At 32.9% G+C, this 70,799-nt stretch overlaps 8 protein-coding genes across 10 annotated transcripts; 4 read left to right on the top strand and 4 right to left on the bottom strand.

Moving 5' to 3' along the window:
* Nucleotides 1-6,141: 6,141 nt before the first annotated feature.
* LOC114178283 (putative polygalacturonase) lies at nt 6,142-13,562 on the bottom strand. Its single transcript, XM_028064102.2, has 5 exons — nt 12,714-13,562; nt 10,720-10,840; nt 7,835-8,083; nt 7,034-7,187; nt 6,142-6,883 (listed from the first exon to the last, which is right to left on the bottom strand). The coding sequence occupies exons 1-5, from the start codon at nt 13,137-13,139 to the stop codon at nt 6,358-6,360; spliced, it is 1,476 nt and encodes a 491-aa protein (XP_027919903.1). The 5' UTR covers nt 13,140-13,562; the 3' UTR covers nt 6,142-6,357.
* Nucleotides 13,563-17,319: 3,757 nt separating this feature from the next.
* Nucleotides 17,320-20,113, top strand: LOC114177513 (pollen receptor-like kinase 3). The gene is made up of 2 exons (XM_028062890.2): nt 17,320-18,976; nt 19,072-20,113. The coding sequence occupies exons 1-2, from the start codon at nt 17,722-17,724 to the stop codon at nt 19,641-19,643; spliced, it is 1,827 nt and encodes a 608-aa protein (XP_027918691.1). The 5' UTR covers nt 17,320-17,721; the 3' UTR covers nt 19,644-20,113.
* Nucleotides 20,114-21,715: 1,602 nt separating this feature from the next.
* LOC114176062 (ubiquinone biosynthesis COQ9-like protein) lies at nt 21,716-24,920 on the top strand. Its single transcript, XM_028060967.2, has 6 exons — nt 21,716-22,072; nt 22,252-22,359; nt 23,487-23,648; nt 23,736-23,907; nt 24,312-24,385; nt 24,496-24,920. Exons 1-6 carry the CDS (start codon nt 21,767-21,769, stop codon nt 24,574-24,576), a joined length of 903 nt encoding a protein of 300 aa, XP_027916768.1. The 5' UTR covers nt 21,716-21,766; the 3' UTR covers nt 24,577-24,920.
* Nucleotides 24,921-32,855: 7,935 nt separating this feature from the next.
* On the bottom strand, nt 32,856-33,873 carry LOC114176384 (uncharacterized). Its single transcript, XM_028061423.2, has 2 exons — nt 33,418-33,873; nt 32,856-33,346 (listed from the first exon to the last, which is right to left on the bottom strand). The coding sequence occupies exons 1-2, from the start codon at nt 33,664-33,666 to the stop codon at nt 33,026-33,028; spliced, it is 570 nt and encodes a 189-aa protein (XP_027917224.1). The 5' UTR covers nt 33,667-33,873; the 3' UTR covers nt 32,856-33,025.
* A 2,836-nt stretch (nt 33,874-36,709) lies between these two features.
* LOC114178864 (TMV resistance protein N-like) lies at nt 36,710-42,526 on the top strand. 2 transcript variants are annotated; one of them, XR_014994089.1, is made up of 6 exons: nt 36,710-37,352; nt 37,872-38,970; nt 39,115-39,390; nt 39,509-40,315; nt 40,422-42,201; nt 42,313-42,526. XR_014994089.1 is itself a non-coding variant. In XM_028064988.2 (5 exons), the coding sequence occupies exons 1-5, from the start codon at nt 36,880-36,882 to the stop codon at nt 42,087-42,089; spliced, it is 4,323 nt and encodes a 1,440-aa protein (XP_027920789.1). In that variant the 5' UTR covers nt 36,710-36,879; the 3' UTR covers nt 42,090-42,526. The 2 variants fall into 2 exon arrangements, 1 of the variants encoding a protein (XP_027920789.1); XM_028064988.2 differs by having other exon boundaries at nt 40,422-42,526.
* A 1,144-nt stretch (nt 42,527-43,670) lies between these two features.
* LOC114177580 (inter-alpha-trypsin inhibitor heavy chain-like protein) lies at nt 43,671-50,615 on the bottom strand. Its single transcript, XM_028062985.2, has 13 exons — nt 50,140-50,615; nt 49,874-50,026; nt 49,556-49,768; nt 49,377-49,466; nt 49,173-49,289; nt 48,795-49,064; nt 48,345-48,501; nt 48,081-48,158; nt 45,823-45,923; nt 45,146-45,316; nt 44,591-44,665; nt 44,406-44,504; nt 43,671-44,218 (listed from the first exon to the last, which is right to left on the bottom strand). The coding sequence occupies exons 1-13, from the start codon at nt 50,527-50,529 to the stop codon at nt 43,895-43,897; spliced, it is 2,238 nt and encodes a 745-aa protein (XP_027918786.1). The 5' UTR covers nt 50,530-50,615; the 3' UTR covers nt 43,671-43,894.
* A 4,155-nt stretch (nt 50,616-54,770) lies between these two features.
* On the bottom strand, nt 54,771-59,447 carry LOC114179553 (protein trichome birefringence-like 14). Of its 2 annotated transcripts, none has more exons than XM_028065931.1 (5): nt 59,249-59,447; nt 58,360-58,514; nt 57,420-58,097; nt 56,444-56,639; nt 54,771-56,141 (listed from the first exon to the last, which is right to left on the bottom strand). In XM_028065931.1, the coding sequence occupies exons 1-5, from the start codon at nt 59,263-59,265 to the stop codon at nt 55,313-55,315; spliced, it is 1,875 nt and encodes a 624-aa protein (XP_027921732.1). In that variant the 5' UTR covers nt 59,266-59,447; the 3' UTR covers nt 54,771-55,312. The 2 variants fall into 2 exon arrangements, with proteins under 2 accessions (XP_027921732.1, XP_085527837.1); XM_085671711.1 differs by having other exon boundaries at nt 58,360-58,970; nt 59,249-59,375.
* A 6,573-nt stretch (nt 59,448-66,020) lies between these two features.
* On the top strand, nt 66,021-67,404 carry LOC114175329 (DUF1677 family protein (DUF1677)). The gene is made up of 2 exons (XM_028060109.2): nt 66,021-66,665; nt 67,170-67,404. Exon 1 carries the CDS (start codon nt 66,225-66,227, stop codon nt 66,660-66,662), a length of 438 nt encoding a protein of 145 aa, XP_027915910.1. The 5' UTR covers nt 66,021-66,224; the 3' UTR covers nt 66,663-66,665; nt 67,170-67,404.
* Nucleotides 67,405-70,799: the final 3,395 nt, after the last annotated feature.

Here is a 70,799-nt window from a genome sequence, read left to right as displayed (position 1 = left end):
AATGCTTTGGTTCTTTGCTTGGTTGCCTCCTATGACCTACAACCTTGCGTTGCACTATGTAGGAGTGGACTTTGACGTTGCTTTATTGATATATTCCTCGCTAGTTGCGTTTGTTTTATTTATTTGTGGTATTGTTAAGAGTGGTTTGAAGCACGTGTTGTTTGCGTTGGTGAAACGGCAGCGGGAAAGTTTGTCGATGGGTATGTAAAGTACGTGGCTGGGTTCCTCCGGGCTGGGCTGGGCCCGGGCTTTGTTTGAGGACTGCGTTGCGTGGGTCACTGTCATTAATGTGGATACCTTACTTTATTGTTTTCTGACATTGTGAAACAGCTCAAACCAGCGGCAAGGATCATATGAACAAACCGTGTGTGTTCAATTATTAATTTTTTATATACAGATGTTTTATATTTATGTTATCTATAACAATATATAAAGGGGATTCCCCTTTTTGTGTCCACTTTTCAAAATACTGATTTTACCCTTTAAATATAACAATTTATTAAATTTTTTAAAATTGACCGTTACTTTTATAAAAATTTTATAAAATCAGATGTCTCTGCTTCTTCTTTATTTATTAATGGTTATTCTTTTATCTGTTCTGATATATTTCACTTTATTTTTAATAAATATAATTCTAATATATATATATATATATATTAACTTAATAACATTATCATATTATCACCTACTAATATAATATCACGTATATTTAAAAAATATATACACAGATAGCGCCTGTGTTACGCTAGTACTATATAACTTAAATAGTTGGAAATTGCAGAAAATGGATGATGAAAGATTTGTCTTAGATAATCGATTTTTGTTTGGATAGTTTTGTTTTTGTGAGGTGATGTTTGTCGGTATGAATTTAAATTGTTGTTAATTTTTTAAATGACGTTGTATTTACGTATAGAATTATAATTTTTTATTGTTTTTTTAACGAAATCGTGTTGGATGGATTTATGTGATTGGTAACACTCTTTACAAAAACAAGTTTTTGACGTATAAAAGATTTTGATTATTTATTTGAAATTGTAATGTGCGATGGATACGTTAAGATGTCTATGCATGCATTATTTTTTGTAAATAACTTGGCTTTTATTTGAAATGAAACTTTTTTATTTTTTATTTTTTTTATAAATAACAAATTCATTTTTATTTTAATATAATTTTCACTATTTTTATTTAAATTTATTCATAAAGATAAATTAGTAACAACCTATTTATATTAATTAAAATATTTTTTTAATCTATCACTATAACAAGTGTAAAACTATTAGACATGATATTATAATATTTGTTAGGTATATAATTTTGACTTTTATTGGAAATTACACTTTTCAAATTTTTATAAATAAAAAAATTAATTTTATTCTGATATAATTTTCACTACTTCAATTTAAATTTATATCAAATTTCTACCATTATGGTAAATTGATAATAATCTATTTTGATCGATTAAAACATTTTTTTTTAATCTGTCATACTCCCATTTAAATTCCATCATTCACCCCTTCAAATCTTTTAACTCAAAATACACACAATCTACTATTCACCTCCTCAAATTAATTAATTCATCTTCCTAAAATTATCACCTCAATTCAAATACTAAGATATTATAATTCTGTATTAGGATGATATATTAGGTTTTACCTTTTTTATTATATTATGGGACATTATACTATATATATTAGATGACAAATTTATAATAGATAAAATTTTCATTAAGTTATTGAGTTGTTCTTTATCAAATACATTTTATAAGTATTTGTGAGTATTTTTCCTTCTCATAATTTATACATGTCTAACATCTATCATCATTATTTTATCAAATCATAATAAACTAAAATTGTATACGCAAATACGATTTCATTACATATGCAAATGCGATTTTATTAGAATAAAGGTAAAATAAATACTAAAATAGTAGTCCTGCTATCTAGAAGATTTAAACTATCTACTCGAAAAAAAAAAAAAAACTTGGTATCTTAATACCTTAATACCTTAATACAAGTAAGGATTTCATTAGAAAAAAAAAGTAAAATAAATACTAAAATAGTGGTACTATCTAGAATATTTAAATTATCTATTTTTTTTAAAAAAAAAACTTGGTATCTTAATACCCTAATATAAGTAAGGAATATAGTATAGCGTAAACATTTCTTTAAAATAATAAAAATTAAGTAAATAAATACATCGGTGAACATAAGAAACTAAAATACAATAAAAATTAACAATTAACTGAATCAGATAAATTGTATACTTGAAAATTAATATTTTAGCATTTATTATTACAACATAATGAACATGAGAAATTTTAAATTGAGATCTATTTCAAATTTTAAACTTTAAATCATAGTTTATGTTTTTAAAAATAAATGTATCTTAGTTGTAACAGATAAAGTTAAATTGATTTCATTTTTTTTTTTAAATAATATACCGAAATTTTAATTCGTATATACTTGGGTGTATATATAACTAAAAAAATGTGAGGTAAATAATTTGCCCTAAAGTTAAGGTTACTTTTTTTAACTATATATTAAGTAAATAAATAATTTGATAACCATAAGACTTTAAGCAATAGTAAACAATAGTAAAGTATTGATAATTAATTAATAATTAAAAAATAAAAGTGTAACGTTTATATAAGTTGGCAATAAAAGGACCAAATTTTAAATTGAAGTTACTTTCAGATTTTAAATTGTAATTTTCCGTTTTTAAGAATAAACTTATGTCAGTTTCAGCATTTATTACAAGACTAGATTATTTAAATTTTTAGGAACAGAAAAATGTCGAAAATATTTAATTTAGTTCAATTTATTGTTTTAATTTCAATCAAACCAATTTGATAAAAAAAATGTTTAATTTCAAAAAAAATATCATATTGAAAAAGTTAATAATTAAACTTTGTTAAAGAGAATTACTTGATTTGTCTTTGCACAACATTAGAAAACATCTCATCTTGTTTTTACTCATATAAACTCACCATATTATATATATAACCTTTCATTTCCTTCTAATCTAACTCTATAAATAAGGAGCTTTTGGAAGTTTAATCTCAATCTTGAATTTGTTTGTTTAACTGAATAAATGAGTTTGAATTAATTAAGTAGTTGATTTTGTTAACTCATTAATAGTGCAACTCAATTACACCAAGTCATATATATATATATATATATATATATATATATATATATATATATATATATATAAATAATTGTTTCAGCAAATTGAATATTTTTTATCGAACATAAAAATCTAAAGAATTTTTATGATATATTTTTAAATAAATAACACTGAAGTCATAAAAATGGTTCTCCTAACTCTAGGAAAGTAATAACTGATCAACAAAATATATTTTTCTTAGTCCAATTTCTTGGTTCCTAAATTTTAAATTAATTTTGAGAGGTTTTATCAATTTTCAGGAATCAAATTAGGTCCCGAACTGTCGGGACAATACAATTATATATAACTTCAGTTTTAAAGTTGAAAAATAATTTTTCTTTTAAATTTGAAAGTTCATATTTTTTTGAACTCTTAGAATTCATGAACCTACCAATTATAGGTATGAATGAAATGTCACGTGTGAAGAGTGATTGTTAAGGGAGTGTTTAGGTTATTTCCTTTATCCATTTGATACCTACTTTTCGTCCACATATTCATTGTTTTTAGTTGTACACATCCACGTGATATTCGTGTTCATCACCATCACCCAAACTATAAACCATTTCCTATAATCTATTCATCCTACTTGCTTTTCTCAACAATTATTGGGTGCAAATTAATTTATATAGCCTAATGGTTTCTTATATATACTATTTTATTGATAATGTTAAAATAACATTAGTTAATGTAAACATTGTACATGTATTATATTTGTAACTTGTGTAGTATTTATTTGTAAAGAGATGCCAAAAAAATGTGAAAATAGAAGACAGGTAAACATTCTCTTGGCAATGATTAAAATTTAATGACACGTTAATTAATATAAATATTATGAGAATTAGTTACAGAGTAGTTCAAGTTAAAGACTGATTATCAACCTGCTATCATGTTTGTCATATTTTTTTGGGCACAATACACCCCTTTGAACATATTTTCATCGGGTAGTTGGCCTGTCCTAACTCAAAATATCTTTCTCACCTCTATATTTTTAAAAAAAATTTAAAATGATCATTCAATTTTTATTTCGTTTACCAACCTACATCTATGAAACAGAAGATATTGGATTTCAAAATCCATTTAGTAAAATCGATGCATAAATACGATATGTGTATTGGATACAACATATAGAGACCAATTATTTTAGTAGTCAAAACTTTATAGCTAATGTTAATGAGCAATTTAAAAATCAATTCATCATTGAAACTATTTTAATTATCAATTTAGAGACCAATTATAATTTTTTGAAACTATTTTAGTTGTCAATTTGGTAATTATAAAATGACTAATTATTTTTTGTCACTAAAATTGGTCACTATTCAAAAATTTTATTGTGATGTATTACTACTTTATAAATTAGATACTTCATTGATAAATATCGTTAAAATATTCTAAAGTATGAAACACGATATTTGTCATTTGAAGTGTCGGTGCATCATAGTCATAGAGTAAAACTATTAACTCGATCTCAAGATTTGGTGAAAGAAATTATTAGATTTCAAAATTGGGTTTATATAGTCACTAAATTTCAATATATATATATATATATATATATATATATTTCAATATTTTTATATATGTATTAAAAAATAAATAAAACAAAAAAATAATTAAAATTTAAATTATATAAATAAAAAGAATATTTATATATATATATATATATATATATATTTATATAATATGTTAATTTAATTTTTTTTTATGTTTTTTAATTTAATTTAATTTTTTTTAATAAATTATATAATAATTAAATTTAAAAAAATGTAATTATATGTTTTTATTTTAATTTTTATTCTGTTTTAAATTTTTTTAATTTTATTTAAAAGTTAATTTAACAGCAGTGAACACAGTGATAGTAACGATGTGACGCAGTGAGGATGAGCTTTTGAATATTTTCTTGTTAATGTGGAGTGCAAAAAGTTAATTCGTTTTCTCTATTTTATTTTTTCTGCCTTTATATGGGTTCTTTAAATAAAGTGATAAGTCATTACTCGAAATCCTTGTATTGGTGGTTGATCCAATATATACTGCTTCTTTGACTATAATAATTAATAACCAAAGAATTCAAAAGGATTGGAGTAGATTAAAGTATTTATTAAAATAAGCTTCTTCTTTTTAAAAAAAAAACCTGCACAAAAATATGCCACTGAAAACTAAAGCAACGGTAATATTTATATTATTTGTGGGTGTAGCTAATTTTTCATGAGGTAATCGGATGATTTTTAAGGTGTTAGAAGCAAAGTTTCACTGTGCGTCTTTGCTATAATAACTGAAGAAATTCAAAATAAATTTAAATATATAATCAAATTTGATTAAATAAAGAAGTAATGTTGGATAAATAACATTGAATAAAATGAATTATTTTAATCAGATAGGATAATAGATTGAATCTTTAAAGTACTCGATTCAACCCAAATTTATATTTTAATATTTATGAATTTATAAATACATTTTAAATTTTATTTTTAATATGATATATATTTTTTTAAATTTAGTAATAAGTTATATAAAATTATAATCCACTATAATAATTATTATTAAAATTATACATTATCATTTTTAGTTAAAGATTCACTATATTGATGTCATTTATTAAAAGTAAAAATATTTTTTTTTTGTTAAAAATTATAATGTAATATAAATTGGCAATCTAAAAATCCCGATCGAATTAATCCACAATTCAAACGATTCAAATCCGATTAACTCCGTAGATTAAATGATCAAAATATAAAATTTAAAACATAAAATTCAGGTTATACAGTTAGATTAATTGTTTAATTTTGAGAGGAATAATTAAGAGTATATAAGTTAAATTAACAAAGATACATTCTATATAAAATGATCGAGTGAGGTGATATATGATTGAAGCTTTCTGAGCAGAAAAAATTAGAGGACAGTGAGAAATTGAAGTGTAAAGTAATTCTCTAGCTTGCAATAAACTAGGTAAACTTAGCAGAAGGACTACGGCACCGTGTAATCTAGTAAACTTAGGTAAGCATATGAAAAATTTCTGTATTTACAACTCCATTTCAGAAAGCTATAAAATGGAGTAGGCAAGTGAAATTACAAAATTAAGAAAAGAAAAAGAAAAAAGTGGGACTTGACTTCTCCAACCTCCTGAAAAATGATGTATTACAGACATAAATTGAGGCCTAAGTAAAAGGAAGAAGGGCGAGAATTAATGAAGATGAGAGCTCAAAAATCATAATCTATATCTGTGACATTCTGAGACGAAGAACGCTTGACCAGATGTCCATGCTCATTGTAGCGATCAAGGTTCTCACAGGGAGCAGGAAAGATGGTCCCTATTACACGCCCTTCAACAAAGGCACACTGAAAGATATGCTTCTTCTTGTAGGTTAGACCAACTGACATGTCTTGAAAACTCACATTTTTCACAGGAATTTCTTCACTGCCGTGTATACGTACTGGCACGCGAACCCCATGCCCATGGACTGTGGTAAAGCTTATGTCTGTAAGAATTGGGAGTGCCGTGGGTTCATACCCATCATCAGGGTGTTCATTGTAATCTGTCTTCATCACAATTCCAACACGAACATTCTCAAATGTCAGATTCCGATAACTTATTTGGCGCACGTATCCTCCTCGTCCAGGGGCGGTCTTGATCCTCACACCTCGTCTAGAATCCCACACAACAACATTCTCCACCGTGATATTCGATACTCCGCCAGACATCTCACTGCCTATTGAGACGCCAGCACTGTTTCATTTCACAACAAAACTATTAAGATATCAAGACCTCAATACATGTTAATTATACTAGCAATCAGTTCCCCTCAACGTTAACTGAGATTGATTTATGCACAATGGGAAAAAGTTGTCATCAGTTTATATTATGTTAGGGTTTTACCTGACCATAGAGCGAAGAACAAGGTTTCGGATCATTATATTCATGGAAGGCCTTCCATATGAAATTCCATACTGATCCCACCCACTTTTTATTGCAATTGCATCATCTCCCACACTTATGTAACAGTCCTCTATCAACATGTCCTCACAAGAGTCTGCTCGTACCATAGAAAGTAGAGCTTATTAAAATTCTTCACACAAACAATAAAATTAGATGAACATTACAATTCAATTTAGATTCCTCAGTTTGTTAATTGAAACACTAACCAAATAAAGTATTACCAGTGCCAGATAAATTGAGTGTATCATGTTTGTGCACAAACAAACATCATCTCACACATGTTATGCAAAACTAAGTTCTAAAATTAATCATCCACGTGTTTGAAACACAATTCCCTAAAATCTGACATCTCACACAAGCTTACCCAAAAAAGAAGAAAATAGATCAATTAACCCATTCCTGCCAGTATAATAATTTTCCCATTGAATCAATCCGAGCACATATTCATACTTTGAATGGTTCTGGTTCAGTTAGCCAAAAAATCAAAATATTTCCAGGATTAAGCTTCCACCCATTTCTCCACCGTACATAATAATACTAATCCCCTTCTATGCAACTTCCTTAACATGACGTTTCCTCAAGTTGGTTTCTTTGTTATTGCCAACTATCAAGATGAAGCTATCCTCACTCACCCCATTGTCAAGATCAATTTCCTTATTGCTAGGATAGAACTAATTACCAAATTATAGACCATACAATAAGATATGAAATAAAGTTTTGTATTCGGTAGAAGATACTTGCCAGGATCTATGCCATCAGTATTTGGAGCTTCAAAGACAGGAGCCAGTATAGTTACACCTTTTATTGTGATGTTTTTGCAGTCATACGGATGAAGTGTCCAGAAAGGAGAGTCACGCAAAGTAATATTAGAGATCACAATGTCACTGGACCACATGATCTGAACAAGTGGCCCCCTAGTGTGGTTGAGACGCTTCTGGCGAAATTTTTGCCACCATGCTTGTCCTTGGCCATTGATGGTACCGTTATGCCCTGTCAGTTATGACAATAGATGGAACCAAATATATTTATAAATAAAGCTTAAGCAACACATTAGATGAGAGGGAGGACGAGATAAAAGAGGAAAACATTGCAGTTCTAGGATTGCTTATCCGGATAATTATTGCCTCCTAATTACTGTACTGCTTACAACTTGGTCACAGATTTCTCCATAATAATGCATTATGCCACCCTTCAATGAGGTTATTCAACTAATAAGTCTTAAATTGCATCACAGTTGATATGAATCACAAAAGACTTCTATGCTAAGCCTTTTACCTTAAATAAGGTATAGGGTGCAAGGCTATTTATCAATGACCAAACTAAAATACATCAAGGAAGTATTAGTAAATGCTAAATCAATTCATCTCTCTTCAAATATAGAAATATTATTGATTCCAACTGATATGAACACTTAAAAAAATATGTCAATAAGGAACTATTATGGTTGTTGTTCACCAAAAGCTTTAGCCTTTGAAAATATATCAAAATCAAATAAACTTTAGAGGCAAGTTTCAACAATATTAATTTCATTTTGAGACGTTAAACTTTAATGTGCTAACAATGACATTAGATATTGTTATAATTGCTTAACTTAAGAGAAAGAGTTAACTTGCTAGAATACGTTAACTCATCTTTCGTATTACCTATATGACATCCATGTGTAGATCGTCATATCATTTTTGTTTCTTTACTAATGTAAGCATCCACATAAATGAATGACATCCATGTGTAGATCGTCCGACCATTGAACTCTCTTAGACACTTTTCATATTTTTAAGCCTCAAGTTGATATCAGAGGAGGTTGATTCAGCTCTATTTGTCACTGTCTGATGCATTCACTATTGTCCACTACAGTCCACCGTTACTGGCTGTTGTCTTTCAGTGGTTGCCTTCATCTCATGAAGTGATGCATTCACTGTTGAATCATTGCCATCCCCTACTCATGACACTCCAAATCAAACCACTTCCCAAAATCCCTCTCCTATTCCAAGTTCACCCAAGCCTTCATCACCTCCTCTGATCACTTATCAACGCAGGACATAGGAGATTGCTCTATCGTTACCATGTAAGTCCTCTTCTTCCAATTCCTTCACCATCATTGACCCATATCACAACTCTCAATAATGAAGATCTTGCCTGACCAAAAGCTCTTTGGAAGTTACTTGCTCTACCAAAATCCTCATCCTATTTACAACTTTCTAAGCTATCATCTGTTGTCTCCTTTTTTCTCCTTTGTCTCAATGTGTTCTCTATCATTATTCCTAATAATGTATAAGAAGCACTTTGACTAGAATCACACATGGGAACTTGTTTCTCTTCTACCTGAAAAGACAATTGGACAGAGGTGAGTTTATGTTATTAAAGTTGGGCTAGATGGTAAAATTGACCGCCTTAAAGTGAGATTGGTTGCCAATGGGTACATACACATATACCATTCCTCCATTTATGGATATCAAGAATTTCTTCCCATGTTATATCGAAGAGGAAATATACGTGGAGCAACTTCTTGACTTTGTTGTTCAAGGGAGTTAGTTAGTAAATTGCGTGATTTCTCTTTTCTCTTTAATCTTAAACGAACTCTTCATGCTTGGTTTGGAAAATTCAACCACATTGTACAAACTTGGCTTGAAACAGATCGCTTAGTCTTTTATTGTCATACCTCTCCTAAGAAATGTGTGTACTTAATTATGTGTGTTAATGATATAGTATTTAAAGGGAATAATGCCTCTAAAATTTCTCAATTGAAGAAGCATTTATGCAATTATTTTTAGACCAAAGGTCTTGGATGTCTTAAGTATTTTGTGGTATCAAAGTAGCTTGATCAAAAGAAGGTATATTTATTTCTCAGGAAAAAAATGCCTTCGATATTCTAAAAGAAATAGATATGAATTGTAAACCTGTGGCTAGTCCAATCAGTTGTGATATTGATTGGGTAGGAACTCTTATAGATCAGCCTTCCACAACTATTGTATTTTCATTGAAGGAAATATTGTTGTTAAATCTAGTGTCAAAGTTGAATACAAGGCAATCACATCACTCATTTATGAACTTGCGTGGATAATAAAACAATTGCTTCAAGAGCTAAAATTTTGTGAGATACAACAAATGAACATGCACTGTGACAACCGAGTATCCATATCAGTTCCGATCTTGTATTTCATGAGACGACCAAACATATAGGGATTGATTGTCATTTTGTTTGGGAGAAGTTGTTGACCAAAAAAATTTGCACGAAATTTGTCAATTCCAATTATCAACTCACGAATATTTAGACTAAGTCCTTGGGAGGACTATGAATTCAATTTATAGGTTCAAACATTCAATTTGAATGCTGCAACTTGAGGGAGAGTGTTAGAATTGCTTAATGTATGTGAAAAAGTTAACTTGATAGAATAGGTTAATCATCTGTTGTTACCTATTTGATACCTATGTGTCAATCATCAAATCATTTTTGTTTTTCTATTGATCCAAGTGTCAGTATAAATATGAATCCACAAAGAGATCACTGAACTCTCTTAGACATTTTTCATAATTTCCAATCCCAAAGTGATACTAAGTAAAGAAATCAAGAACAATGATGACATTTTAGTCCTTCACACATTGTAGGCACGATAAAAAATCCTAACCTGTTATCACAACATCTTTAAGATTTTGACCATGAATCAAACTGCCATATCGTGGCCCAGGATGCTCCCTCCCATACCCATATGAAGGCAGTGGAGCCATCAGTGGCCAATATTTTTCATCCTGTCAGCCATCACATAAGTGACAAATATAGTGTAAGTAAAATGTTTAAATATGAGAGTGGAAGAAATATGTAATGTAAGAAATAGATTTATCAAGGAGAAAGACAAAACTACAAATATAAGTAACTATAATTGAAGAGCTCAATGATATGATTTGGAAAAAAAGAATCGATAGCACTACTCTAAGCTAAATTCAAAATCCAGTGATAATATCTAGATCATTGATATTAAGTTCAACTGTACAAATTCTCCCACTGAAAGCCAAGTACACAATATAGACCTGTAAATTTGTGATGGGTATCAATGTTTCCAACTGTAGATATACATTTTACAGAAATCTGGCTCGTATGAAGAAATTCAGCAAACCAGAAGACTGACTCTTGACAAAATCAAAGTTTGTTATGATCTAGGTACAATAACTCTTCAAAAAGATAAATCAAGCAACATTCTACTCTTTAAATCTTAATTAGGACTTGTCATGTCGTACAATAACAGCATATGGCCTAAACAGAAGCCTATCTGTTATTATTTCATGTTGTACAACTCTTTATATCAATTTGATCACCTATAATTCAGTTCGAGGTCTTCTTCAGTAACCCTACCATTTTGGACTCTCAGTAGCAGTTTAAAGAATTATTTTTATTTTTGGCCCAAGCTTGATCGTTACTCTTGTGTTAAATTGAAGTATCTGTCTACCAGAATGGAAATTTACATATCAAAACAGCAATACGGGAACAAAATATCCTTTTCCCCCTAGGTAGGGATCAGCAACATTGATTGTAAAACACCAAAAGTTTTATCATGTATTAAGTGAAAAGATAAACCATTTATCTCTAAATCTCTCTTATTGATTTGGCCAATAGTTTTGTCTGGTCTCCCACTATGACTAACCATTGGACTATCTTCTACATGGTAAATGTTCCTCACTGGTGCTTCTTCAAGGGTTCTCTAAAATAGGTTTAAACCATCCAAAGAAGAAATTCTACCATTTTTTTTCCTTCTATAATGGGAGGTACACAAGATTTCTCTCTAATGACCATCTTCTTAATCTTATCTTGCCTTTTGTAACAACTCCATCATTGTAATATCATCTTTGCGACATGTAACTGGATTTCTTTGCTGTCTCTTTACTACTCAACACTCAGTCCCGTACAATACAGATCATATGGTTCCGTGATCGAATGTCCCTCTAAGCTTTTGTGGTATTTTTCTATCACATATCACAAGCATTGCTCCATTTCATGCAAACCTTCTTGGATCTTGTGGTTGACATCACCTTCTATCTCCCCATGATTTGGGAAGATGGGCCCAATGTATTGTAATATTCAAGCTAGAATAAAATCCAAGATTGTTTTAAAAAGAAAAATTGTGCCAAACAACTGCCGTCACAATAGGCAAAGTTCCAAACTAAACCACCAAGCCTTGAAAAAAATCTATAAATGACACAGCAGTTCTACTCTTACAATACATCATTTGTTTACCTTCTCCAGCATTAAACAGGTTAATGCACTGTGTCATCAACTCTGAAGATAAGATTTCCAACTATATCCTTCATGATTAGACAACATCTAATAACATTAGGTAACGTAAGCTAAATAGATCACACAATGCTGTTCGATCAGGTTAAAGACATTTTTTCAGAGAAATTGTTTACTACTAGATCCCTTAACAAGTTACCCCAATCTCTCTCCGTAGTTTCACAACACTAAAGATCACACAATCTACTCTCTTCACTACTGTTTCTTCTGTTACATGTGCAAACCACCTTAACAACTTCCCCCAATATCCTTCATATTAAAAATAATAGCACAAACAGTACAAAATTAACAGGAAGTTAAAAAAAAAAAAAGCAAGAAGGGAGAAAGGTAACTGACATCAATGCCGAGAATAACAGCATCTTGAGCTAGAAACAAAGTCATGTGGCTGGTGAGATTAAACGGCGCCGTAAGCCAGCGTCCGGGAGGCACGTTTAACTGCGCACCGCCTTTCTTCCCAAACTTGGAAATCGCGGAAACCGCCCTCTCGAAGGCCTCGGTGTTGACAGTGACGCCGTCACCGACACCACCGAAATCCGTCAAATTGAAGGCGGTGGGGCGGAGCTTGGGCATGGGCCTGGCCGGAAGAGCGCCGAAGGAGAGGAAGCCGCCGACAATGTTCCTCTGCCAGAGGAAAAGGGAGGCGAAGGCGGCGATCCATAGCACGGTGAAGAGGGTTTTGTGCGAGGTGAGGAAGGCGGGGAGCCAGCGGCGAAGGTCGAGCCTTTGGTGGTGGAAGCGCCCTAGCGTGGAGGTCTCCACCATTTTGCGAAGCGGGGTTGGATTTGGCAGGTGACGGAGACGTGGGTCAATGGAAACTCATGGATTGGCTTGGTGGGAAAAGGAGGGTGTGATTGAATGCGTGGATGAATATGAATTTTGATTTGGAGTGAATTGAAAGGGAAGGTCTGATACTGGAACTGGAAGTTGGGTCCGAAGACAACGATACGGAAACAACACTTTCTTCAAAATCTAACACACCATCACCTTGCACTTGGATCCTTGAATGCCTCCTCCGTTTTTTTCTTCTTTTTACAATTTCACTGCTTCCACCACACCCACATTCAATTTATTCTCTCTTTGTAAAAATTAACTTTTATGTAATTTTAGATACACTGGAATCAGCTTCCTTCAACACTCTAAGTTCATTCTCTTCTCTCTTTTCATATCAAATTCAAAGAACATCTTTTCTCCTTTGTTTAGTTCCTAAGATAATGTCTCGATCCGTGGTTGGTGATCAAATATTGTCTCAACTCTAAAAAGTAAAATATTGATAAATAATTATTTTTTTCTTATTTCATTACTCAAATCAAATTAAATTTATATTTATTTCATAAATTTGATTTAGATCAGTAAAATATAGAAGGAGAAATATATTTAATTAACGGTACATAGTTATTAAACTCTAAAAAGTAAAAGAGTGATGGATTATTATTATTATTATTTTTGTTAAAATTCCTTTCAAAGATAATTATGTGATAAATATATTTATTGTTTCTGGATAATATTTTTTATTTATTTATTAACATGCACATTTGACATGTAGAATGCAAAATTCATTATTCAAAATATTATTACTTTACTTTGAAAGTGAGAAGAATATCGCAGTGTGGCAATGAGGTTAACAACAGAACTATACCCTGATGAGTGATTGATGAATGCGTGTTATTGAGTGTTACTTTCAAATTAAGGTTAGTTCACTAAACGTGTAAATAATCAATGTTTTATAAGGACGTTTTAATTTAATTTTATTATGTTTTTTTATTAGGTGTATAGGTCAAGATATGTAATAAATCGTTCTTATGCTTTTAATATATAATTAAATTTCTATAAATGAGGGCTCCTTTAATAAACAATTTATTTAAAGTCTCAATTTATGAAATCAATTAATTTTAATTTAATAGTTTTGTTGAATTCTTTCTCCAACATTTTAACTTTGTGTATAGTCAAAGTTCTTCCACAATACTCCATTGTTATGATCACATGAAGTGTAGGAGAATGTTTGGTCTAATCCCTTCCTACGAACCTTTATATTAGTGTATTACTGAGAACTATTTAATAATGACAATAAAATAATTGCTGGTATTTTATGACGGTTTGGGTAAATTTGTTTCTCGTGTTTTTCTTTCTGATTGGTTCTTATTCTTGTGAAAAAAATAAAGAATGTTCTTGTTGGAGGAATTAGGATTTAATACTTGAATCTGAAATTACCATTGTTGCTCTCATTCGTTGTTTGATGAAATGTAAATTAGATGCATTTGAAGTATGTTGGTCTAGTTTTGGTAAATGTATTTAGAAGTCACATGTCACACTCACTCAAGATCAAAGCATGGAAAGTCTTTGCTTTTAAGTATCAAAGAAAAAAATGTCTCAACTTTTTTTTTAATATTTTAAGTCTTCAAGAAAAATAAAACATGTCTCAAAAGTACTAAAAGTTTTGACTAAAAAAATACACATTTTTTAGATCTTTTAAATCTTTAATCATTCTTGACATTTCTTACTACTCAAAAAATACATATTTTCTGTCATTTCTTTTGAAAACTTTTTTTAGGTAATACTTATATTTTAGTTATAAATACACATTTGGTACCCAAACTTTTTCAGAAAGTTCAATTTGGTACCCGAACTTTAGGAATGTTCAATTTGGTACCCCAATTTTCTAAAGAGATTCAATTTGGTCATCTTCGTTAAGTTGGAGTTAACACTGTGTCCATACAGGATACGTGTCAAGCCATGAAATTTTTTATTTTTTTTTCAAAAAAATTAAAAACTGCCACGTGTCAGTTTATCATCGTACCACGTGTTACAATCATGACATGTGGCAGTGTAATAATTGTTTTCAATTTAGTACCCTAATTTAAATTTTTGGTTCAATTTAGTACCTAATTTTTTTAAAATGATCCAATCTCGTCCTTTCCTATTTGAGACCAAATTAGTAAATAAGCTTAATTATAACTTATATAAACATGTTAAAATAATTGTTTTGAATTTATACATCAAATCACTACATCTAAATATTCAAATTATTTTATTTTTTACAAGTGTAAAAAAATTCATGTATAAAAAATTACAAAGGTTAAAATGTAAAAAATAAAATAATTTAAGTATTTAGGTGAAATGATTTGATGTATATATTAGAAAAAGTTATTGTAACATGTATATATAGGTTGTAGTTAAGCTTATTTACTAATTTGGTCTCAAATGGAAGATGACGAAATTTGATGATTTTAAAAAATTGGGGTACTAAATTGAACCAAAAATTTAAATTGGGGTATTAAATTGAAAACAACTATTAAACTGCCACGTGTCATGATTGTAAGCTGCCACATAGCACGATGATAAATTGACACGTGGCAGTTTAAAAATTTTTTTGAAAAAAAAATAAAAATTTCATGGCTTGACACGTGTCCTGTACGGACACGGTGTTAACTCCAACTTAACGGAGAGGACCAAATTGAATCTCTTTAGAAAATTGGGTACCAAATTGAACATTCCTAAAGTTTGGGTGCCAAATTGAACTTTCCGAAAAAGTTTGGGTACCAAATGTGTATTTACACCTATATTTTATTATGAATAATAATTTTAAAGAAATTGTTACCAATTTCTTTGTAAAATATTTTACACAAAATATTTTTTAATTAAAATATTTGTAAATTTTATAATTCTGTAAAAAATAGTTATTTATGAAAAAAATATTTCTCAATTAAAAATTTAGGAAAAAAAAATATTTTCTTGTAAATTTTTATAACAAAATTACAATAAAAATTTCATCAAATATGAAAAATTATAGTTATTTCTCAATTTTTTTTTAATTGTTAAAAAATGTTAATCATGTAAGTTTTCTTATTGTCTATTCTTTAGTGCGTGCATATTAGTTGTTACTATTTTATGAAATAATCCTATTTAGTATTATTGTTCCGGTAAAAATTAGGGTATCTTAGACCAATAGAGAGTAAATAATCTAATTCAAAGTTAATAATTACTCAAACTATAAAATTCAAGTGCTTTAGTTTTTGGTGTGTCTTTTTATAATATAAGTAAAGTAATTACAAATCATATATCTTTGAAAGAAGAATATAATATTTCAGTTACAAAATACAAAAGATAACATATAATAATATAGACCTCTTTATCTTAAAATATCTCCTAGATTACTATACTTGTTAATTAAATAAAAATTTGTTACAGTAGATCTGTTTCTTGAAGCTGTATTTGAATCACCTTTGGACATTTTATCCATCTTCGAATATTGGATTGAACTCTGAATTACGAAACATGTATAATCCTATTGTGTATTGTTTATATATATATATATATATATATATATATATATATATATATATATATATATATATATATATATATATATATATATATATATATTGTTGGGAGCACTTAGTTTTAACCACAAAATTACGCATTATGTATGTTATTGTTGGAATATTACATTTTTTTAGCTTAGTGAGTGTAATATATATTAACACTTGATATTTGAGAAGAAATTCTAATTCATACTTTGTTTCGGGGAAACTGTTGTCTAGAAGAAGAGAATCATGTGATAATTGACTTACTAGATTTTGCTTAAAGGAATATATATAAACAAGTTTATCACATCTCGTTAATATGTTCTATATATGATAGTTTTATTGCATTCTTCTTGATATCATAATTATTATTTTTATTTTATCTCCCTCTTCTAAATCACTCTTCATCAAATTCTTATCTTTTCAAAGGTAAACCTCTCTTTCTAACTCTCTTCCTTTCTTTATAGTCTTGTTCTTTTCTTTATGCTTTTCTTGGGCTGTGACTTGCACCGCACCACCACCCAATATTCCTTTCCCCGGTGATCCCAAAACCCTCCAAAGATCCCTGGTGATAGATGTGAATGGATGGAAGCATATTAAAAAATCTAATAACGTTAAAAGAAAAAAAGAAAAAAATAGAAAAGAGAGGAAAGTGGAAGAGATAATATTAGAGAGGTATGTTTGTAGATAGAGTAGATAGGAAGAGAGAAAGAGGTAGAGGCATAGGTGCATGGATGAGTGGTTGATAGCCGCAAAAGGTAAAGGCCAGAAATGAAGGTGACAGGGTCAAGAGTGGGCGAAAATAATGGGAAAAAATAGAAGGAGAGAGCGAGGAAGCTATTGTTAGAATGGTGGTAATTGTGGGAGCTCCATCTCTCAAACACGCACGACAACCTAGCTAGGTAGTTTTCCATGCCCGTAGGTGGGTACCCAAATTCAACAAACAAAACAAAAAAAGGCAAATCCAAAACAATCAGAGAACCTCAATCTCTCCGAGCAGCGGTCCATTTCTCTCCCGGACGCATAAGATTTCCGGCACGGCGATGGCCGCTGTTCGCCTATTCTTCTTCTTCCTCCTCCTCCTCCTCCTCTCCCTCCTCCCTCTCTCCCATCCTCAAACGGATAACCAAGCTCTCCTCAACCTAAAAAAATCCTTCTCCGACCCCCAAACCCTCTCCTCCTGGGTCCCCGACCAGAACCCTTGCGCCGCCCGTTGGGTGGGCGTCATTTGCTCCAACAACGTCATCAACAGCCTCCATCTCACCGACCTCTCCCTCTCCGGCATCATAGACATCGAAGCCCTCACCCAGATCCCCTCTCTCCGCTCCATCAGCCTCGTCAACAACTCCTTCGCCGGCCCCATTCCCCCCTTCAGCAAACTCGGAGTCCTCAAAGCCATCTACCTGACCAACAACAAGTTCTCCGGCCCCATCCCCTCCGACTTCTTCTCCCACTTAGCCTCCTTGAAGAAAATATGGCTCGACAACAACAAATTCTCCGGCCCCGTCCCGGAATCCTTAACCACCCTCCGCTACCTCTCCGAGCTCCATCTCGAGAACAACGAGTTCTCCGGCCCCATCCCCGAACTCAAACAGGACATCAAATCCCTCGACTTCTCCAACAACAAGCTCCAAGGCCCAATCCCACCCTCCATGTCGCGCTTCGAAGCCAAATCCTTCTCCGGCAACGTAGAACTCTGCGGGCAGCCGCTGGATAAACCGTGTGAGTCCGCGGCCAGTGAAGGCTCCGGTTGGGGATTGAAGGTGGTTGTTCTCATCTTCATTGCCGCTGTTCTCGCCGGGGTTTTTGTCATGGCGCGATCCAAGCGTCAACGCGACGATGACTTCAGCGTCATGAGCAGGGATAACGCGGAGGAAGTGGTGCAGGTGCACGTGCCAAGCTCCAACCACAGCAAGGGAACCTCCGAAGGGAGCAGGAAGGAGTCGACGTCGTCCAAGAAAGGGGTGGGGCGGAGTATTGGCGACCTCGTGATGGTGAACGATGAGAGGGGCACGTTTGGGTTGCCTGATTTGATGAAGGCTGCGGCGGAGGTTCTCGGAAACGGTGGGTTGGGTTCGGCGTACAAAGCCTCCATGGCTAGTGGGTTGTCTGTGGTGGTAAAGCGGATGCGGGAGATGAATAAAGTGAGCAGAGACATCTTCGACGCCGAGATGAGACGCTTTGGGAGACTCAGAAACCCTAACATCTTGACGCCTCTCGCTTACCATTACCGCAAGGAGGAGAAGCTGTACGTGACAGAATATATGCCCAAAGGAAGCTTGTTATACGTCTTGCACGGTACGTACCACCTTCATTCATTTCTAGCTTTTCAAGAAAATATATGAATGCATGCATGCAAGGTAATTAAAGGGATTGGGTAAAATGTTTTTCAGGTGACAGAGGATCGAGTCATTCGGACCTGAACTGGCCAATCCGTTTGAAAATTGTGAAGGGAATAGCACGAGGGTTAGGGTTTCTGTATAAAGAATTTTCTACCGAAGAGCTGCCACATGGGAACCTGAAATCAAGCAATGTTCTGCTAACTCAGAATTACGAAGCTCTCCTGAGCGATTTCGCCTTTCATCCTCTGATCAACCACAACTACGCCGTACAGACATTGTTTGCGTACAAAACTCCAGATTACGTAACACACCAGCGTGTGACACAGAAAACCGACGTTTACTGCCTGGGAATCATCGTTCTTGAGGTGATCACCGGGAAATTCCCTTCTCAGTATCACAGCAATGGCAAGGGTGGCACCGACGTGGTGCACTGGGTGCTCACTGCAATCTCCGACAGAAGAGAAGCGGAGTGTATTGATCCAGAGTTGAAGAGCACTCACTCTAACTCCCTGAATCAAATGCTGCAACTTCTCCAAATAGGGGCTGCTTGCACGGAGAGCAACCCCGACCAACGACTTAACATGAAGGAAGCCATTAGGAGGATAGAGGAGGTTCAGGTTTAATGGTTGTTCTGTCAATATCTCTAGCTTAGTACAGAGTTGCTTTTGTAGGTGAGAATTGTGCAGGCCTAGGAAACATTGCTCTTCAGCATCTTCACATATCCGACAACTAATGACTTTTGTGCATGTGATCCAAACACACACACGCGGGGCGAAAATGAATGAATGATCAGAGAGAAAAAAAGACATAAAAAATGGGAGGAAAATCGGAGGCATATGCATGATGGTGACATGTTTTTGATGAACTTTATCATGTCATGTATCTCAAATATTATGAAATATGCTGAAGCTCCGTGCCTCTTTTCTGCTGATAGCAGCCCTTGTAAATTATATGCTATTCTTATAAAATGAAATCATTTTTGAGACAGCATTCCCCCTGTATTATCACTTTTTGATTTCTCCCTTCCGTTGTAGATTTCTTTTTTCTTTTAAAGTTAGCTAATACAAACTTCTTTCACAAATGTCTAATATCCTAAGTCTTATCCATATCTTTCTGTTTCTATGTTTTTACCTCTTTCACAATATCAAAATATTATCCACTGGTTACACACTTGTATATCCTAAGTGCAACCTTTTTTTAATAGATCAAGTGTTTTGATTATGATTTGACTCATTTGATCTATATGTTATAAGACCATCAATATTACCGTTTAGAATCATTGATACGATTGGTTGATTGTGAATGGAACTTTGGTTTGTTTGATAGTTAGAATCCACGTAACTCAATTGATATTTTTTTAAATAGAACTCAGCAAATTAAATCTGTAAAGTAAGAATTATAATGTGATATAGTCAAACAATTGCAATTAAAATTCATTAAGGTTAACTTTTGATTTTCTATATATTTCTAAGATTCTTAAAATTTGTTAAGTCTTATGCGTTAGAAAAATGTAATTAAATGTCTTATGATTAATGTTTATTGGAAGAAAACAATACATAATGAAGAAATTACTTTTTTAAGTTATCTAGGCTTAAATTTACTTCTGATTCTTATAATTTTGTAATTGTATAATCTTTTATTTACATAACTTTTTTTAATTTTATATATATATATATATATATATATATATATATATATATATATATATATATATATATATATATATATATATATATAGGGATGACAACGGGTCGGGTCGGGCACGGATAGTGCCTACCCGCAACCCGACCCGTCAAAAAAAAAAATTCGTCTGTTACCCGCCCGTTTACCTGTCGGATATCTGCTTAAAAAATACCCGCGGATATTTTTAAAACCCGCGGGTACCCGTGGATATCCGATACCCGCAAATATTTAAAAAAATATATATTTTATAAATTTTTTAATATAAAATTATAAAAATAAAATATAAATTAAATTAAATTAAAATTATAATTAAATTTGACATAATAAAATATATTATTACTTCTAATTTTAATTAAATTTAACTTAATAAAATATAAATTAAATTTTAATTTTAATTTTTTGCAGGTAACGGGTACTCGTGGGTACAAATAGTACGATACCCGTACCCGACCCGTTTATAAGCGGGTATTAAAATACTTACTACCCGCTACCCGCGGGTAGTAACTATCCGTCGTGGATTTTATCTGCGGACACAGGTATTTTTGCCATCCCTATATATATATATATATATATATATATATATATATATATATATATATATATATATATATATAATCCTTCAATTTACTAAAATTAAGTAATTTTAATTTATTGTTAATATATCCTTCAATATTAATATATTCAACAAAATAATATTTATTAAATTTAATTATTCACTTTCATCCATAACTATTTTATTTAAATAAGTAACTGATATTATTATTATTATTTATATAGTAAAAAATTAGATAAAAAATTATAAGAAATATAATTTTATTAAAAAAAAAAACAAATCGGTAATTAAAATTTTGTAAGATTAAATTGCATTTCTAAAAAAAAGGTAAGTAAATTTTTTAAACCTTTGATTTTATTATTCTTGGCAGATAGTTGGACACGTGGCACAACTCTACTCTGCTACGTGTCAATTCAAACTATTTTTGTCCATCTTCAAACGAAGAAAACCCATCGATCACTCACTCTCCTTTTAGTTCCTGCGTTTTCCAAACACACTGGTGGTGGCAAAATGTATCGAACGGCGGCGAAGCGGTTGTTGGGCGGTGCAAGGTACTATTACAGTACCAACTTTGGCCTCCGATGCCAGCCTCCTCAGAAGTTGGTACTCTCTTCGCGCTTTTTCACATCAGAGCCTCAACCATTTCCCGATCCACACTCTATCAACCGTGGTATTCCCGTCGTCACAACCACCGAAGCCCCTATCTCTTCAGATTCAGCTTCTTCCTCTTCGTCAACGGAAGATGGTGCCGCAAACCCTAAAACCAACTACGAGGACCAACAAGCTCGCGTGCTCCAGGCCTCGCTCCCTTACGTCGTTCGTTTATTTATCCTCTTCCTCTTCTTTTCAATTCCATCCTCGTTCTACTATATTTTGATAATTCAGTTTTCCGAAACTACTATCTACGTGTTTGTTTCTTGTTGTGTATATAAATTCTACGGTTTCTTCTGATTATAGCGATAAGCAATTGTGATTCTGAAATTGTGGCTTTTCAGATAAAGTTGGGATGGACCGAAGCAGCTCTAATTGCCGGAGCTAGGGATGTTGGCCTTTCCCCTTCTATAGTTGGATCTTTGTCCAGGAAGGAAGCTGCACTGGTCGAGGTGCATTTTCCTGTATTTTATTCCTATCACATCTCTCTCATTTTCATTTTCCTTTTGAGTGTGATATTTGTCGTATCTTTTCTCTTGTTATTGATTGTTATTAGTATTTACTGATTATTAGATTTGGAGTAGTGTAGCAGAGTGGTGATATCCTGTTTGATTGTTGTGACCATTTTGAGCAGTTACTGTGATGATTGAAGTTAGAGGTGTTTGTTAAATCTTCGTTAGTCATTGATGTTTTTATGTGTTTAAAAGAGGACTACAGCTTCTCTTGGTCGTGTTATTCTATGTGAGGTAGACTGCAGGATGGTACTCTCTGTCTTTTGCTTCATAATGTTCCATGTTATTACGATGGAATTTTTAACAATTTTTTTCTGTACTTCAATCACATTTTGAGTTGATGTTATGCTGCTAGCCATCCTCTCACGCAATAGGAGAAAAGTGTTCCTCGCCAAGAAAAAGACAAGAGCAATTTAAAAGGCAGAAAAATTTAGGGGTTGAGTTTGCTGTCTCCTCTCGCCTAAGCGAGGGTCTCTAAAGTTTTAGAAAATAGTTAAAAAGCTAAAAGTTCGTATTTTTCTCTGTTAATATCCAAGTGACTCTATTTTATTTTACTGGCTTTCTGAGGCATAACGTGTCCAAAAGCATAGTGAATCATAATCTGTTTAATCATAATCTGTTTAATAATAGTTGTATACACTGTGATTGTCAATAATGTAATAATGGAAGAAAATTGTTCTAGCTTTTATGTTTTTTTTTTGTATGAAATAAGTGGCTCATAATGATTACTAAGTTATATATCCCTTTTCCTCACTTACATTTTGTGCATGTGTCTGCACATATTCTCACCGCATCCTATCATTTTAAGACATGACCATTTGGTGGGAGCTACGATTTCGGGAGTTGTCGATCATGTTTATTAGTATTTTCTGGGTTGCTGTATTCAATTCTGAGTTCCTAATGGATGAATTATCGTCAACTTTTTTATTATTTGTGGTTTGCTTTATTCAGATAGTCCGTCTTCTTTTTTATACTTGGTATAACTAAGTATAATAAGTTTAATGGGTTGCCACTATTTAGTTTATATGAAGTGACCATTTTGTCTGCTGTTCTAAATTTTTTTTCAGTATTTCATGGATGACTGCTTACAAAGACTTGTCGATAAAATTGAGTCTGATGAGAGTTTAAAAAATTTGACACCAAGTGATTGCATCTCTAAGCTTATCAGATTTCGATTAGAAATGCAAGCTCCATATATATCAACATGGCCTCAAGCACTTAGCATTCAGGTAGCCTATGTCCTTTTTCCCTGGTTAGAGTCTTACATATATGAAATGTATACCTGAAAGGTTTTCTGGGAAATATTTTCTTTACAGGCGCAACCTGCAAATGTTCCTACAAGTTTTAAGCAGAGAGCAGTTCTTGTGGATGAGATCTGGCATGCTGCCGGTGATAAGGCCTCTGACATTGATTGGTATGCCAAGCGCACTATCCTTGGAGGAATATACTCGACAACTGAGATTTATATGCTGACAGATAGCTCTCCTGGTTTGTTTTTCTTTTCTTCCCTTTTAAAAAGACGCAAGAATTGTTATAATTTGCCAAGCGCACTAGTGGTTTTCTATGATCATTCGTTTGAGTCAACTTCTGGTTCTATGATTGTAGCAACCATTTGTTTTCTTGAATCAAGACTTCTGTTTTCTCGAATCAAGACTTCTGTTTTCTGGAATCAAGACTTCCCTGTTTGCTTCCATGACAATTTATGAGGATTAATTTGATAACTTATCTGTTACAAGAAAAAATAAATAGAATTTTATCGCCGTTCCATTTATATTTGTTTTGGTAGCATCTGTACATTGAATAAATGGGGTCGAGACCCTGCTTTTAGCTTGATGTGGTAAAGCTGTGACTTGTGAGGAGTTTTCTCAATTTTGGGGTTCGTTTTCTGGTAGATTTCCGCGATACGTGGGCTTTCTTGGATGCTCGAGTGAAAGATGCCTTTAATATAAAGAAAACCATTCAAGAGGTAATCCTCATGTTGTTACATTGATTGGTCCCTCAAGTTTTTCAAATTTCAATTATTTCGAAATATCATGCTTGGTGAATACCAGGATTCTCAGTCATCATAATTTTCAGGCACAGTCTTTGGCAGAAGCTGTCAGCGTCGGGCTGGGGAACTCCTTTCAAGGATTTTTCGGGAAAGGTTTCCAGAGATGAATCATAGCGTAAAGATGTGCAGGTGGTAGGCACTTCTTGCTTGTTTCATCAAACAATGTTTCTGAGGCATTGATTCTCACTTGAAGGAGGTGCTATATTTACACACTTACCACTCCAAAAAAAAGGTTATATTTCATGTACTTCGAATTTATATTCCGCCTTGGGCCTTTCACTCAAGGCTTGAGTTTCAGGGTCTTCACTGCTCACAAATTGTAGGCTTGTAAATAATCTCATCATTTCATAATTTAAAGAATCTCCTTTTCTCACCCGAAGAACTTTGCCTATTCCTGTGAACATTATTTAGGAAGTGTTTTGGCTGATAAATGAAATTTCATGTTCAAGAATCATGAGTTCTGACTTTCTCGAGATGATTAAGTTTTGCTATTGGGTCAAAAAATTTCGTGAGAATGTTTACACGTTTCCTGAATAGAAGATTTCCATATTGTTTTGACGTATATATATATATATATATATATATATATATATATATATATATATATATATATATATATATATATATATATACGAGGAAAATTTCAATTAGATTGACACAACTTAATATTATTATGATTGTTTAAGTAAAATTTTATCAGTATTAATTAAATGATGTAATATAAACTTTTAATTTAATAATAATTTAAAAAATGTAATCTTTATATTAACTTACGTAAAATGTTACTGTTAATATTTGATTTATGTTATAAAATAAAGGTAATAAGAGAGACAAAGGAGAGGAAGAATAGAGAATGAGAGAGTAGGGAGCAACTTCTGGTTTTATGTGTGTCTAATTACTGATAGGACGAGTCCTATTTATAGGTACAATATGGTAACCCAGAAAGGATATAAAATCAAATAGTAAATACAAAATATTACATCATAAAGAGTAATGAATAATATGATTATCAATCATATGAGTAATTGTATAAATCAATGGACGACCATTAATTCATAACACTCCCCCTTGGGTGTCCATTGATAAAAGAATGTGCCTCGTTAAAACCTTACTAGGAAAAACCCTTTGGGATAAAAACCTAGTGAAGGAAAAAGAGTACATCATTCTATATAATATTGTTCTTTGCATCTTCTAATTTCTCCCCCTCATGTAAACTTACATCATTAAGATGGCGGAGTCCAATCCTATGAACCAATTGCTCAAAAGTTCTCCTTGGCAAAGACTTTGTAAATAAATCTGCTAGATTTTCACATGAGCGAATCTTTTGGATCTCTACATCACCATTTCTTTGAAGATCATGAGTGAAAAAGAATTTTGGAAGAATATGTTTTGTTCTGTCTCCTTTAATATATCCTTCTTTCAATTGAGCAATGCATGCACTATTGTCTTCATATATCGTTGTTGGTTTCATTTTTCCCAAGGATAAACCACAAGTTTGTCGCACATGTTGAATTATAGACCTTAACCAAACGCATTCACGACTTGCCTCATGTAATGCTAAAATTTCTGCATGATTTGACGATGTTGCTGTTATTGTTTGTTTCACAGATCGCCATGAAATCGCTGTGCCACCACATGTGAACAAATATCCTGTTTGTGATCGACCATTATGAGGATCTGATAAATAACCTGCATCTGCATAACCCATTAGATCTAATTTTGAATCATTTGGGTAAAACAAGCCCATATTCATAGTGCCTTTAAGGTAACGGAGTATTTGTTTTACTCCATTCCAATGTCTTCTTGTAGGTGAAGAACTATATCTTGCTAACAAATTTACAGCAAATGCTATATCGGGTCGAGTATAATTAGCAAGATACATTAGTGCTCCTATAGCACTAAGATATGGTACTTCAGGACCAAGTAGTTCTTCATCTTTTTCTTGAGGTCTAAAAGGGTCTTTATCAACATCTAATGACCTCACCACCATTGGAGTGCATAGTGAATGTGATTTGTCCATATAGAACTTTTTAAGCACTTTCGTTATATAAGCTTCTTGATGTACAAGAACACCTTTGTTTAAATACTCAATTTGTAATCCCAAACAAAACTTTGTCCTTCCAAGATCCTTCATCTCAAATTCTTTCTTTAAACAATCAATTGCCTTTGTGAGCTCATTAGGAGTTCCAACTATGTTTATGTCATCTACATAAACAGCAATTATGGCAAATTCATTCTCGGATCTTTTCATATAAATACAAGGACAAATAGGGTCATTTTTATACCCTTCCTTTAATAAGTACTCACTTAGACGGTTATACCACATACGTCCTGATTGTTTCAATCCATAAAGGGACTTATTCAATTTTATTGAATAATCCTTTTTAGAATTTGCTTTGTTGGGCACATTAAATCCTTCAGGGAGTTTCATATAAATATCATTTTCCAAAGAGCCATACAAATAGGCTATAACAACATCCATGAGGTGCAGATTCAAACCTTCTTGTGCAACAAGGCTAATTAAATATCTAAATGTTGTTGCATCCAATACTGGAGAATATGTCTCCTCAAAATCAATACCAGGTCTTTGTGAAAAACCTTGAGCAACTAACCGTGCTTTGTATCTAACAATTTCACCATTCTCATTTCGTTTTTGTACAAAAACCCATCTGTACCCAATAGGTTTTACACCCTCAGGTGTGCGAACTACAGGTCCAAAAACCTTTCGTTTAGCAAGCGAATCTAATTCTGCTTGGATTGCATCTTTCCATTTTGGCCAATCATTTCTTTGCCGACAATCTTCAATTGTCATTGGTTCTTGATCATCATTGTCACTTATGACATCCTTTGCTACATTATATGCAAAAACCTCGTCAATATTGACTTTATTTCGATTCCATATTTTATGATTCATGACATAATTTATTGAGATCTCATCATTTTCAACAATTTCAGGTACCTGAGGTTCTTCTGGAACCGAATCATTGATTATGTCAAAAGAATCTTTTGGGACTTTTACCCCCTCGATTAGGCCATCTTGCCTTTTTTCCCTTTTTCTCACACGAGGATTTTTATCTTTGGAACCCAAAGGCCTACCACGCTTTAGGCGTGTTTGAGATTCATTTGCTATATTAGATTGTCCAACAGGAATATCAATTCTGATTGGAGTATTAGCAGCGGGTATATGCGACTTAGTTACCCTTTTTGTGTCAGTAAAAGCATCTGGTAATTGGTTGGCCAATTTTTGTAAATGAATTATCCGTTGAACTTCTAGTTCACACTCTTTTGTACGAGGATCAAGATGAGATAATGATAATTCATTCCAACCAATATCTTTTTCCAGTTTCTTTCTTTCTCCCCCTAACGTTGGAAAAATTGATTCATCAAAATGACTATCAGCAAATCGAGCTGTAAATAAGTCACCTGTTGATGGTTCAAGATATTTTATTATCGATGGAGAATCATATCCAACATATATTCCCAAACGTCTTTGAGGACCCATCATAGTCCTTTTTGGTGGGGAAATTGGGACATATACAGCACACCCAAAAATTCTTAAATGAGAAATATTTGGTTGTTGACCAAAAACCAACTGTAAAGGAGAGTATTTGTGATAACTTGTTGGTCTGATGCGAATCAATACTGCAGCATGCAGAATTGCATATCCCCAAGTAGTCATTGGAAGATTAGCTTTCATAAGTAAAGGTCGTGCAATCAATTTTAGACGTTTTATCAATGATTCTGCAAGTCCATTTTGAGTATGAACATGTGCTACTGGATGTTCAACTTCAATTCCAATTGACATACAATACTCATTAAAAGCATGAGATGTAAATTCACCAGCATTATCAAGACGAATTTTCTTAATTGGATAATCTGGGAAGTGGGCTCTTAACTTGATCAATTGTGCTAATAACTTAGCAAATGCTTGATTTCGAGTTGATAGTAAACAAATATGTGACCATCTAGTGGACGCATCAATTAATACCATGAAATATCTAAATGATCCACATGGTGGGTGTATTGGACCACAAATATCACCTTGTATTCGTTCTAAAAATGAGATTGACTCATTTCTAATTTTTTCTGGTGATGGTCTTATTATCAATTTTCCCTGCGAACATGCAGTACATGAGAAATCATTGGACTGAAGGAGCTTTTGACTTTTAAGTGGATGTCCACATGAGTTTTCAGCTATTTTTCGCATCATGATATATCCAGGATGACCCAACCGATCATGCCAAACAAGAAATTCATTCTTATTTGTAAGCTTCTGGCTTACAATAACATGCGTCTCAATCGCATTAATATATGTGTAGTACAAGCCATAAGAGAAGGCTGATAATTTCTCCAATACACATTTTTTATTTGACTCAATTTGAGTGATATAAAGATATTCAACATCTCCTTCATTATTTGTCTCAATATGATATCCATTTAGACGAATATCCTTGAAACTTAATAAGTTTCTATTGGACTTAGGAGAATAAAATGCATTTTTAATATGCAATCTTGTACCTCTTGGCAGAAGTACTGTAGCTCTTCCAGAGCCTTCAATTATATTTGTAGTACCAGAAATAGTACTAACATTGACTTCTCGCATTACCAAAGTAGAGAAAAATTTATTACTCTTGAGAATTGTATGAGTTGTTGCACTATCAGCAAGGCACAGATCCTCATCATTGGTGTTAATGCCAATATTCATTCTTCATATAAACATAAATATCAATATTAGAGATTACTTTGTAAGAGGAGAGAAAGAAAAAAAAAAATAAAATAAAATAGAGGATTTTATTCATAAAAACATAAAAACTTGTACATATAAAAGCAACATGAATTAAATATAAAACATTGTCTTAAAAATTAATCATAAAATAAAATTATTTTCTAACACTCCCATCACCAATAAGGTGATCAATGCTTCCATCGGGTTTAGAAAAGAAATCACCAATATCAAGATGAGTAGTATCCATATGACCATAATCAGAATCACCATCTTCATAAGCAAAGTGTGTTTCTACATTCTTCTTTTTAAGTGATTCTTGGTAGAGTTCAACAAGATGCTTTGGTGTATAACAGGCACGGGTCCAATGACCTTTACTACCACAACGGTAACATATATTTTCAGCCTTTTTGCCATTATTTTCACCCCTTTCTTTTTCCTTTTTCGCATTCTTGTTCCACTTCTGTTGATGAAGTTTCTCTTTGAAATTTCCTTTATAACCATGTCCACGACCATGATTAATAGCACGACCACGACCACGACCATGGCTACGACCACGGCCAAAATTACGACCACGATTATTATTATGGTCTTGACCTCGTCCATGATTATATGGATCAGATGTTGCTGCATTCACTTCTGGGAATGGAGCAGAACCAGTTGGTCGGGCCTCATGATTTTTCATCAAGAGCTCATTATTTTGTTCAGCCACAAGAAGGCATGAAATCAATTCAGAATACTTGTGAAAACCTTTTTCACGATACTGTTGTTGCAAAAGCAAATTAGTTGCATGAAAAGTTGAGAATGTTTTTTCCAACATATCTTCATCAGTAATTCTTTCTCCACATAGAGTCAATTGAGAAGTAATTCTAAACATTGCAGAATTATATTCACTTACAGTTTTAAAATCTTGCAACCGTAAATGCATCCAATCATAACGAGCTTTTGGCAAAATCACGGTCTTTTGATGGTCATATCTTTCTTTTAAATTTTTCCATAGTACAGAAGGGTCTTTTATAGTAAGGTATTCAATTTTCAACCCTTCATGAAGATGGCGACGAAGGAAAATCATAGCTTTAGCTTTATCTTGTTCAGATGCTTTATTTCCTTCTTTAATAGCATCACCCAGACCCATTGCATCTAGATGAATCTCAGCATCTAAAATCCATGATAAATAATTGTCCCCCGAAATATCAAGGGCCGCAAATTCAAGCTTTGCAAGATTTGACATGTTTTAGAACTAGCACATAAAATATTAATATAATCAAATTTCATGTATGAAATTATTAAAATCAAATAATAATAATAATAATAATAATATGACAGAGAAAAATAAATCAAACAATTATCAAATAATCGATTAAGGAATATAGAGCGTTGTTCTTAGGGAGAAAGAAAAAAAAATATGCCTTCACGCTCAGTTGGATAACCCTCGTGCTGATAACGTGTTATAAAATAAAGGTAATAAGAGAGACAAAGGAGAGGAAGAATAGAGAATGAGAGAGTAGGGAGCAACTTCTGGTTTTATGTGTGTCTAATTACTGATAGGACGAGTCCTATTTATAGGTACAATATGGTAACCCAGAAAGGATATAAAATCAAATAGTAAATACAAAATATTACATCATAAAGAGTAATGAATAATATGATTATCAATCATATGAGTAATTGTATAAATCAATGGACGACCATTAATTCATAACAATTTATAATTTATAATTGGTCAACATCAGGTGATTGTTTTCAAGAAAGGAAGATTCAGATGAGAAATAAGCTTGCATATCTAATCCAATAAATTTATAGGCTGATTTAATGTGAAAAACTACTTTATTTTAAGTTTAATAGTAATTTCTGTTCTTATAGTTTACAAAGTATATAATATTTGTTTTTAAGTTTGTACCTTATTTATAAATTTGGTTCTTTGAATTTCTTCAAAAACATTTTTTTTTCTTTTACTTTTAATTATCATATCTTTTTTTTTAGTTTAATTGTCTATAATCTTTTTATTACTTTGAACATGATACTGTGAGATTGGAGAACACGACTGAATCTAAAGACTTGTTATCATTGTAACTCGTTCTGATTCAATATATTTTCAAAATTGAAAGTTAAATAAAATTAAGATAACCAAAAGTTAAGGAATAAAAATTGCGTAGAAAAAAATCCAGAGACTAATAATTAAAAATTAAAGCACTAAAATTTAAAATAAAATAATGATCAAAATTACATATTCAGTTAATATAGAAACCAAAATTACAATTAAATCTTTGTTTTATATGTAAAGCATTGTGTTAATTAGGCCACTTATTATCGAACCTAACTGATAATTCATCTTCTAAAGATTTTGTGATGCACTTATTCTTGTGAATACGTGGCTATTATAAAAGTTGAGAGTCTCAAATTGTGTATGTCATATACTAGCAAATACCATCTCTGTATCCGTCCCTCCAAATAGATTCATCCTCATAAATGAACACGACCTTAAAGCGAATAAGAAACAAAAGATAGGTCTTGGATTTATAAAGTTGTAAGTTTCATTTATATTTTTTATGCACACTTTAATTCAAATCTTACCAATTTTTTCTCCGTATGTGTCCATCACTTAAAATCTATATCTTAATGATATCAAAGTTATTTTAACGGGATTGAAGATCCAAAAGGTGTTATTGGCATGAATATGCTCTGGTCTTCTTAAGAAAATGTTTGTTTAGCAAGAGTGGATTTCAACAAATTCCGATTTTCAAAGAACCAGCCTCCATGATGGAGTCCACAATGCAGAAAGTTGATGAGAAATCAAGCAATTTTCAACATGTACAGAGAAGCCAATTACATGGTTTGTTTTGGACCATCTTACATCAGAACACTTAGACCATCAGAACACTTAGACCAGGACAAATTCTCGGTGTAAGTTTCCATGAATTTACTCTTAATTCAAGGAAATAGTCAAAAGAATTAATAAATATAGTATTTTTGTAGATATAATTATCATTCAAGTTCTAGGGAAAAAGTGTGTTTTCTATTTATTCTTCTAAACTTTAAAGGTAATATGACCTATTATGTTGTGAATTATATCCTTATTTAATCTACTCTAATTTACATTCATCACAAATTAAAGCGATGAAAGTGAAAAGTAATAAACAACACAAAATTAATCAACAACATAGTCCAGCTAATTTGGTTATCATCGTATCTATTTTCAGGCTGCAGATACTGTTCTGTAGCTATAAATGTAGGAACAAACTTTGTCCATGGAGGTTAATATCTCAAATAGAATGGAAGTTCAACTTGGAATGTACGGGAAGGTTGGAAGACGAATCTGGAAAATATCCATAACCTTTCTAGAAAAAGAATGACAAAAGAGGCATAATCCAATTTCTTGCTCGATGAGATAAACGCACCAACAACTCACATTTTCCTAGAGTTTGAAGACATGGAGGAACCTCTATATGATCTAGTATAATCTCATTTGCAAATTCTAACGCAATCGAGACTCAATTTGGAAAGAGAATGGAAGAGTAAGCACTAGTTGCACAATCCAGAAACAAAAGGGATTGAAAAACAGAATAGTTGATAACAAGAACTCTAAATTTTTCTCTGGCATGCATATTTTGTACTACTACCTAAAATCAAAAGGAAATTGAGAAAAAGTGTAAGCAGAAGAAAGATTCAGAAAGGACGAACATAAGTTACTGTTTCCAAATTATTCCCATGAAAGTGAGAATACATACATACATATATATTCATAATTATTGGGTTCTGAAAAACAGTATAATTTATAAAATACATATTACCAGAGACGGTATGAAGGAAGTGAGAATGGTGCGGTGAGGGAGTCACTCGGGGAACGTGAGAGCGGTGATGAGAGGCTCGAAATGGGGGAAGCGAGCGAGGAGGTAAGAAGGTTTAGCGAGCTCGAAGTCCTGGTACTGAAACGCAGGTGCACAGGTGCATCCTACAAGAGAGTAGTTCCTCTCACCGTCTCTTGGAGCAGCAGGTTTGAAGACACCATCGGTGGAGAAGGTGTAATCGTTGGTGGGAAAAGAGCCAAACCAGACGTTGGGAGCCACTGTGTACTGCGGCATCTGATTCTCACCGAGATCCGATCCAAGGCAAGTGAACTTCACACTCCCATCTTTCTCATTCAATTCCACAACCTGGACAACGGTTAAAAAAATTTAATTGAATTGATATTAGGTTAAAGAGAGAGAGAGAGAAGCATGCGTACGGTGATAGGGTCGCCGATGTAATGATGCCAGGTTTCGGCGCAGGGAATGCGGTGGAGGCGAGAGAGGGTTCCGGAGGGAAGGAGGAAGTAGATGGAGGTGGAGACAGGGCGGTCGACTTTGTATTCCGGCGGGAGCTGAGAGGTGGAAAGATGAACGGAATGGTCTCGGAATGTTTCGACGTAGAAGCCACCTTCTGGGTGAGGCTGCAGATTCAGCTTCTTCGCTATCTCTGATGCCGTCAAACTCATTCTCCTTTCTCTGCAGATCCGATCAATGCCCTTCACGATTCTTTCTTTATTTCAAACACCTTATCTGCACAAAGTTCAAAATCAGATTACAATTTTTCAAACTTTGCTATCGCGTGCTTGGTAGGTGGGGAATGGAGACGCAAAGCACCGTGATTTTTTCTATGGCTAATCACTCACTCTGTCTTTCAAAAGGTTTAGTTCATCGTCATTTACATTACTTTAATTCTTTGTGGCAGGTAACACTGTGTCTATTTCCTACCATTTTCTCTAATAAAATCTATCTTATTGTCGGATGGGTTATTTTATGGTGTGTAATTAAAACAAATATTTATAATTTTTACTAATGAATATTCTCATATATTTTTTTAACTTTAAACAAAATCATTTAAAATATGATTTAAATGAAAATCATAAAAAATATTGATACAAAGTGTAAATAAATTTGATTTTCTTTCGACATGCACTCATGATGTGCAACCGAAAGTTAACCGGTTAATCTGCTTATCATTTTATGTTTTTATTTATTTTTTAATTTGTATGTTGTCATAAGAAAATGGAAGATAAATTAAGGAAATTATACACCGACAATAAAGATTTGATACATTCTGATTTTTTTTTTCTTTTTATGTATACTGTATACACATTTTAACTATTTGAGTGTTGTCTTTTGCACTAAAAATGTTGAAGAAGTGTTTCACGCTATTGGAAATGCTTAGTTTATATTTTAAGGTATGTCGATTTTATAGTGATATAAATTATTGTATTTTTTATGGATGTCATGTTTGTTTTTAATTATATATGTTATAGATGTGGAAGACAGTAATTTTCAGACCAAAATGCATGATGTTAAATATTAAACTTCTTTTCAATAATGATATGTTATAATTTTTTTATTTTATTTTTATGTAGGCCAAAAGAACTTGTGGGCCTAATATAGGTCACGCTAGGGGGCCAATATAGTTAATGTTGGGATATCAAAATTTCTTAACTTGGCCAATAATATAGGTCACGCCAGGTCGGGCTGGATTTTGGGAGTTCATTTTATTGTGTAAAAGTGACCTTCGAATTATTAATTAGGAACAGCTTTCTGGAACAGGATTTTCAGAATATTTAAAAGAACATTTACCGATCAAATTTTTCTTAAACAGGAAACAAGATTTTTGAAATAAGAAATGTGTAAAATATATTTTGAAATACGGTTTTTTGGAATAGGTTTTCGAGAAAAACTTTTTGAAACACATATAGTATCTTTTAGAATAATTTTTTCAGAATACTCCTATATGAAATAAATTTTGAAAGAAGGTTTTCGGAATGCATGAAATATTTTTCTGGAAAAAACTTTTTCAAATGAATTCTTTTAGCATTTTCTCTCTTCTTCTTCTTCCTCTGCGATAGCGGTTCAGCGGTGACAGGCAACAATAATGACGACGATGGTATGGTGGAATGTTGAAGGTTATTTGAGTATTTTTCTTATGGAGTGCAGGAAGAAATTAAAAAAAATTAAAAATTAAAAATTAAAAATATTATGTTTTGACACGTGTTTAGTGTTAATTTTAACTTAACAGAAATAATTAAATGAAATCCTTTTAAATAATTAGATATTAAATTAAACTAACCAATAATAAAAAATTAAATTGAATTAAAAAAAAATTAGGAGAATAAATCAATTATTATATATACTTTTTATATTGTTCTGTTTTGAGTCCCATTAACTCACAGCCAAATTTCTATTCAGTATCTTTGTCATTCATAAACAAATAAACCCTATAATTAAATAAATTAAACTTTAAACATAAATTTAATTTAATTGTAACCTTTTAATAAATTCACTCACTGATATAGAAAAAATAAGGTTAAATTACTCTTTTAGTTTCTCTATTTGTCATGAAATTTCATTTTGGTCGTTGTCTCAATTTGGTCTCATTTTCTTAAAAAGTCCTTACTGTTAACTTTGACCAGATGGTGTTAAGTCAACGCCACGTGTCAATTTATGTTTTTTTTTAATTTTTTTATTTTTGACACGTGTCACTTCACATTTGTGCCACGTGTTAAAGTGACTCAATTTGGTCCCTATATTTGTTTTTAGTTTCAATTTAGTCCCATTTTTTGTAAAAATGAAGCAATATTATCCTCCTTAGATTGAGACTCAATTTAATCTTTGTATACAACTTATGATGATATTCTTAATAAAATTGACGTTTTTATTAAATATTTGTAGAAATATTTTTAAATAAGTTTTTTTTTAGTTTTATTATTAAACAAAGTTAAACCCCAAACTTAATTTCAAAAGTTAACAATTTTGTCATCATATATAAAGGTATCACGTGTATCATATTATACAAACTTAGTAAAAATTAAAAATCAAATAACTTGTCACACATAAGTTTAAGAACTAAATTTCAAGTTCAAAACAAAATCAAAGTCTAATGTTTTGTGTAGAATTTAAAGTTAATTTAAAATATTTATAGAAATATTTAATAAAAACATTAATTTTAGTAAGAATATCACCATAAAATTTATAAAAAAATAATTTTAGTAACAATTTAAGGGAGGACAATATTGCTTCATTTTTACAAAAATTGGAACTAAATTGAAACTAAAAACAAATATAGGGACCACATTTAGTCACTTTGACACGTGATACACAACTGTGAAGTGATACGTGTCAAAAATAAAAATAAAATTTAAAAATTTTAAAAAAAATTAAAAAATCCAGAAATTGACACGTAGCGTTGACTTTAACACCGTTTGGTCAAAGTTAACGGTGATGACCAAATTGAGTCATTTTTAAGATAATGAGGATTAAATTGAGACAACGAAAGACTTGAGTACTATAATGAAATTTCATGATAAATAGAGTGACCAAAAGAGTAATTTAACAAAAAAAATAAATAAAAGAAACCAAGTACTTACAACTTTAGTTTATGAAATCATGAATTTTAATTTTTTTGGTAAAAATATATTATTAAGAATATTTATCGAGAAAAAAACCATATAAAAATAGAATGTTTGACATTTTGTAGAATAATCTCATTCAGCTTTGTCGTGGTTTTTTCTTGCTTTTCTCACATGGTATCTTAAACCCATAGAAATTGTCTTCAGCATTGGTTGACTTTGGAAATTCATGAGAAGTCGAACTGAGCTACTTCCCTGGCAAAAACCCATTGCATTGGTTGAGTTCAGAAGGAGGAGGGTTGATTTCTGTATCAGTTCATGGCGAATCATGGAGATTTTACGTATGATGTTTTTATGAGTTTCAAGGGCGAAAACGGGACTCGCTACGCGTTCACCGATCATCTCTACCGAGCTTTGCTCCGTCACGGAATCAACGCCTTCAGAGACGATCAGAGTCTCCGGAGCGGGGACGAAATCCGTCCTTCTCTGCTTCAGGCAATCGAAGCTTCCAGAATCTCTTTGGTCGTGCTCTGTCAAAACTACGCATCTTCCTCTTGGTGCCTTGACGAACTGGCCAAGATCATTCACTGCTACGAAAACAAAGGAAAGCATGTCGTTGCAATTTTTTATTTGGTGGAACCTTCGGATGTACGGTACCAGAAAAACAGTTACGCAACTGCCATGAGTAAACATGAAAGCAGATATGGAAAAGACTCGGAGAAGGTTAAAACATGGCGATCGGCTTTGGCCAGAGTTTGCGACCTAACCGGAATACACTACAGGAACCATATGTAAGTTCCGATCCTATATCTGTTTATCAACTCATCACGTACATACTACTTCTTACGCTTCAAAATTACTTGTTTTAATTTTTCTGGCTGTACTGTTTAAATGGTTTACGTTTCTATTCGAACTTATAGAGATTAAAATGAATTTAAAAGCGTAACACGTAAGTGCTAAAAGGTATTGATGATGTGTAGATGAAGTGACCAAATAAGTAATTCAACCTAACTATAATTAAATATCATTATTATTAGTTTAATAGGGATATGAATTGCTTCTGTTCATATGTCAACAAATTTACCACGCATAATTGTTTTTTATTGGATAAGAACGTTAAAAAGTATATGTATTATTTATTCCAGTATTAATGGAGTAATCTGGTAAGTAGAACATTTTTATTGTGTTAGTTCTATGTTAGTTTCTGTTCTGTGTTCCCAATTACAGTGTAAGATTTTAATTAGCTATTACGACTTTCTTTTGCCGTTTATTATAAAATGAATAGGCATAAGTATTGCGTGCCTATGCAGGTATGAAACTGAGGTTATTGAGAAGATTGTGAAAGATACCTCAGCTAAACTGCCTCCCATGCCTTTACAAATCAAGCACCTAGTTGGACTTGATTCTCGTTTTGAACGGGTGAAATCTCTAATAGATGTTGAATCAAATGATGAAGTTTGTATACTGGGGATCTATGGGGTTGGCGGAATTGGCAAAACCACATTTGCTGTGGATCTGTATAACAAGATCAGGCATCATTTTGAAGCTGCAAGTTTTCTGGCTAATGTCAGAGAAAAAACAAATAAAAGCATTAAGGGCCTGGAGGATCTCCAAAGGACACTTCTGTCTGAGATGGGTGAAGAGACAGAAACCATTATTGGCAGTACATTTAAAGGAAGTTCTGAAATAAAGTGCAGGCTTGGACATAAAAGAGTTCTTCTGGTTGTGGATGATGTTGATTCTGTAAAACAATTGGAAGCATTAGCTGGAGGATATGATTGGTTTGGTCGTGGTAGCAGGATCATTATAACAACAAGAGATAAAGATGTTCTACATAAGCATGATGTTGAAATTAAAGGATATGAAATGGAGGAGCTAAATTATCATGAATCCCTTGAACTCTTTTGTTGGTATGCCTTTAATAGGAGCAGTCCTGCAGAAAACTTTGCTAGCATCTCTACTTCTGCAGTAAGATATGCAAAGGGTATTCCGTTGGCCTTAAGAGTAATAGGCTCCAATTTGAAGGGTAGGGGTCCTGAAAAATGGGAGACTGAATTACAGAAATATAGGAAGGTTCCAGATTCGGAGATTCAAGGTGTACTGGAAATAAGCTACACAAGCCTATCCAACTTGGACCAGAAAATTTTCCTGGACATTGCATGTTTCTTCAAAGGGGAAAGGTGGGATTATGTCAAAAGGATACTAGATGCTTGTGATTTCAACCCGGATATACAAGTATTTGTTAGTAAATGTCTCATATCTGTTGATGAAAACGGTTGCTTGGAAATGCATGATCTACTACAAGACATGGGTAGAGAGATTGTTCGGAAGGAATCGCCATCAAACCCTGGTTACCGCAGCAGATTATGGTCTCATAAAGATGTTCATGAAGTACTTAAAGAAAACTCTGTGAGAATCTTGACCATTTTATACTTTTAGTTACCTTTACATGTTTGTGTACTTTGGCAAATGTATTTTGTGTGTGTGTGTGTGTTTTTACCAGCTGCAAATGTATTCTATGTTAATTCTCTTCATGTACACGCATTTCCACAGGGAAGTTATGCAGTTGAAGGAATAATGCTTTATCCCCAAAAACAAGAAAAAATAGATTATTGGACTATGACAGCCTTCAAGAAGATGAAGAACCTCAGAATTTTGATTGTTCGCAATGCAATATTTTCGTATGGTCCTAGTTATCTTCCAAATAGTTTACGGCTAATCGATTGGAAGGGGTACCCATCAAAGTCTTTTCCGCCAGATTTTTATCCCCACAGAATTGTTGACTTCAAGTTACCTCATAGTTCTCTGATATTTGAAAAGCCATTTCAGGTACACACATTTGCTTTCTCCTTCTATCCCCCCGAACCATGTGGCAACACTGTTCATGATTTAAAGCCTAATGTAATGGACTATGCTCTAATCACTTTAATTATGTTTTGTTTCGCAGAGATTTGAGGATTTAACATTCATCAATCTTTGCCATTGTCAATTCATAACTCAAATTCCTGACCTGTCTGGAGCTAAAAGCTTGAAGGTACTTACACTTGATCAATGCTATAAACTGGCAAGGTTCGATAAATCCATTGGGTTTATGCCTAACCTTGTGTATTTAAGTGCTTCAGAGTGCACTCAGCTCACAAGTTTTGTGCCAAAGATGTATTTGCCCTCTCTCGAAGTGCTTTCATTTAATTTTTGCAGAAGACTTGAACACTTCCCACATGTAATGCACAAAATGGATAAGCCATTAAAGATATACATGATGAGTACTGCCATTAAAAAGATTCCGACATCCATTGGTAACCTTACTGGACTTGAGCATATGGACATGTCAGTTTGCAAAGAGCTTAAAAATCTGCCAAGTAGCTTCTTTTTGCTTCCAAAACTTGTCACTTTAAAAGTTGATGAATGCTCTCAACTTGGAGAATCATTTCAAAGGTTCCGAGAGAGTCGCCATTCAGTGGCAAATGGCAGTTCAAATTTAGTGACACTTCAGTTTCGTGAGACTAATCCATCATATGAAGATCTTTGTGCCATTCTTGAAATTTTTCCAAAATTAGAAGACTTAAATGTATCACACAACGGATTTGTAGCCCTACCAAACATCATCAGAGGATCTTCTCACTTGAAAAGTCTTGATGTGAGTTTCTGCAGGAATCTTAAGGAAATTCCAGAACTTCCCTTAAGTATTCAGAAAGTAGATGCAAGATACTGTCAGTCCTTAACTTCAGAGGCATCAAGCATGCTATGGTCTAAGGTTTAATTACATTCACCGTACCATTATTCTTATAATGCAAGATACTGTAATTCCATAAAAATGGTATGTTGATGCAAACACACTGAGGTCTTTCGTTGTGTGACAGGTCTCAGAAGAGATCCAAAGAATGCAAGTTGTAATGCCGATGCTGAAAAGAGAAATACCTGAATGGTTTGACTGCATTGGCACTAAAGATATTCCACATTTCTGGGCTCGCAGAAAGTTTCCCGTTGTTGCTTTATCATTAGTTTTCCAGGAACCGAAAAAGAAACTGTCTGATTTTGAACATGCGTTCCAGTCAGCTGTAGAATCGTTCACTGGATTTGTGAACTGGCACACTGTAAGCCTCCACTTGTTTATTGACGGACAAGAAATATATGGTAGAGATTACCACTGTTTCAACGTTGGAGAAGATCATGTGTTATTTTGTGATCTGCGAGTCTTGTTCAGGGATGAAGAGTGGCAGGGCCTTGACGCGAGCCTTGGAGATGATTGGAAGTCCATTCAGGTTCAATACGAATCAGACCTGATTCTGAGTCATTGGGGAGTTAATGTGTACGAGCAAGAAACAAACATGGATGATATCCAGTTCAGGTTTCCCATTCCCAGCTCCACTAGGAACTTAATTCCATCATCACTTTTGGTTCCAAAAGTTTGTCCAAAGCAGAAAATGAAACATATGCTGGAAAGTTTTGATCCACGAGACATCTTTAACATGAATCTGTCTCTGATAGAGTCAGAAGAAGGTCCAAGCAGGTCTGGAAAAGTACTTTTGAGGACCTGGAGGAATGCGAAGGCTGAGATTACCGAGGAAGCTTCAGTTTCAGTCTACGGGGCAAGTTTAAAGCAAGAACACGAAGAATCTGTTGACGATGTAGTAGAGGTTTTAGAGATGATAAAGGAGAATGTACCCAAACATTTTTCTGATTCAAACCCTGAAGAAATGCAATTGTTTGGTGGATTTGTAGAAAGATTGTTGAGGGCACGGGTAGAAGTAATGAAGGAAAACGGGTTGGACATGGGTATGCCTATTCTTCTAGAGTACACTGACGTAGGAGGATCTAAATATCGACGCTTTTGGGGAGTGTTGCAGTTAAAAGTGGGAGATCCATTTTACAAAGCAGTGTTGAGGAAATATAACCAACTTTCATGGGAATTTTCGACTAGCAACAGAGCCTCCAGCTCAGGCACGTGGTTTGAAAACTTGAGGATAACCATTGTTTTGTTGAAATGCTTGGATCCAGCCATGGAGGCAGCTTCAGGCTTTGGCTATGAGGAATCCTTGGAGGAAGGATACTACGATCCTGAATTGGCAGAATTAATGATGAGGATTGAGCAAGATGCCATGGGATTTAATAAATCTTACGGCAAAATGAAGGCATGTATTGTTCGAACCGATGAATCAGTTTCTCCACAGTATTTATTTGAGACATTAATGTTCAGAAGATTAATAGCTTTGGGAAAATTGACAACGTTTGGATTTATAACTAAGTTCAAGATAACACCGTATGGGAATATAAGGGTTGAGGACGATCCTTTCCGCATTCCGAAGACGTGCTTCTGGAGTTTGATCTTGGTTCTTCATCTACTTTTCTTCATAATCATATGGTTATTTTGTTTCGTAGGATATGTGGGGCTTTTTATTTGCAGGATACCAGTAATAGGAAAGATATTAGTGTGTGGTTGGTGGCTTCTCATGCAAGTTCTTGTGTCTTGTAAATACTTGTATCATAGAATGGGTAAGATTATGAAGATAAAGAAGAAGGACTTGTAAAAAAATAGTAGCAAAGCAATGCTGGGAGTTAGAAGTTATTTTGGTAAAATATTCGTCCACAATTATCTACAATGGTTGAATTGGGAGAGGACTTTTGCTGAATCACATCGAGGTTTGATCTTAATCCTCTACACCCATGCAAGAGTTAATGTTGATATTAGTTGTTCTTTGCTTTCATGCAACGCCTTTACCTTAATGAAATTGTACAATTTGGATCATGCAGAGATGACTTAGATGATGGATTAGGACGAGTAGCGAGAGAAGGAGAATGGGTCGTTTTGGGAAAATAGTATAAGTTCTAACTGTTATGTATTTTGTTCAATTGGTGGATTGGACAAAAGCAGATGTTTCCATTTATTACAGCCACTGGCATTGACTCATTAAGTACGTAAAACAAGAAGTTATAATATTTAATGAATGTGGATTGGTGTGAAAAATTTAGGAGGAATGAAATCACGTAACATTTTTTTTTTAAGTTTTGTCGAAGAAAAAGTTGAAAAGAAAAGGGGGAATTTGACTTTTATAAATACAAAAATATTTCTTTTTATTTTATTTTTAAACTCTTTTTCATCTTTCTTGCCGCCTCAAGGTAGACTTACTGAGAGATGAGAAAATTTGATCACATAAGATTTATATAGGATTATTTTATATATATATATAAGAATTGACAACAGATAATTTTAAAGATTTGCAAGACTTTCGAAATTAATTTTTATTTATTTATACTCAAATTTTCATCATTTTATGTATATTTTTTCAACCAAATCTTTTTAAAAAATTTATATTACTTTTTATATATTTTTACTCTACTAACTCATTTTCATCCAAATTATTTCTCTATTGTATCGAACAAAAGATGCGTCTAGCACACTACACTTGTAAGGAACTTATGAAATTGTGGAGATGGACTTCATATACATGTTTTGTCACAACATTGAAAATGATACGTTCTTGATTGTTTGAAAAGGAGAGTTACTACTATATGAAATATTCTCGAAATTTCTGTAGTGTGTATATGAATATATTTATAAAAGATTAAATTAAAGTAATACTACTTTTTCAATAAACACATGTAAGAACATTTACAACAACTCACTTGTTCAAACTAGAAATGTTATGCAAATATTCAAAATCTCTTATTCTTTTGATGTTTTCAACAATCTTTCTCATAGAAGTAGTAACTTAAAATTTTTCGATCAATTAAAAAAATTGAGATAGTGCAAATTATTGATTACAACATTTTTAAAAAAATAAACATGTTTAACGATGATAGCTTAATTAAAAAAAATGGCTGTTTTCTCTTAAAATTGGTTGAGAAGTATAACATGTAAATTTAAGCTTTTTTAAAAATATATATATAATTTTATGTATGTGCGTCTGTAGCTTATTATTTCTCAATAGCTTTTTAAAACTTTTCTGCAATCTATCGTCTGATCTGCTTTTCTTAATTTATCTCAATAAAACTATCTTGAATTACTTTTCAATACAGTTATTTAAATAAAAACTAATTTGATTATAATTTACCATGCTCATAATGAATTTAAAAAAAATAATTTGTCAAAATTATTCCCAAGACTGGAATTGATCAGCAAGTGAAAAAAGTTGGTATGGTTAACTTTCTTCTTTGTTGATAGAATGGTATAATTTGATTTGATATCTGTGTATTGCAAGTTTAAACTTGCAGGACAATGATCAGAAAAACTATACAATATAACAAGGATGACCTGCTGATATACATATTCCCCAACTGACAACTATATAAACATAGTAGAATACAAAAAAAATCATACAAGAAAATTGAGATTCTAGCCTTCATTTCCAGAACAGCATATCTCTGAACAACAAGTGACGCAGCCAAAGCATCCTACAGCAATGCAGAGTTGTGTCAAAGCAGTTGCACATTGGTTGTTTAAGCGGGAACAGCACTGGATGCAGCACATGCAGCAGCAGTAACTTAACAACGCTTCACAACAACTTGTGGCCGCCTTGAAGATCTCAGGAACTTCAGGCAATTTCGATTTATATCCGGGAGGAGTATTTTCAACAGTTGCACTTAAGTTGCCAAACCCGATACCCAAATGTGGTAGTAAAATCATTCTCTGCCCTCCACCATCGCTCTTTTTTGACGTCTGTTTGCGATCAATGAAAAAATAATAAAAATCAATTCATAGCAAAATAATATAAAGAAACCATCATAAACAGGCATAGTTCTTTGATATTTAATGTTATATTAAAACATCTAATTACCGAAGGATGTTTAAATGAAAGCGTTATTTAGTATCTTATTGAAAAAGATGAGTGGTGAGTGATACATACTTCTTTTGATTCCTTGACTTTCTTTAGATAATCGGTCTCAAGTAAAAGCATTCGTGTATACTCGGAGATAAAGCCCGTCTGCAGGCTCAGTTTTGCAACCTGCAAACGAAAATTTATTCAACAATAAAAGAAACTCAAAATCCTCTACACATTGTGTGGAGTGATGGCATGCAGTATTAACATACCTTCTGTTCTAGCTGTTTATTTTCCAAAAACCATGCTTGAGCGGTAATATGCTCTATTTGATCTCTAGCACAAACCTGTTAAAAAGAAAATAGAGCAATATAAATGAATAATAATAATAATAATAATAATAATAATAATAATAATAATAATAATAATAATAATAATAATAAAATGAAACAGAAATGTAAAATTGTGGACATTAATTTATTAAATTATAAACCAGCGTCTGATCAAAACATGTTGGGACCATGACTGAAAGAATAAGATGAAACTGACATGTATTTATGTTTCACAGGCATACTAAACAAAAAAGACCAATAAACCATGATTCTGTATGTACCCATTTCAACAGATCTTACAATTATGATAAATTTGACCGAACTAGTTTGCTATTTGAAAAACAGATTTTTCAAAGAGGTTGTTCATGTAAGCACTAAATAGCTCAGCATCACCGACCAACAAAACTTAGAGCCTCCTCTCTCGGATATTGTTAGTCGCAATTTATATACAATAAAACTTGGATTTCAAGTATGCCAGGCAGAAGACTACTTTACCCTTTGTAGAGGCATGTCCTTAGCATTGTGTATCTTCATATCTACTACAAAATTACTGAAATCAGCCAAAATACCTTCGACTTTAAGAGCTTTAGGAAAATTTCCCCTGTATCTTCCAGATAAAATTAGTGGACCTTCTGATGAAAGATCTGGAATATGAGAAGGGTATACCTATAACATACATTGCAGGTAATCTCATGAGAGTAATAAACTCAGGGAAAGTTGGACATTCAGCATATTTGCGACAGAAAATAAATTGTCATAAAAGGCAAGGACATGTAGATTCACCATGGCATTCATATCAATCTTCGTTTTGAAATGTCACTCTAAAAAGACATAGGTAAAAGCAGAATTCGCCATAACCACTGTAGGTATTAGGGAACTACAGTATTAAGAAGGATGGAACGACAAGAATAATAATGAAATGGAGCACAACGGCACATTTTATCATGCAGAGTGATCAATTCAACACTGGTCATAAATTAAGACAGTAATGCAGATTCAAAAGCTGAAGGGTGGCCGTGGCACATGAACTGAAGGATGAGAATAAGAAAAACTTTGGACAGTGGTTTTGTACATATAAACTTTTTGGTAATGACCATGGGAAAGAGTGAAAAACAGGTATCAAAATGTTATTCTTCAAATCCAATCTTACAAGGTATTCTGTAAAATTTTACCTCGAGTTCACCAAGATCATCCAATGAATCCACTTTGATATTTGCAAGAACGAGAGATGAAGCTTTGTCAAACAGTGTCAGCATTCGAGGCTCAATCAAATCTGGCAAGTCAAGAAAGAGGGGCCGTTATCAAATTAGGTTTTAATGCATCAAGCCTTAACATCCTTCTCTCATACTATCCATTGAACCTACTTCCCTTAAATTTCAACAATTTCGTAATATACCAGGCAAGGGTACTTTAGTCATTCAAACTCCAATGTTAAAATGTAATTATAAAATCCTTCAGGGCTAAGCCGTGGTATTATTAAATAGTTTATGGGCCGTGTTGGGAAATAATAAAAAAATTGAGGATCTATCAGCAATTATTAGATAATTTTAGAATAAATATCAGAACAAAAATGATATTTCACTAAATGAGATTATATTATAAAATATATAGATCACATAACCCCATGTGACTGAGTTGAAAGAATCTTGTTTTGTTCATACAACACTAAATTAAATAACGACGTAAGGATGAAATGTGCTGAGGGACATATAAAAATATTGTCCCTATTTGCATATTTTTGGTGAATGAAACAGTTTTGATCGCCAGCCGCAGCTAAAGTAGCAGAAATTAAAGATTGATCGACGCTTGTGAATAATCCAAGGAACATGACATGTATAGGAAATTCTAAAGGTACAAAAGAAACAGGAACAACAGCTATTGATTCATGAGCAAGAACATTTCTGAAAAGTCAAAACCTAAGTTGGTAAAAGAATTGGAGTTGGTTGGATGTATTTAGTGAAATAAAGTAATCCATCTTCTTCATAAAACAACCTCATATAAATATGCAACTGATAAGCAAAGCTAATGCAACGGTAGTATGTATATCATTTGTGGGTGCAACTAACTACCCATGAGGTAATTGTATGATTTATCAAGGTAAAAGAGCCGCTGACCTATTACAAACAATAATAAAATTACAGTCAGTTGCTTACTTGATTTCTCAAAAATACATGCAAGGCCGTAAGGCTGAATTTTGATGTAATCCTATTCTTTTGGTAAAATCATAAGTCTCGCGCATCCAGAAAATATCAGGCTAGTAGTTCACTCCCATCATACATATTTTACACGGCTCAATTATAAGTAAACACCTTTCTTTTCTTGAAATTTTAAGGCTAAAGTAGTTCACTCATCATACATATCTTATACACTTCTAATATAAGTAACACCTTTCTTTTCTATATTCTTCCGCAATACTTCTCCATACATGATCATATAAAGTCAACAAAAACTATGTACAACTCTCACAACAGAAAACAAAATTAAGTTTTAGACACTTAAGTATAGTAATTTTAAATTAAAAAACTCTACACTCGTCTTAATCAATATGCTCAAACACTTAAATTCAATCACTGAGATTTATTATCTCTCAAGAGAAATCTCATGATTTATCAAAAATCTTTCTAATCCTCTTGGGCATGTCATAAAAAATGAGACTAAACTCCCTTGTAAATCCTAAAAACCTTTTTATAATAATTTATCCATAACAGTAAGATTTAACTCCCTTAATCTGCCAGAATTTGATTCCTAGATTAATAACTTGTCCCTTAAAACAAACATCAATGATCAGTAACTATGTTGCATTGCATTACACTATTATTTTTGGAAGCATCCTGTAATGCTTACAAACTCTGTTATTAACACCTCTAGCCTAAAGGAAATCAGTTTGTGACCTTAAACTGATGTTTCTTCTGCTCGCTAAGTAATTAAAATATTGAAATCATAAAACATAGAGAAACCCAGAATAATCTGCCTTTCCTCATTATTTCTCTGAAACCAAAATCACTTTGTCTCGCTACAAAGTACTACCATGTCAACTTAGATGCATGCCTATGATAATCTTTTCCTCTTGGATACAATAGCCTTCAACAAACCCCTCTAAATCTATCCAAAGCTTACCTAGTAAATGTTCTTCCAATCTTAATTGTGATGCACGTATTGATGATGTGCATACAAATTGATGATTTCGGCGGTCTTTGATGAAACCATTAATTTAAGATTAAATATTGTCCCGTGTCATTCTTCCTCTGATATACTACTTGTTACTTACGAGAAACACCGTCACTCAAGTGTACTGATGAGTAATGTTGGCTGTCAATGACCTAAGACAACCCTTCTCCTTCTTTAGAATAAAAATTGTGAATATAAAGATAAAGCAAAAGATAAATAATGCCAATGATATGTATTTATTTAAGTTAAATTTAGAACATACCAACATCAATTGCAGCATCGTATTGGCCCCTACCAAACGTTGCAAGGGTCCGCAAGAAATAATGATTGCAGAACAAACCTGTGGTTAAACGAGTTTAAGATGAGTGACAAAATGAACAATTTTTCCCAATACTTACAATGAATTAGAATAACTACGAGCAATATCTTAAACAGGGTTCATGAAAATTAAAACAATGTCACAATGATTAAATTTATGACAAGTAGCAAGTTTTGATCAGGGCTAAAAAAATACTAGGAATCGTACCAATGCCAAAAGTGTAGATTCGAGGGCATATTGACTCTCCATTGATCATTCGGTTCTTTACCATAGCACAAATTTGTCTCTCATCTTCAACAGTTCCATCTGTAACTAGAAAAATTATTGGAACCGAATTTTGAGCATTGGATAGCATCTCTATTGCCTGAAAAGAAAAGGCATAAATAAATAAACAAACAAATAAACTGCATTCTAATAATTGATAGAACGAAGAAAACAATTTCACTGATAATAATACGTAAAACAAGTCTTAAAACACAGAAAGATGAAACCGAATCTAAGGAATTGGTTTTCCCTGCATCAAGCTGCAAAGATTATTTTTGCTCCAAAAGAAAACTGATTAATCTGCCAAGTATATTACACTTCGTATATCTTGGTTCAGTTTAACCAGTCTCCATTATAGTTATATTAGTGAGAAAGAGTCTTTTATATAGGTACCGTGTTTAATGGACGTGAAATATTTGTACCACCTCCAGCAACGAAGTTCACGTTAATCCACTCAGTAGCCCTTTCGACAGCATCCTCGGAAGCCAATTCCATCGATTTGGAAAATAGATAAGTCTCTCCGTTAAAGGCTATAATATTAAATGAATCGTGATGATTAAGCTTGGAGAGAGCGGCTAACAGTGCACTTTTTGCGTCTTCAATTAGCTTTCCATGCATGCTACCACTGATGTCAATAAGGAATATTATTTCCCTTTTGAATACCTGCAAATCAAAATACCAGAAGTAAGGACAAAAGACACGAGTGTGTGTGTGTGTACATATATTAAACACCAGAAGTACACCTACAAAGTTTGAAGTTATAGTACAAACCTTCTCACTTCGAATATCTCCTGGAGAAAGATACATGTAGAACAATTCTCTTTGATCAAGATCATGCGCGGATGCAGATTCCAAAATAACACCACCAGTCATATGACTTGAAGAAACCTAAATGCAGACAGTGAGCCAATAAAATAACCTTTCAACTTCACAAACTAAGAAAAAAAAAGTTGGTCATGAATCATGAGTCCTTACAGCGTATGAAAAGCTAAAATCAACTTTAGACCACGCCAGAACATCAGACTCATACACGAAGTCCATAGTTCCCGCCTGACGCCTCACTTGCTGGACAGTCCCGACAAACAATCAATCAATTAATACGTACGTCACAAGTAAAACTCAACAGCGTTGCCACAAAAAAAGAAAACACGAACCTTCATTGGGTGGCTTATTGTCTTGCACAGAAGCTCACCTCCGGTAACAGCATCCAAATTAATTCGAATCTTTTCTCTTTTAGGTATCTTCTTCCCCGCAGGGTTGACAAAATCAGGAAAGTTAAAAGGCACATTCAAAGAGAACATGCCATTTGAGTACGCTATTTTCTGAGACCAACGAATTTTAATCGACAAATTGGAACCCCCATCAATCTATCACAAACAGTGAAAATCCAATCACAATCAGCACCACATCAAGGGGAAAAAAAACTAAACCATACAAATCAAGTAATCAAACAACGTATTAAGCCTAATTACCTGTGGTATAGTTAAAGTAAATATATTAGAGACAAGAAACCCTCCATTTTGAGGTGGCGCGATGTTTTGGTTCCCTTTGTCATCTTCCAGAACAACCAGTTCAGTAGTATACGATTTTCTAGGCACTCTAACCTCAACACCTAGAATTGAACCCTGTTAGCCAAATTATATCAGAACACAAAAATCTACAACACATTAAAAATCTCATTACTCAAATTAAATTAAAATTGAACCAAATAAACCTCCATGATTGTATACCGCAGTACCTGGAGGCCCATGGGAATGGCGACACGGCAATCGCAGGAGCGGCTTCCCTTGATGCAGTGGAGTCTCCAAGTGCCAGAAACAGTGACAAACGCGGTGTCGTGGTGACAGTCAACTTCCATCTCAATCGCGTACATCTGAAGCGGAATCAGCGCCGGAGGATCACATCTTCCGTGCACGTGCGGCTGGTAGCTAGGGATGTCGGGGTTGTCCACAATTCCTGGATCGCAGATCACCGCGTATACCATCGCCGCGGAAGGGAGAAGAGCCGTGGAGGAACGGGCCATCGAGGGCTGAGGTCTCGGCGGCGCCACCGCCCTGTCCTTCCCGAAGTATATACGCTTGGAGAGCCTGAGTCCGTCGTCGACCGCCTTGGAGAAATCCTCCGCCATGACGGAGAATATTAGAGAACAGACAGTTTGGAATGTGAAGAAGAAAAGAAGAGTGCAGAAGAAGCAGAACGGTTATCTTGCAAATTCACATTTCGATTTTATTCATATAATCGCAAAGAAAAAGTAGCACGAATACAGTGTGGGGCCCCCTCATAGTGTCGAGCCCCATTTTCCGTTAGGAACTGCGTGTGAGCTTTCACCGGTTGCCACGTGGGCTGATTCTCTGTCGGCAAATGGAACGCTGATTCGGATTACTTTCTGGCTTGGTTTAAAGTTTAATTATTATTATTATTATTATTAAATTTTTATTATTATGATTGATTTACTTGTTTTATTTGATCCATAATTTGGTGTTATATACTACTTAATTAGGATGGCGCAATTATAATGACAATAATGGTCAATTCTAAATAAGTGCCCTGAACTGTTGCATTAATAGACGCAATTAATAAACCTCTCTCCTCTGTCTTTATCCCCCATTCCCTGAAACTTGACCGTTGGTATGGCCCTGCTGATGAAATTAATAAAATATTTTTTTAAATTAATAATTTAACTACTATATATATTATTAAGTATTGGTATATGTAACCTCAAAAACTTCAAGGTGGAGATTCAAAATAATAATTTGAAGTTTGGAGAAATGTGCGTGAAATGAAAAATAGAAATAATACATTTAAGTTAAAAAAATATATCTGAAATAATTATGCTTTGGGCGGTGTAGTCAACTTGCGACACTTTGGGATGCATCAATCTCCGGCATTACTTTTACAATATATATTTCGCTGTAAAGGAGGGCCCTAAAATAATATTGAAAAGATATGTTATAGTTGCTTTAACCATAGTTATCACTTTCAATTTATTACAAAAATTAATAGCACTTGGTTACTTGTCATATAAAGATGATTTGGAATCATAATAGTCATGACATGAACTATGAAGATAAGTTGAACCAAATTAGATGGATTTTGAACTAAAATGTTATTTAATCTAAATATTAAATTAGCTTGTAGCTTGGTTTGATTTGGGTGGATTTTTTAAATTAATTTGATTCAATCCAATCTGGACATCGTTAAATAGATATATTTGTTTCCAAAAACGCGTTACAATATGGTGATTTTATTTCTACGATAAAGAAGAATCATATTGGACGAATACAAAATCATATTATGCTGTAATAATAACTTTATCTTTATAGGGGATTTATTTTCACTTACCAAATGTTGGAGTATTTCATACTACAAAAATTTAATACTTATAACACTTACTAATAAAAATAAATCATATAAATGCTTAATTAAATTGACATATCCTTATTAAAAAACTATTTAATTACAATGTTCATAATAATTATGAGTCATGTAATAATTTTGTAAACAAATAAAAATATAATAAAGATAATGGTCGTAATACTTCTTCTTTTTATCTTTCAATTGAAATATTTCTTTTCGAAATTATGTTTTTTTATGATTATTCCTACTAAGTTTATATATATTCAGAATGATACAAATCCTTTGTCAAGGTTAAGATATTTCAGGTCAACACTTGGGTCCACTCTAAAGTTTATTCTCAAAGTTACTAGTCTTCTTCACTACTCATATCAAAGTGTTCTTCTCCTATGAAAGTTGCAAAGACCACGTTGACTGGAAGCCTAAAAAGAGACTCTGACACCTAAGTTAGTTACTATAGTAATTAAATAGTGAGGTTATAATAAAAATGAGATTCTTCACTTACCTCGTGAATACTGTTATTTATACTACATGGATGAGTCTTGATTGTTGGTCCTAGACTATGTAGGATTAGGTCATCTTAAAGTTTTCTTAATATACTTACTTATCCTTAATCATTATGTGATTTGTCCTTTTGTCTAAATAACTCCATATTACAAGAGTGACACACATTTCTATTCTTTTGGTTTAAGCGAGGCGTCCTTAACCTTCTAGTTACAGAGATATACTTAGTCAATATATGTACAATAACTATCATTTTATTTATCTTGAATTACGCATTAATTTTATTTATTTATTTGTAATTGTATCATTTAAATTATATGTCATATATATATATATATATATATATGATGTTATTTAATTTATCTTTATCATTTTATATCATTTAATATATCTTTACTTACAGGTTATTTTTATTTATATAATTTAATTTATATTTAGTTAGATACAAATTCTTTATACTACACAGTCATCCTCTGTATTAATTTATAAATATGTTATTATTTGTGTTATATATATTAACACATAATTATTTAACTTTTATTCTTATTCTATTTTGTAACATCATTCTTCTACAATTGGAAGAAGGTACTAATAAAAATAAAATAAAAGTAATTTTCTTTATCTAATTAACTTAGATAAAAAAAAAAAGTTATCTTTATATGCTAGTGTTGTTTTTATACTTTGTGTATTTGTTTGGATATGTAATTCTTGAAAAATGTTAAAGATTATATTAGTTGAGCATGAGTTATAAATTTTATTGTAATAAATCGAGACTACTTTAATGTATAATTTATGTATAATGTATAAGTGTTTGTATTTCAAAAGTCACAACTTGATACATTCTGGGATGAAAGGCAGGATCACAACGAGGTTTAAAAGAGTATTTATCAAGTAAGTGAATTTTGAATAATTTGAAATAATTCATAAGTCAAACTTAAGTTATGTATCTCTTTTAACATTGCCATAGTTAGATAATTAATATGTATCTCTATGCGTTGATGAATGACCGCTATTATGAAGAAAAACAATTAAAATTGTATTAATATTTTTAATGAGTAATATTCATAACTAAATCGCATGATGTTCATGGTGGATATGAATTCTATGTTTGATAAAGTGAAACTCAATCCTATTATTGTTGGTTAAATCCTAATTCTCATTGTTTGTGTTATATATTATGTTTATTAATATTGATATTTAAGCCTTAGAAAGACATAAAACTTGTTAAATTAAAATTGTTCGAAAATATTTTGAAAAATATTCTTTAGAATGTTGATTAACATATGCTATAACTTTAGCATCTTTAAAAGTAAAAATGGCAAAGTGTTATGCCCCGCATAAAATAAGATGAGTCGCGTTAAAATCTTTAATTTGTCAACTTATTTTGACTCGGCCGTTATTTTTTTTAAAATTAAAAATTAAAATAAAAAATAATTTAAATAATTAATTATTTATATTATATTCTCTTAAAATGTAAATATATAATAGTATTATAACTTATATCATTAATACTTCCAAATTAAATTTAAATTATTAGTTATAATATAATAAGTTAACATATAGATGTAATAATTAATTTAATTTTTTCAATTAAAACATTAATTAATCATTTAAAAGCTAAAAAGTATTTATATGATTAAATATATTTTTAATATTTATTTATTTTTATACATATAATTCAATTTTAAAAATAAAAAAATGGTTGGGCTTTCACAATAAGAATATACAAGAAGATGTAACATCTCTTTTCAATTTTTATTGAATTATTAATTTAGTTATATTATGATACATTAAGAAGGAAAATGATATTTTCTTGACAAATACACTGATATAACTTAATTATGCTTTTAGTTCCTTTCATTTCGCAATCGTGAAAGATTAAAATATAATTCAATCATTTTAGTATGTTGGTAGCAAAACTTATTAAATATGTGACAAAAAAGCGACGAAACTGAAAACTTTATACAATTCAAATCCATGATACCAAAATGACAAAAACTGCAACTAAGATTTATTCATGTTTTTTTATCGGAAGGGTCTAACAAGCCAGAATAAATCCAGGAAGGAGACATATTGCAACATGATCAGCAATCAATTTTAAGGATTAGAGGTGTACATATATCATTTTAATTGTATTATAAAGAAGATGCACGCACCGTCTTAAAAATTAAATTTTAAACTAAATTTTTACAGAACCAATTTCTGATGTGAGATGTCGATATATATATATATATATATATATAACATTAGACATTATTATTAATAATCCGACAGCAATAAGTTTATCTTAATTTTTAGTGATATAGAATCTCTTAGAGACACTGTTAAAAACAAACAAAAATCATCTAGAACATATTATTGCAAGGTATGGTCGGGTAGATCCATAAGCATATGAATGTGTAGTCAACGTAACTATAACGCTCAATGACCCCACTAGAAATATTGTCCCGAATGAACTACAGAAGATACATGCAATGATGCATATTATATTCAGTGTGACATGTATCAATATACGCCATATAAGCTTTGAAACTCCATTATAAAAAATCCAAAACTAATAATAATACACTATTCTCTTCCACCCTGTCTGTTTCGTTTTTAAATAGAGAGCACGGGTGTTTCCTGTTCTATTTCATTTGAATCTAGGCTACAATAAATTATGAAGAACTCACTTTCAGTAACAGTCGAATGATCCTATCCTATACTGCAGCTGTTTCTCGATCCTCTTTTCTACTGAACACTCTATATGTGTTGGCCATATAAAGGAGTAACTAATTTACATGTCAAATAAGTCACACAACAAAAGACCACAAAATTTGAGTATTCAGAGGTATTTTTAAGGCAATGCCGTATAGCAAATCTTTGCAATGTACGATCTCAGATATTTCATCAATCTTCTCTGAAGAATGAACTCAGTTAGCACATGTAGCAAACCTCCAGGATTGCATTCTCTGAAAAACTATGGTTTTGAAAGTGAATGACCCTTTCCAAGCCAAGAAATTGTCGTAACCTTTTCAACGCCAACCAAATAGTCTTCGACCATAGTGCGCAAACTAGATTTGAGCAAAGAGTATTTCATTCCATGTATCAGGAACACCAGGCAAACACCAGTGTAAGCAATCCTGCACACCAGGCTTTGCTGTAATACTGAACCGTGATATATGAGCCTCATCCCTGAGCTGAGAAACAGCTGTTATGTCTAAGAGTCTAACACCTGTTCCCTTTACTGCATGTGCAGCGCCTTGATCACTGGACTCTTCTTCCAATATTTCTTTTCCAACAGACATTGGTTTGGTGTTGTCACAACTGCCTCCTGTGTTCCAGTCCCCACCAAAAAAATGCCTAGGAGAGATGGTTCGAAAGAATGCTTTAAGACCTGGATATTTTGGAAGCTGTGAATTCACCCAACTAACAATGCTGTGGATTGTAAGATTCTTGGCACCCCAAATCACTGCTATCTTCTTATCAGTATTTGGCACACCACCAACATGCATTACCCATCGATTAGCATTGAGCTTTCCACGATTCCAGTGGTGACCTGTGTTGAGAACCAATACATCGAACTTGTGGAGATACTGGCGCAAGAACGCTGGTGGTCGATCGAGATGCATTGCATAATCCGTGTTAGGGTTGTTTATATCAATAGGTTCAACATCACAAAGGATTGCAGACCAGTAGTACAGGATGGTCGTATTAGTGCTTGAGAAGCGAAATGCCCACCCATTAGGACGGGCAGAACCATCAGCTATAGTCAATCCATACTCCCTCCCCACATCCTCAACATGAAGCTTATCCTTACCACCAGAGATCATGCACATTAAAGACTGGAACTGTTGTCGCCCCAATGAGTCTCCAACAAAAGCTAGAGTTTTGTTTCGCATCCTGAAAGCACAAGAATTATCATCAATTGATCTTATGTTTATTGACTTCTTCTCTGTTGAACCCAAAAACAAGCAAGTAAAAAACTGAATGTAGATGAGAAAGTTCGGGGATGTTTGTTTTCTAAATCAGAGGAAACCTACAAAGGTGAAAAAAAAAGGCAATCTAGGAGCACCCTATGCCTGAATATCTTTTGAGTGAATCTAAGGGTAAAAGGAATTGAAAAAACACAATGTTCAGCACGAAATCATACTCAATTACACAAAAGCTCAACCTATACTTCTATATATGGATGAATGAAATACCTTCTCAAGAATTTAGAACCTTCAAATTCCTCCATTTGACAATCCTTGGGTTGCCATCGAAGCCTCTCATATTCAAAATCGGTACGCTGCATCAAGCGACAAGCCCACATTGTTGATAGCCACTGTTTGCAACCAAAACCTGAATATAAGGGTCGATTTTTGTCTGGGACCCATTTTCCTCTTGCATAGTTACAGACTGGATAAAGGGTCAACAAGGAAAGATACATTAGTTATCAATACTTGCAAATATTGTTCATTAGTCTAACAAATGTACAAGGTATGTCCCTCCAGCAGAAGAATTTTTTTTTTTTTGGATGATAGCGCAAACAGGAGCAGTAATTTAGAAAGTTTAAGCCAGGTTGTCTAATACGTGAAATTCGTTTTCACAGGAATAATATATAACTATACCAACATACTCAAAGTTGTGACTGAGAATTGCCAGAATAATAGGTAATTCTCTTACAAATAAGAAAAAAAGAAGTCAATAACCTAATTACAAGATAATTATAAATTTTTTTCAACAATTCTGTAGTAAAAGTGGTTTCTTATAAGTTAGGAGATGCCCTTCATTACGAAGCTCATATTGGAAAATAAGTAGAAGAACAAAAATCAATTTTCCTCTACCAACCTGCCTATTTGGCCCATCTCAAGAACCAATTCCTCTTATCGTGACACATTCTAACTTAAAATCAGAACCTGAAAATAATTTGAACACGAATTCTAATTGTGTTTAACAGTTCAAAATTAGTTCCATAAAATTAATTTTATTCAACCTCCAAACAAATGGATCTAATGTTTCAAGTTTTCTTAGAAACAATTAAATAAACTAAGTTACTAAAAAAATCCAGAGATATTCTTGAAAAGGAATATCATTTTATAAAATGAGTTTAAAAGCATATATTGACTTTCGTGCAACTCATACCAAGGAGAGAAACTCAGGGAAGAGTTGGTAGATGAATGGCAAAAAGACCTATACCTTTACTTTCTGTAGAATTTTCCCATTTGTTGTCTTTCCCAACGATTGAAGAGCTTGTTTGTGGAGAATTCGTCACAGAATCCTTTCTATGCTCCTGTTCTTGTTTCAAAGTTTTCTCCTCCTTAGCTTCATTAGTGGTCTTTTCCTTTGCCAATGATTGGCCATCTTCACCCATGCTTTTCCCAGAAGAGGTTTGTGCAGGAACCATCAGTGATGCTCCCTTGAGATGCACTTTTTCTGGATCATCAGTGGTCTTTTCCTTTGCCAATGGTGGGCCATCTTCACTCATGCTTTTCCCAGAAGAGGTTTGTGCAGGAACCACCTGTGATGCTCCCTCAAGATGCAGTTTTTTTCCTTCATTTGCAGTATTTTCTTTTGTCAATGATGAGCCATCTTCTCCTTCATAAGAGGTTTGTGCAGGAATCTTTTGTGATGCTCCTTCAAGATGTAGATTTTCTGGTTCATTAGCTGTCTTTTCCTTTGGCAGTAATGGTGAGCCATCTTCACCATTGTTCTTCCCTGAAGAGATTTCTGAAGGAATAGTCTGTGATACTCCCTCCAGATGGAGTTCTTCTTTGTACTCATTGGTGGCCTTAGTCTTTGCCAACAATGAGTCATCTTCACCCAAACGAAGATCTGGTGATAGCACCTCGACTGAATGAGTAGTAACTAAATGATCTGCACACATGTAAAACAAGCCTTCCAAAAATCAGTACTGAGATCAAACAATGCAAAGGGCTCTATTTAGTATGGACCTTCAAATCCTAGGTACAAAATCAAAGCCTGATAATTGTTTGGTCTGGAAAATATTAATGTTTAAGAAACATTAACAAGTCACACACCTTTACCTAATAAATATTTATATTTTTTTCACATCGACAGGGTATAATATGAGTAAAAGTATTTCTCAAAAATAACAGTTATATAAATGGAAGTAAACCTGAAGAGAACTGCAGAGGTGGTGTTTCAGGAGGAAGAAAGGTATTAAGACCAGGCATTTTCTCCCATGACCAAAAAATGATAGTTGCAGACATGAGAACAATAGAAATAAGTGAAATTTCTTTACCCCTTAATCCATTAAAGCCTACCTTCATCCTGCATAACCATTAAATTACAAATAAAAAGGAAGTGAAAAAGATAAGGACAAACTCTCAGTTTTGAAAATGAGCTGAAACTCATCAGTGGCCTAGAATCTATGGCAGAAATATCCAAAACAATGTTCTAACAAGAGAGAACAAAATAACTACTTTCAGTCAACACATCACATAGACTAGACACTAAAAGCATGTCCACGATGTTAGCAAATCCTAACAAACTGCTAACAATACAAATAGTCTAAAGCAGTAACTATTTCTTTGGCAGGTTAATCTTAATCTTGCGTTGTCAATATTTCACTTTTCATCTCTCCCCCCTATGCAATTTAATTTGCTTCTAGTCCAACATAGCACACAAGAAAGCGATCCAAACTAACACTTCCCACCGCAAAACTTGTTCTCTTCCCCGTCTATTATGCGTCACTCGCCATCTCAATTGTGAAATTCAGATACGTTACTGCGATCCATATAATGCACTTACTTTACATTTGTAAGAAACACAATTTACAAAGGCACTATAATAGAAAAAGAAAAGCAAAGATTGATGTTATGTGGGACAATTTGCTGCATCAAAATCAGGACAAGTACATGGAACTACGAACATACAGAGGAACCCTAAAATAAAAAGACCAAAAAAAACAAAAAGTTTAAGAGCTAGCTAGCAATCTATGAGAAACGCAAATAAAATAACAATGAATGAGGCGAGTTCGTAAAAGATGAGGATGAGAATTTCACCTGTTTGGGATGAACATGGAAAGTGTGATTTGCAACGATGCTGAATCTCCAAGAAATGAGAAGCCAAAATGGCAGAATGTTGGAATGAAGAAAATAAAAAAGAAATGAGGAGAATGAGAATTTTGGGAAAAGAGAGGAAAATGCGAATCTGTGGATAACTAATAAATCGGAACAGCGGGGATCGCGGCCAGACATTAAGTTTAAACTCGGATTATTTTTTTATTAGCCTTAATTAAGTTAGATATATTATGTTATTATGTCACTCATTGATTAGGTGGACTCATTAATCAACTTTTAGTCACGTGACAATCAACGTTTATTCGGTGATGGTAGCCTTGCTCCATAACCCAATTCACTTTATTGAATAACCTATATAAAATAATTCTACAATAATAATAATAAAGGTTCAATTAAGTTTTAATTTTGTCATTTTAGATATATTTAGCTAGGCTTTTATTAATTTTTTGTTGAGGTGGATAGTCATTTTTTTTTATTTTTTAATTGAAAATATGTTATTTAAGTTTTCTATTTCTACTAATTAAATAATGTGACTGTTATTTAATTTTATTTTGATTGTTTTTTTTTTGAAGTGTTAAAAAAATTATGTGATTTTGTGGTTAATAAAATATAACATTATTATATAAAATGATTGTTTTATTATTTTAGCTCAATTGAAAATCAATTTAACGAAGTATGTGGCTTGTGAGTCAAGTATGTAACATAAATGAGGTTAACATTCAATGTTATGATAATAATGGTAGTTCAAGTGATAAAGTTGTCTAATAAACCCACAATTTATAGTTTGATTGAGGAAGAATTTAGATTGGTTTTCTCTTACAAGGAGTTTGGGTATTCAAGATGTCCTTTTGGATATTCAGAAATTTTGGATATCCAGAAACTTTTTATAGCAAAAAATAAAAATTTGATCAACTATGATATTTAAAGATGTAGTTTGTCCTTTTTTTCAACTTTGGTTGGAAGGTCCTTCTAAGTTGATCGTCGACCTCTTTCATTTTCTTTCTTACTTGGTCTAAAAAATCTCGTATTAACTATTGTTACTAATTGTCTCTCCTTCATTATGTCTCTTTTGATGTATTCAAAGGTTATTCATTCAATTAACATAAAACTCATTTATTATATTAGCATTTAACCTACTAATTCAATCCACCTTAAGTATATCTCCCTTAACCTTAGCTTAAAAGAAAGTAAGGCTAAAAGGATCTTTTTCAAATACTAACTCAATTGACATTGGGTCTAACGTCACAAAACCAAATCAATTTTCTCTCCTTTGGAAGTTTTCACTTGATTGAAAGAAAGTTATTATTCATTATCTTTTCTCTGAAAAATATTTCTTAAGTATTGAAATGATGCTCAAAGGACAAATTTCATCACTCAAGTGTTAATTCATAACTTGATCAAGAGAGACAAAGTTAATTATATTTCAACTAGGAAAAGGTCATTAAAGTCAAAGATATCTCATTGAAATTATACCTCTTTATTTTAGAAACTCATGTTGTGACTTTTAAATACATGGTTGAGATGGTGATGTTTGAATGACATGTTCTTTATATCATTTTGATGATAAGATGTGAATAAAATTAATGTATATGAATTGAAATATATAACGATTAAATTAGTTGAAAATCATATATACTTTCCAAAAAGATTTGATTATATATTTATTTAAAAAAAATGTCAATGCAATCCTTCCACTAAATTAACATTAACATTACATTTTAAAACTTTAGTTATATTCTATGAGAATTCCCTATTTATTTTTTATTTTTTTTTTCTCTCTCCACCTTTCACCACCTTCCTCTACCTCCCACTACCATCTACAGAGAACCACCCCATATTGTTCCATCCTCCTAAATATGGTATTTTTTTTTTTCTCAAACACCTCGTATGCATCCCAACGAATCCAAATTTGAAGTAGATAATAACCAACACAATGCAAACAAACACATGTAAATCTAACCCAAGTTTGACAACAACATTAATCATAGAAATCCTAAGAGAGGGACAAATGAGAAAAAGGGAAAAGGGTGGTGGCGAAGGAAGGAAAAAAGGGAAAGAAATGGTGGAAGGTGAACGCCGGTAAAGGGAATGAAAAAAGAATGAAGGTGGTGAGAAGTGGAGGAACATAAAACAAGTAAGCAAAATTCTGATACATCACACTTTCATATGTCAATTTAATTAAAGAGACACATTAATTTAAAAAAAAAATAGAAACCCAATTGGATATATAAATATAGAAAAGAAATTGAATAAAAACCTTAAATATAAAAATGAAATAACTAATTAAGCTCAATGTATAATTAATAAATATTAATTACTGTGAGACGACGTTCATGAATAGAAATAATTAATTTTTAAAACATAATATATATATATATATATATATATATATATATATATCATAAACAATAATAAATCATTATGGGACTCGAACTTTATTTTATTGCAAATCTCGAACTTTTTGAATAGATACTTTTGGTTCTATTGAATATGTCTTCGCCACTTGATATTGGATGTGAGACACTTGGGGTTATCTGCAGGAAGAACTCCAACAATGAAGTCAGTCAAAGCTCTCCTAGTGAAATCTCACATTATGCACTAATGAAATGTGTACCTTTAATAGCTGGGGTTCATTCTTATTTATAAAATATTAACCTCGTTTTCATTTGTTTAGACCATGGTTTTGGCCTAAATTACTTCTTTGGTGACCTAATGTTTTATTGGGCTTGTGTGGGCCTGGTTGGGCCCAGGTTTTGGGTTTAACACCTTTTTCATAATATCTTTAATTGATTTTTCCTAAGTTAGAATAGGCGGCCTTATTGACTACGAGAAGGTCGTGTAGTTACTAAACATGGCTTTCATATAGATGTTTGTTTCATTGTGTGATATCCTTTTAGATTCGACAAATACTTATTAGTAAGCGACCTTTAGGATTGGAAATTTTCCTAAGTTAGCGATCGACTCCGAATATATTTACCACTGCGGCTAGCTTGGTGTTGGTTAGTGGTCAACTCCGAATATATTTAACATAGCGGCTAGCTTGATTGTTGGTTTATAACAGTTAATTGTGACCACTATGGTACAATATATATATATATATATATATATATATATATATATATATATATATATATATTAAGATGACTACTATATAATATAAAATTATGAAAAATGCATTTCCATTATTTAATTCAAAAATAAAATTTAAAAGTGTGTATGTCATTCATAAAGAAATGAGTTACTATATTTAATCTTTCAAAATAAATTTTAATTTTGTTATATAACATTAATTTTATGAAAGAGTCATGTGCCATTATTTCTCGTTGTCTCCCTTTCAGCTGGCCCAATCTACATCTGGTGAGATTTTTTGCCACCTGTGTGCTATTGCGTTATTTTTATTGTTGGATCTCATAAATGTTACATGCGAAAGTTCACAAACCTTAGGATAATATGCGGCTATTTATCCTTCATGGTTTCTGATAACAAATTTCTCATTTATTTTGAGGGAATGCATTATCAGATGATTATGACAGAGTTTCATTTCACATTTGTTGAGGGTAGAACGAAATTGACAAGTATGTTATGGAATATCACTGCTAAATTTACATTATCTAATTTTTCCTGTTACAGTGAGAAGTAATAGCAGTAGTATTAAGTGATGTGCCAATTGATTAAGGTTGTCTTTCTTCGAAAACTACAAACTCTTTCAACACAGAAATCTAGTTCCAGATCTGACAATGGAAAAAAGGGTTAGAAAAAATTATAATATCAAGGACAGTACAGTATACTCCTTTTTTTTGGTGCAGTACATGCATCTTTTTACATATCATAAGATGCCTGATACAAAGTGAACACACCCTTATTAATGAAAAGCTGAAGCTGTCAGTTACCAATTCTATGCACACTGCAATCTTCTTTTTAATGAAGTAGAAAAACTGAATTCATAGAAAACATTACCTTCCCACATGATCACCAAACTTTTTGATAATCATTGCAATCAGTTGCTACATTCACCTGCATAACCATTTCCATATTGACCACTTTGTGCACATTTATTAATTATCCTTGGAAATGAAGCACTTCAGAATCACAAAGGTAAGCATGGATATGATATTGAAGAAGACTGATTCAACATCATGCTTATACTGGCTTAAATCTTCTTGTTTGGTTACTATAAACCCTTTACTTTGTAGATATGCTTATAATCCATACTCATTACCTGATGTAAAATGACCAGAAAGACTCATCAGAAGCATCATAGCCAAAAGAAGCTTGATGGGTTGCTTGCCAATATAGAATAACACACAAAATAGCACTCCTTTTGAGGCGTCAGATACAGAGAGAGGACAGGAAAATATCATCAAGAAATAAGTCTGCCCATCTCCGAACTTCATTGTGCACACTGTCTGTTTGATAAATTGTTGAAAAGTAGTGAGAAACTACGTTTAGACGAAGTGTTGAAACTACATTAGTTTTTCAGTTAGAAGTTACACCTTGAGTGAGAAACCAAGTTAGCATGCTTGTAACTGCATCTATTATTAGCACACCAAAATGAAAGTAGTGGAGAGAGAGAGACCAAGTTTGATGCTAAAAGCACTCTCAAGAATTACACAACATCATACAATCTATAAACCTGGTTCAAACCTTTTGAGAGATTGATAGTCGGTGGCTGCATTCAAAATAGGAATATTCAAGTGACACCTTAAAAATCTGTACTCCATAGCAGATTGCCAGCAGAACCCTTTGGTTCTGGATATGATGAGTGTTGCAGTCATGGGGCCAACCACATGGACCAGGGGTCTATTGGCCTTCAATTTTATGCCTACTGGCAAGGAAATCACTAACTCCAGATTTTGACTCAACCTAAAATACCATGTTGAAAGAGACCAGTGCAGGTTGCTCACAAATCACTAACAGACACTACTTCAATATTTTGTCTCCAACCATGTACAGAAAGTCTTGAAAGTAATATTAATGCATGCATCTCAAAAGGCACCACTCTTTGATGTATCATTTGTAGCACTGGTCCCAATGGGAAAAGATTCCTTCCCTTCTTATCGATTACAGTCTTACTCTTGTTGGTGAATGGAAGTTCAAGGTCTATTTTCTTCACGCATATTTTCTTTCAGACACAATTCTGTTTGAGGAATAATTGAATAAGAAATATAAACACCTCTTCCAATGGGAGACTTGTATTCTGGTTTGTCACGTTATGTGGACTAATCTCTTCTGCAGGTCCTGGTCTTCTGCAGAGAGAAGGAGTAGTTTCACCTAAATATCACGATGGCAACTTCTCGATGTGTCTACCTCAGTCTAGAATTGCACATGGCTAATTTGAAGTCGTTGTGATCGATGTCATTTTCATACAATGAATGAGATAGTCATTTAGGAGCAATCTGATTTCCAAGCTTCAAAGGCCACATCTGCCACTTGCTTAAGGCATGTTTGACGAACTGTCGCATTTAAAGATGAACCACAGTAAGTAAAACACCTCTCTAGTATCAACTTCAAAGGAATAAAAGGTAACAAAACTGTCTAAACATGAAAACTCCCAGCTCATAATGAGAATTATGCCATGTCTTCTTGTCAGTGAGAGTTTCATGACATGAAAACCCCTTATATTCTTTTAGCGCTTCATTGCAAAGATGGAGAGAATATAATATGCATTTGGTAGTAGTGGTTGCTTTTGGTGAGCAAAATATAAAAGTGAATGTGCATCTCGAGTAAACTTGGAGGGCGGGTCCTTAGCCACATACAATGAAGTTCTGTTTCGAGGAAAGTCAACCAATGATTCATTGACCAGTTCATGTTTTTCCTACCTCGGAATCTACTAATCAACAGTTAAACACATGGAAGCTACTTGATTTTGGTGTGAACTGTTTTTCTCTAATAAATTTGATGGCTGGCTCATATCTACATTAATTGAACAACGTGACACTTTAAAAAGCAGGTGGATAAACCAGAATAGAATGGCGGGTGCAGTTGAAAAATAACCATACCAAGTTCAGTTCGAACATTTAATAGCACTAACTTTGTATCACACGTCACGCCTACCTTAAGGACCAAATTAAAATTATAGTCACTGCTTCAATAGTAAAGACACAACCCATCAATCCATAAACACACCCACAGAGACATATATTATATTATATGTATGAAATGTTTGATTGCACGCCTGCATAAGTCGAGAAGAGACATAAAATAAATTAAGACAACAATCTGTTTTTCACATGTGAAAATAATTGGCAATGAATGCCTACAAGTTAGCAAATAACGATGAATAACACGACCACGGATCGAAAGAAAAGAAACTTCCTTGGCATATACGTACAAGTAACTATATTGTAATTGGCGACCAAGTGAAACGAATTTCGATCAAAATTGAGTCAAATGCTTCCTAGAGTGGACATTAAACTCATTTCTTGCCCAGAAAAAAAGATATGTACCTAATTACCAAAAATGTACGAGACACAGAGGAGTGAGATGGCACAGGTTTGGAGGCCTACAACAAGTAACAGTCCCATTATATTTTTCTAAGTTTCTGTTTATCGGATTAACAAGATAAACTAAAAGGGTTAAAAAATCAGAAAAATGTGGCCAAATGAAACAAAGTGAGAGCGATCTACTACCAGACAATCTCGCTGGTTGTCCATGCTGCGATATGCTTGGAGAGACACGTGGCAACAGAAAACACCAAAGTGACAAGTTAAAAGGTGGTGAGTGACTCATGTCTAATCCATTTGAAGGAGCCTGATATTATATATGAATATGAGGCGTATTTATTTATACTAAGAAATAAGTTATTGTTTGTGTGACACAGTTTTCTAACATTAGTTTGTTAGCATAGGACAACACAAATCTGTGTTGACTCACTCTCTTCTTCCCTCAACACATCATTATTAAGAGAGAGAGGGTGTGTGTGATCTTGCAAGTTCTGTTCCGGCAACACCAACAAGGCATGGCAATTTCAGGGTCAGAGACTCAGAGTTCGTCCTCACTGAAAATTGTGTCTCAGGTGGAAGTGGAGTGCGTGAAATGCGACTCGTGCGGGTTCACAGAGGAATGCACCCCTGCGTACATCTCGAGGGTGCGTCAGAGGTACCAGGGTCGGTGGCTCTGTGGGCTGTGTGTGGAGGCTGTGAAACACGAGGTGGTAAGATCAGAAAGTGTCATCACCACCGAAGAAGCCCTGGACCGCCACATCACTTTCTGTAGAGAGTTCCGATCATCCACCGTTCTCAACGAAACTGAGCACCCCATCTTCGCCATGGGACGCCTCCTCCGCCGGAGCCTCGATTCTCCCAAGCCGCTCCGATCGAACTCTACGGGAGCTCTCGGGGTTAAAACCCTGCAATTGATTCGATCCGAGAGTTGCTTCTCTTCAATCTCCGGCTAAAAGGTCTGTTTTTTTGTTTTTAGACTCTTGCAGTTGCAGGTTAAGCATGAAGCATAGAATTGGAACCTCTGTGTGTAAGTGTTTTTCTGTGACTGTGACAGATTTTAGAAATCTATAACAAAGGCTCTAACACTGGCCCTTTATGTTTAGATTGGTTCAGGGATTTATCCCGTGATGACTTTAGTACTAGTTCCTTTTTCCTATGATCTTTAATGTATATACAGATTGATTATCAAATTCTTAAAGTCAGAGTTCTTCTAATCTGTTTGCCTTCTCTGTGTTTTCTGGAAAAAGAAAATTTGAGTTACATTTGTTTCGGTGTGTGATTATTGAAGTAAAAATGAAATTTTGATTGAAATATAATACTGGAAGCTCGTAATAAAACATCCTATAGAGCATAAAACTTGATGAATGTTCGAGCAGGATTTTTGTTTCTCCATTCTGGTTCAACTTATTTCCGTGTGCTGTTAACTTGTTATGTTTAATTTTGGCATTGGGGTTGTAAAGGAGATCTGCTTTAAGGAAATAAAGCTGAAAAGTCTTGCAACTGCTGAATTTGAATCAGAACAGAAGAAAAAGACAGCGCAAAGTTGCGATTATGATGGCTGGCTCAAGGCTCAAGCAGTCCTGAAAAGGAACCATTTTTTTCTTTCATTGGCTATAGCTGTATGCTTAAAGAATATGAGAATCTTCAACCTTTTCCAAGCTAATAATTCCAGGTGTGCTTAGCTGTTTGTGTCAATTGGCAGCATGGCCATTCAACAGTGATGCCTCCATTTTGATGATGATAATAATAATAATAATAAAAAGAAAAAAGAAATTAAGGAAAGTTGTTTAATCGGGGGCATTTTGCATGAGAGATATTTACAGAGGAGGAAGGTGCAGGGAAATTTCCCTACAGTGAAAGAGCCATCACTTTTGTTGGAAAAGTTTAGCATTTCCAAGCTACAAAAAGTTTAGATTAGAATTTGCGTCACAGAAAAAATGCACTGGACTGGAGTGGAGTGAAACTGCACAAAGTTGCACATCTTTCATCTTTTGTTCCTTTTCTTGTGTTTCTATCTGAATGCCTTGTGATGCATTGCCTTTTTCATACCCGAATTGCATTGCTTTGCAATTCATGCATTCAGGGGTGTAACATTTTGTAACTTTTACAGTGCCATCATCCACTTGAAACCTTTGCCATTAGTATTTTTATCAGAGCACACCATTCTCAAAGAACATCATGGTTGTGTTGTGTCTGATGTGAATCTTCGGGGTGCATCTTCTCCAGGAGTTTTCTGCAAATTGTAACATCATATACACCGAAACCGACAAAGATCATAATGGGGTCAGTGTACACATCCAACAAATCGGAATATTATTAATTACATTATATGTCGTTTTATTGCCATTTGCGTGTTTTTATTGAAGACTTGAAGAACGTAAAAAGATAAAAATATTTAAACAAGAGCTCATTCACTTTACGTATCTTCCATCCCGTTAACTTTGCTCTAACACATATTCAAAGTTTGTGTTTACGTGTTTCGGTTAGAGTAAAATACCAAAATCATCTGCTATTTTACTACATATAGGTACATTAAAAAAATTAATAGAGTCAACGACTTACAAGGTCGCGTATTGTGGTGTCTAACAACAATTACTCAGTTACAGATCTTGATACATACCTAGACAGCATGAGGATTATCTTAATTTAATGCTAGAAAGCAGATGATAAACGAATGTTAGAAGCAAATAAGCATCGAGATGAGATGAGTTTGTTCAAAACCAGAATCAAAGGCAATAATAAATGCAAAGTATTATTCTTCACAAGGTAACAAACTACAGAAAGATTGAAAAAAAATATACACTCACATAAATACACTTGTTTTTCATGTGAAGAAGAGTATTTTCTAAGAATCATATTACCCCGTAAATTAGCGCCCTCTCTTAACAGTCCGATCCCAAACCTACAGAATAACATTACCATGTATCCGATGTAGTGTATATTTTAAAGTCTATTTATCTTTAAAAAACATCTCTTATGTAAAATTATTGGATACGGTAGGAACCTATGAAATCTGGATACAGACCCAGACACAAAGATAAAGTTAAATTGAAAAAATATAGAACACAGAACACGGTATGTATATATGTATTAGTCTTAAATTTTGAAGTAACACATTGTCAATTAACACAAAAATAAATTTAATCTATCTATCCAATATAAAGAAAAGTGAAAAATAATGATCATATAAGATTTTTTCCTTATTTTGATAATCATAATAGAAACCTACGTGATAAATTGATAAATTTATGAATTTTTTGAAAAATCATTAAATTTGTAGTTATTAACATTATATTGAAGTGATGTCAAAATTATTTTAAATAAAAAAAATATCTTTTAAATTGAACATTTTACTGACATATATATCATAAATATGTAATATGTCAGTGTCCGATATACCGAACACAATGGCGTTTCCGGTGTTCGATACACCGGTAATAATCGGAAATATCATTGTGTTCTGGTTTCATAGGTTGTAACTACAATGGTGAAGTGTTTTAGTGAATGGTATCCATCATTTGATGGGTCACCGAAATGATTTTGAATTATACAGTTTGTTTAAAAGGTAGTTTACCTAACACCCTCTGATGGTGGTCATGAAATCAATCTGCATTCTGCATGTCCACCCTCAATGGAAAAATGGCCCAGTTAATCCAATAAGGAAGAGCTTTTTAATAGCATAGCCAACTTCTGTCCCCATTTTTCTACTCGTACCATAGCTGCTAAACAGGAACTAAACGTGCGAATCATCATTGGTTTTCCTTTACGTGATTTCTGTGACCCTACATTGACCACAACGATCAATAAACATTAACGAGCTTCGAAATAAGAGACTCTTCTTTCTGTCAATTTATTTGGACACTCTCTATTACTTGAGCCCACACTTGCATATGCAGGAACAGTACAAGGACAGTGTCAGTGGCATTATGTTCAGTTTTTTATTTCACAGCAAAAAAAGGGTATGTCTAAAATAATACATAAACAAACTTTCTAACATTCTCTTTTCTGAGTCTCATTGATGCATGAAAGAAATTGAATCTTAGCAAATTGTTTTCAAAAGGTGAACATACCTTTTCATAAAGGTATATTCATCATATGTTTAAGATAATTTTGATACATCATTCATCTTAAATAAGTTTGATTTAATCTACCGGTTTGTAATTTACCCTTGTTTAATGGACAGCATGTTAATTAGTATTAGGATGAAATTTGATGTGACAAAAGGCTGCACAATTTATACTGATAATGATCTAATCTGATAGGTTTGTTTGATTTTGGTGGTATATATGTTGGGCAACGTCAATTGATTCTTAGGTGATGATCATTTAGGTGTAAAGACCATGATGAAGAGTTTGACTTTCATTATCTTCATTTTCACCGTAAAATCAACATCAAAGCCCAATTTTCAGCGCACGAACAGTGCTGGATCATCCCGTCAAGGAAAAAGAAGCTCTTGAAGAAGCTAAACCCAAAGCAAAAAAGAAAAACAAAATCAGAAAGGTGGAATCTCTGAAGTGGAGGCCACCATATTTTGTCCTAGAACCGATGGAAACATTTGAATGCAATATAGAAAAACCAAGACTTGTACGGAAAATAATCATACCAATTACGTATGTCATTTAGTTTGCCCATTAACTCAGGATTTAAGTCTAACACCTATCTTTAGTCAAAATCTTCAAACATATCAACTTAGGACTAAAATAAATCTTAGAATGTGATACAATAACTCCAAATATCTCGTCAGGACAGACTACTTTTATATATTCATGATAGTGTAATTTAAATTTAATTTAACTCTAGAAATAGTCTAGCTTATAAAATAAAATTTGTACACAAACTTCTAATATATATAAGAAGTTTCCCAATTAATCTGAATGAAGTTTGACGAATTAATTGAGACGTTGAGAACATTCCTTTTTCTAAATATTGATTATAAAAAATAAAAAGAAATTTTCTTTTTTAATCATTGTTAATAATTAACGATATCACTATCTTTTTATTTTTATTTTTTACGTTTCATCAATCTGTTAAATTTCTAATAAGCTGAATTGTTGTTACTTTAAAACTTTTGTATACGTCATTATTCCGTT

The sequence above is a fragment of the Vigna unguiculata genome, chromosome 3, assembly GCF_037176805.1.
Source record: "Vigna unguiculata cultivar grain cowpea cultivar isolate G323 ecotype 2 chromosome 3, ASM3717680v1, whole genome shotgun sequence".
Classification (NCBI taxonomy): domain Eukaryota; kingdom Viridiplantae; phylum Streptophyta; class Magnoliopsida; order Fabales; family Fabaceae; genus Vigna; species Vigna unguiculata.
The sequence above is the reverse complement of the archived record's forward strand: the minus strand, read 5'-3'. Positions and strand labels throughout refer to the sequence as shown.

What these genes read in the sequence shown, in the direction of transcription:
- LOC114178283 (XM_028064102.2), bottom strand. Translation starts at nt 13,139, where the DNA reads ATGGTGGAGACCTCCACGCTAGGGCGCTTCCACCACCAAAGGCTCGAC. An exon ending in TAAAGATGTTGTGATAACAG is followed by an intron (nt 8,084 to 10,719) that starts GTTAGGATTTTT and finishes CATAACTGACAG; the next exon opens with GGCATAACGGTACCATCAAT. An exon ending in TACTGATGGCATAGATCCTG is followed by an intron (nt 7,188 to 7,834) that starts GCAAGTATCTTC and finishes TGGTACGAGCAG; the next exon opens with ACTCTTGTGAGGACATGTTG.
- LOC114175329 (XM_028060109.2), top strand. Translation starts at nt 66,225, where the DNA reads ATGGCAATTTCAGGGTCAGAGACTCAGAGTTCGTCCTCACTGAAAATT.
- LOC114176384 (XM_028061423.2), bottom strand. Translation starts at nt 33,666, where the DNA reads ATGAGTTTGACGGCATCAGAGATAGCGAAGAAGCTGAATCTGCAGCCT. An exon ending in ACATCGGCGACCCTATCACC is followed by an intron (nt 33,347 to 33,417) that starts GTACGCATGCTT and finishes ACCGTTGTCCAG; the next exon opens with GTTGTGGAATTGAATGAGAA.
- LOC114178864 (XM_028064988.2), top strand. Translation starts at nt 36,880, where the DNA reads ATGGCGAATCATGGAGATTTTACGTATGATGTTTTTATGAGTTTCAAG. An exon ending in ATACACTACAGGAACCATAT is followed by an intron (nt 37,353 to 37,871) that starts GTAAGTTCCGAT and finishes GTGCCTATGCAG; the next exon opens with GTATGAAACTGAGGTTATTG. An exon ending in TATTTGAAAAGCCATTTCAG is followed by an intron (nt 39,391 to 39,508) that starts GTACACACATTT and finishes TTTGTTTCGCAG; the next exon opens with AGATTTGAGGATTTAACATT.
- LOC114176062 (XM_028060967.2), top strand. Translation starts at nt 21,767, where the DNA reads ATGTATCGAACGGCGGCGAAGCGGTTGTTGGGCGGTGCAAGGTACTAT. An exon ending in AGGAAGCTGCACTGGTCGAG is followed by an intron (nt 22,360 to 23,486) that starts GTGCATTTTCCT and finishes ATTTTTTTTCAG; the next exon opens with TATTTCATGGATGACTGCTT. An exon ending in CTCAAGCACTTAGCATTCAG is followed by an intron (nt 23,649 to 23,735) that starts GTAGCCTATGTC and finishes TTTTCTTTACAG; the next exon opens with GCGCAACCTGCAAATGTTCC.
- LOC114177580 (XM_028062985.2), bottom strand. Translation starts at nt 50,529, where the DNA reads ATGGCGGAGGATTTCTCCAAGGCGGTCGACGACGGACTCAGGCTCTCC. An exon ending in ATTTTAGCTTTTCATACGCT is followed by an intron (nt 49,290 to 49,376) that starts GTAAGGACTCAT and finishes GTCTGCATTTAG; the next exon opens with GTTTCTTCAAGTCATATGAC. An exon ending in GAGATATTCGAAGTGAGAAG is followed by an intron (nt 49,065 to 49,172) that starts GTTTGTACTATA and finishes TTTGATTTGCAG; the next exon opens with GTATTCAAAAGGGAAATAAT.
- LOC114177513 (XM_028062890.2), top strand. Translation starts at nt 17,722, where the DNA reads ATGGCCGCTGTTCGCCTATTCTTCTTCTTCCTCCTCCTCCTCCTCCTC. An exon ending in CTTGTTATACGTCTTGCACG is followed by an intron (nt 18,977 to 19,071) that starts GTACGTACCACC and finishes AATGTTTTTCAG; the next exon opens with GTGACAGAGGATCGAGTCAT.
- LOC114179553 (XM_028065931.1), bottom strand. An exon ending in ACCTCTGCAGTTCTCTTCAG is followed by an intron (nt 58,098 to 58,359) that starts GTTTACTTCCAT and finishes ACATGTGTGCAG; the next exon opens with ATCATTTAGTTACTACTCAT. An exon ending in AAATTCTACAGAAAGTAAAG is followed by an intron (nt 56,640 to 57,419) that starts GTATAGGTCTTT and finishes CCCTTTATCCAG; the next exon opens with TCTGTAACTATGCAAGAGGA.